The 71,721-nt window shown below is 36.2% G+C and overlaps 5 protein-coding genes across 14 annotated transcripts; 1 reads left to right on the top strand and 4 right to left on the bottom strand.

Moving 5' to 3' along the window:
- Window positions 1-24,984: 24,984 nt before the first annotated feature.
- On the bottom strand, window positions 24,985-29,857 carry LOC149401202 (ARM repeat superfamily protein). Its single transcript, XM_089612352.1, has 15 exons — window positions 29,353-29,857; window positions 28,699-28,875; window positions 28,494-28,618; window positions 28,274-28,412; window positions 27,968-28,117; window positions 27,819-27,872; window positions 27,545-27,640; window positions 27,406-27,465; window positions 27,194-27,268; window positions 27,056-27,109; window positions 26,797-26,898; window positions 26,135-26,692; window positions 25,895-26,032; window positions 25,697-25,804; window positions 24,985-25,338 (listed from the first exon to the last, which is right to left on the bottom strand). Exons 1-15 carry the CDS (start codon window positions 29,752-29,754, stop codon window positions 25,189-25,191), a joined length of 2,388 nt encoding a protein of 795 aa, XP_089468478.1. The 5' UTR covers window positions 29,755-29,857; the 3' UTR covers window positions 24,985-25,188.
- Window positions 29,858-35,113: 5,256 nt separating this feature from the next.
- TLP7 (tubby like protein 7) lies at window positions 35,114-38,117 on the top strand. The gene is made up of 4 exons (XM_089612765.1): window positions 35,114-35,582; window positions 36,106-36,193; window positions 36,818-36,947; window positions 37,056-38,117. Exons 1-4 carry the CDS (start codon window positions 35,241-35,243, stop codon window positions 37,642-37,644), a joined length of 1,149 nt encoding a protein of 382 aa, XP_089468891.1. The 5' UTR covers window positions 35,114-35,240; the 3' UTR covers window positions 37,645-38,117.
- A 1,602-nt stretch (window positions 38,118-39,719) lies between these two features.
- On the bottom strand, window positions 39,720-42,667 carry LOC149401200 (uncharacterized). Of its 7 annotated transcripts, none has more exons than XM_089612977.1 (4): window positions 42,174-42,667; window positions 40,481-41,722; window positions 40,093-40,191; window positions 39,720-39,938 (listed from the first exon to the last, which is right to left on the bottom strand). In XM_089612977.1, exons 1-3 carry the CDS (start codon window positions 42,596-42,598, stop codon window positions 40,131-40,133), a joined length of 1,728 nt encoding a protein of 575 aa, XP_089469103.1. In that variant the 5' UTR covers window positions 42,599-42,667; the 3' UTR covers window positions 39,720-39,938; window positions 40,093-40,130. The 7 variants fall into 7 exon arrangements, with proteins under 7 accessions (XP_089469103.1, XP_089469102.1, XP_089469101.1 ...); XM_089612976.1 differs by having other exon boundaries at window positions 40,093-40,187; XM_089612975.1 differs by having other exon boundaries at window positions 39,721-39,942; window positions 40,436-41,722.
- Window positions 42,668-47,325: 4,658 nt separating this feature from the next.
- LOC149401199 (uncharacterized) lies at window positions 47,326-50,755 on the bottom strand. Of its 3 annotated transcripts, XM_089613012.1 has the most exons (7): window positions 49,936-50,755; window positions 49,762-49,854; window positions 49,585-49,674; window positions 49,364-49,471; window positions 48,806-49,246; window positions 47,706-48,337; window positions 47,327-47,624 (listed from the first exon to the last, which is right to left on the bottom strand). In XM_089613012.1, exons 1-7 carry the CDS (start codon window positions 50,506-50,508, stop codon window positions 47,606-47,608), a joined length of 1,956 nt encoding a protein of 651 aa, XP_089469138.1. In that variant the 5' UTR covers window positions 50,509-50,755; the 3' UTR covers window positions 47,327-47,605. The 3 variants fall into 3 exon arrangements, with proteins under 3 accessions (XP_089469140.1, XP_089469138.1, XP_089469139.1); XM_089613013.1 differs by lacking the exon at window positions 49,585-49,674; XM_089613014.1 differs by lacking the exons at window positions 49,364-49,471; window positions 49,585-49,674 and having other exon boundaries at window positions 47,326-47,624; window positions 48,806-49,291.
- Window positions 50,756-51,141: 386 nt separating this feature from the next.
- Window positions 51,142-54,809, bottom strand: LOC149401198 (phosphoesterase). 2 transcript variants are annotated; one of them, XM_089613755.1, is made up of 11 exons: window positions 54,430-54,809; window positions 54,092-54,151; window positions 53,888-53,950; window positions 53,306-53,377; window positions 53,176-53,232; window positions 52,909-52,985; window positions 52,422-52,503; window positions 52,140-52,256; window positions 51,835-51,959; window positions 51,659-51,728; window positions 51,142-51,539 (listed from the first exon to the last, which is right to left on the bottom strand). In XM_089613755.1, exons 1-11 carry the CDS (start codon window positions 54,736-54,738, stop codon window positions 51,486-51,488), a joined length of 1,086 nt encoding a protein of 361 aa, XP_089469881.1. In that variant the 5' UTR covers window positions 54,739-54,809; the 3' UTR covers window positions 51,142-51,485. The 2 variants fall into 2 exon arrangements, with proteins under 2 accessions (XP_089469881.1, XP_089469882.1); XM_089613756.1 differs by having other exon boundaries at window positions 53,306-53,374.
- Between the last annotated feature and the right edge of the window lie 16,912 nt (window positions 54,810-71,721).

Below are 71,721 nucleotides of genomic sequence, written 5' to 3'. Positions count from 1 at the left end.
TCTTGTCATGGTAAGATATTGCAGGGACCCTATAGTACTCCGATACAGGGAGGGATGTGCAAAGAGCTCACTGTCTTTCTTCTTGAGCTTTGTGCTTGGACACATAGGAGTGAAGCATGGTTTGGAGTCAGCCATGTTGGTTTTGGTGAGTAGATCTCGTAGGTATTTCTTTTGAGTGAGATGCAGGCCAGTTTCATCTCTGTAGGCTTCAAAACCCAGGAAAAAGCTCATAGACCCTAGACTTTTGAGCTTGAATGATTTGTCTAGGTCTCTGATGGCTTTGGAGATGAGTTGTGGGTTATTCCCTGTGACAAGTATATCATTGACGTAGACGAGAAGATAGATACACATGCCATCTTGCTTGAAGATGAATAGGGAACTGTCTGAGGCTCAGTTTGTGAAGCCCCCATTGAGCAGAGTTGCATTGAGTTTATCGTACCAAGCTCTTGGGGCTTGTTTTAAGCCATACAGTGCTTTATGTACTCTGCAGATGTGGTTTGGTTTGGACACGTCTTCAAATCCTTCAGGTTGGTAAGTGTAGACTTCTTCACTGTGCACGCCATTTAAGAAAGCGTTGTTGATGTCTACTTGCTGTATGTCCCAGTTAAACGTGACAACAAGCGTGAACATCACTTTGATCGATGGCTTGACAACAGGGCTGAAGGTCTCGAAGAAATTCACTCCAGGAGTTTGTTCAAAGCCGCGTGCCACTAGTCGAGCCTTCAACTTGTTGAGAAATCCATCAGAATTTGCTTGACTTTGGAGATCCACTTGTTGGAGACAATGTTCTTGGTTGTATCAGCTGGTACTAAAGACCACATCTTGTTATCCTGCTATGCATTAAACTCCACTTCCATGGAAGCTTTCCACATGGGGTTAGATAAAGCATCACAGACTGAGGCAAGTTCTTCAAATATATCATATATTGGTGACTTAACATGAAAAGCATTTGGTTTGGTGATTCTTGCTTTAGAACGTGTGATCATAGTGTGTGTGTGTTGTTGTTGGTGGAAGTGGGATTGTGTGAGTTATTTTGTTCTTATGGGCAGATAGACGTGTAGGGGCGATGGAGATTATGAACTAAAGGTTGTGATGGGAGGTTTGTGGGACTGACATGTGCATTTTGAGAGTTGGATGTGCCTGATGTGGTCTCAGATAAGTTATGTGATATGACATTGTCTGGTGTGTTTGGGTTGTGCTGATCACGGTGAATATGTTGGGACAGCTGTGTGAAGGATTGTGTGGTTGATGTTGTGGGATCACATATGACATTCCTTGGTGGTAAGTAGACAGGTAGGACATTGTTTGGACTGACAGGCAGAGAGGTATACCTTTGAATGAACATATCTGTATATGGGAAGTGAGACTCATTGAATAACACATATCTTGCAATGTAAAGGCGTCCTTTTGTATTTAAACACATGTAGCCTTTATGAGAGAGACCGTACCCAATGAACACACACAAGGTTGATTTGAACAGGAATTTGTTGGAATTGTAAGGTCTGAGATAGGGATAACAAGCAGATCCAAAAACTTTGAGAAAGTTGTAATCAGGTTTGTGGTGGAATAAAAGTTCAAAGGGTGACTTGAGAGACAAAGTGTGAGATTTGTTATCTTTTTATTGTGTATACAGCACTGGTACAAGCATCCCACCAAAAATTGTATGGCATTTTTGCTGTGGAGAGAAAGGTGAGAGTCATTTCTGTGATGTGTTGGTGTTTTCTTTCAGCTTTGCCATGTTGTTGGTGTGTGTGAGGACAAGGATGTCTAAAGATGATTCCTAGTTTGTTGAGTATAGGAAGAAGTGGTCTATATTCCCCACCTCAATCTGTTTGTAAGGCCTTGATTTTCTTGTTGAATTGTCTTTCAACATAACAGTTGAATTTGAGAAAAATGGAGAGGGTTTCTGATTTTGTTCTGAGAGGATATATCCATGTCTATCTGGTAAGGTCATCTATGAAATGGATATAATATTTGAAACCATCTATGGATTGACAGGGTGAGGGACCCCATAGGTCAGAGTGTATTAGGTCGAAAGGGGCTCTTGTGTGTGTTAGTACGGGTTTAAAGCTGAATTGATGAAGTTTTCCAATAGCACAGTCAGAACAAAAGAAATTTTTATTCATAGCATCAGAACATTGTACATGTTTTAGAATACTGCTCATAATATCCTTTGGTACATGTCCTAGTCGTCTGTGCCAAGTTTTGACATCAGACTTGCTAGAATTAGAGGTTGTAGTACGCACTAAGGACTGTAAATGACTGTTACAATTGGAGGACTTTGACAAGAAACCAGGTTTGTTTTAAGCTATTGGAACAGGACAAGTAAAATCACATTCAGAAATAGATACATCACACATATCAAGGACATCAGTGACATTGTGAACTACAGACAAATCAGAGTCATTGGTTGAATTACAGGAATCAGAACTTATGCTAAGCAAACTGCCGTCAAGGTTTGACACAAGAGCATGTAATTTTGGCTTGAGAGGTGCTGTTAGCTTGGAAAGATCGAGTTGGTACAATACATCTCTAAGATCCGCTACCAGTAGCACCCTCATCGAAGCCAAATCCTTGACAAGACATTTATCCGCATAAAATTCAATCAGAACTTTGGTTTTTTTTTTATGAATTGTGATATACTAAGAAGATTTTTTGTGATATTTGGAACATGTAAAATGTTTCTTAGCAGTAGATTACCATGATTATCTTTCAGTTTAGAGTCACCAATATGTAATATAGGAAGGGAAGAACCATTACCGACTGTGAGTTTTTTCTTTCCCTTGTAGTCATTCTGATTGGTGATGTTGGAGAGATCTGAGGTCACGTGATTTGTGGCGCCACTATCCAGGAACCACTCTTGAGAGCCTTGGTCATCATTGGTCACAGCTGGGTAGGCTTAAGTAGAGGCGTTGTTGCTTGCGTGGGAGGAGTCGAATTGAGCTGGAGATGTGGCTTGTGATTGTGGTGTTACGCCTGATAAGTGAACATCAAACCGATGAAAGCACTTTTGGACGAGATGACCAACCCTGCCACAGAGTTGGCACACTGGACAATTGTTGTTGTTGTTGTTGTTCCGGCCTCCTCTTCCACGATTGCGACCGCCTAATCTTCCGCCGTTGTTGCCTCTTCCGCCTCGTTGTGCGAGATTCGCCGATGGTGCTAAGAAAGATTCATTTGCAAATATCGAATTGAGCGATTCGATTCGCATTTCTTGAGATTGCAGGACGAATCGTACTTCTGGAAGAGTTGGAGTTTCCGATCGACTGGTTAGGTTGACGATTACCGACTCATATTCAGATTCGAGGCCTCCAAGGATGTAGAGAATTAGGTCGTCGTCTTTGACCACCGTGCCGGCACAACTTAGGTCATCGGCGATCGTTTTCATCTTGAGGATTAACTCGTTGATTGTTAGGTTTCTTTTCTTCGTTGATTGCAGAGCGAATCAAAGTTGAAGGACCTTTGCTTTCGACGTCGTCTGGAAGATCTGGTTCAGTGTAGACCAAACTGTCGCTGTCGTGAGACAACGATTAAACAGAATCTAGAGATGGTTGATAGAGAGAGAGAGAGAGAGAGAGAGAGAGAGAGCGAGAGAGAGAATGAGAGATGATTAATTCAACAGAATTATGTTGTAATGACTGACTGAATAACCAAAACGAGTCAAAGTGTTACATAAATACATTTGTGAGATTTGATCTCTATCGTTCATGACTAACAAACACTAATCTAACGATGTATACTTTAATAAATAGAACTATAGATATAGAGTATATTGACACTTCACACACGTAAAAAGAAGCTAATTTTTTTATTTATTAAAATAAGCCAATAAGAAAATTAGAAAGTGGCCCACGGCGATACTATTCATGTTGAACTCTCTTTTAGTATAGTACGAGCTTGATTGTATTCCAACGTTGCTGCGGATTAATAAAAGAGAGAATAATCGTATATAAATTTATTGGAAAAGCTTATAAATTATAATACTAATTAGTTATATGTTAAATAACATATGTAATGAAAAGCCAATATAATTATTTTATTTCAGTTAATAAATGTATAATTATGAGCATATATTAAAAAAAATTAATTGTGTATACATACATGTTCTTTCTCTATCATATAGCATATTCAATTATTAAAAATATTATATTTCAATTGATAACGAATAATTTGTATTTTTATAGTTACAGTTTTTTTTTTAAGTTAGACCTAGAAAACAATAATAGATAACACGTGAAAAAAAAAATATAGTAGACAATAGGGCTTGTAAAATACAATAGAATAAAATAAAAATGATAACAGACATCTTCAAGCACTATGGAATAAAAATAATAATAAATAATTATAATAATTGATAAATTCAGTCCTATTAGTTTATATTTTCATTTTAACTTTTTAATAATAATAAATTTATTTATTATTTTATTATTTCTATTCACCTTAAACGAACTAAAATCATAAATGGAAAATTTTATATACTTTATATATATATATATATATATATATATATATATATATATATTCGACGCTCATCTTTTTGTGTAAAAGTTATGACGATATTCACTTCATTTGATTTATGGTTATAATTCTTAGGATTCATATTTATCTAGTAAAATTAGAAGTTAATTTTTCATAATATCATATTATACCTTTAAATTTTTTGTTTTTTTTTTAACGTGATAGTCTAATAATATTCAAAATAGATAAATAAAATGTTAAGCGAAAAGAATTCCAAACCCTAGAATTAATTACTAAAGAAGACAAATATTATTGGAGTTTTTGAAAAACATGTGTCTTTTTTTTTTTTTACTTCATCTGTATATTTTGTTAATTAATTTGTGATCATATAATAAATTACTATTTTTATTCATAAAATTAAGGATTGTTTACAGCAATGCCCCTTGAACTCCTGTACGTGTAACACTATGTCCCCTCAATTTGAAAACCATACACAGTTAACCCTAAAATCTTGCATCGTAACAAATATAGTCCTTCCGTCACATATTGTTGACGGACGTTGGGTGTGTGGTCACGTTTTTAGCACGTGACAAAGGAAATTATCAAAATGCCCCTATTGTTAAAGAGAAGTTAAAATGCCCCTATCAAAATGCCCCTCTTTGCCTTGTCGCCAAACCCCGACACTGTCACAGGGCCGATAGTCGTCGCCGACCTCGGTAATAAGTTCGCCGGAAACGGGGTTTTTCAATCTTCTGCGGAGCCTGGATTCGGTGGTGTCGATCAGCGGCGATGTCCGTGAGGCCAAGTCGCGTTGCCACCTCCAGGGCTCAACCCCTCCGGCCACTTGATCGGAGAGCCTCTGCTGGGGCTCCGGTGACGGAGACGCCTGAGAACCGAGCGGCGGTGGTCGGGATAAAAGCGCAGGTGGAGAGCGCGATTCGCTGCGGAAAGAAACTAGTCCCGTCGCGTCCCTCATAGAACAGGTATAAACCCTAGAAAGTCAACATTCTCTTTCTGATTCCGTTTTTTGGGGTTTCTGTTCGCCGGAATCCTATGGCCGATCGTCAGCCCCGTCCCTCTCAAATGCTCATGCTAGTGCGGGTCGGGTATTGATTACCCGTCCGTAGAGCCTATGTTTGGGATCGGTGACGGTGAAGCCAAGAGAACCACGACGGCGTAGCGGTGATTGGGCGAGATCGCGTCTGGAGAAAAAGAAGAAGAAAAGGAAAAAATACGTTTTTACCCTTGTTTGTTTAACACCGTCAGATAAATTTTGACGGAAGGACTATGTTTGTTACGATGCAAGATTTTAGGGTTGCTTGTGTACGGTTTTCAAATTGAGGGGGCATAGTGTTACACGTGCAGGAGTTCAAGGGGCATTGCTGTAAATAATCCTAAAATTAAACTTTATAACAAATTGCTTGTCTTGACACAATGTGCATTTTTAAGTATTATTTGGTTAGAAATTCAATGCAGTTTTTACAAAAACATTGCTTGCGTTTAAGCCTACATTCTTTTTTAATATTATTTGTTTACGATTTCAATACACTTCAGTATACATGAGAAAAGGAGAAATGATGGCAAAAATACTCAACGTTTAGGTAAAACACTACTTGTATATATCCATTTTTTTTTCTTTGGCAAAAATATCACATTTTACTATTTAGTAGCGCCGTAACTATTTGTACCATTAAGTTCAAACAGAAATTTTAACGGCGGAAGTATTTACGCGTAACTAAATTTGTAACATGAAGTACTTTTGCCCAAGAAAAAATACAATGAGTATATAAATATATGTGACGACCCGGCTTTCCGGAACGTCTTACTTATCTTACTTTTAAACTTTCTTTAGAAAAATTGAGATAATTTTTTAAAACAACATAACTTGAGATGCAAATTTGAAACTCACAACTTAAAAATAAAACGTTTAATTCATAACTCGATAACATAAATAACTGAAACATAGCAATTGCATAAACAAGAATTAAAACTCAAAATACTATTGCAGATAACCCCATAAATAAAACCGTAACCTTTTTCGAAATTGAAAGGATCTTAAAATGCGTAACTTAAAACAATATAACCCCATAGATAAAAATCGTAACATTTTTCGAAATTGAAAGGATCTTAAAATGCGTAACTTAAAACAATATAAAACCTTTGGTTTGATTATTTAAAACTGAAAGCTAGGCGGAAATCTATTATTTTCGTGAATGGCAACCATAACTCAACCTTCTCGCTATCGTTGCCGCTAGTCCACCTTCTCATTTGTTCAAATATTGTTTACCTACAACACGAACGGATATACATAGAATGAGTTAACGCTTAGCGAGAATAACCATCACTCACAAAACATAAGCAGATATACATAGAATGAGCTCATTTAAGCGAACATACCTATAACTCACAAAACACAACTAATAAAATGCATGAACCGGTTTTTTAGTGTTTTAAGCTAAAACGTAACATAAGATATCCTATTATAAGTCTATCATATTTTAATTATGGGGTCCCCTAAATTAGTCGTACCAATTTTCAGTGCGCACTTTGGATACGAAGATATGGGGTTGCAAGGTTCCATACTTCGCACCATCATATAAACTTATAACATATGAGAAATTTCCCCATTTGGACCCGAAGAAAGCTCGAGAAATTCTTTGTAAGACTTCCATAACTCGAGGTGGTACGACTCTCTTACTTATCTTTTCACTTGATTATTTTCGTTACATACATGAATGACATATAAAATAAACATACATAATAAACATATATGATAACATAACTACAAATAAGAACATGTTATAAATATTCTAATTTACAACGTATCATCACATAACACAACATAGCATATGATATCATCAACTCGACATATCATAACATTTCACATACTAAACTCTCATATCATACCATATCATATCACATAACAAGACTAACAGACATGTCCAAACAAATACACATATCTAAACAAACATGTCGCGCCCCGGGAAAAGATGAGGCGTGTTATTGTATGAAATGAAACACTAATAAACTTTACAAAACTAACCCACGGTGCATACTCAAATTCATAACTTTAAGCAATAAACATTACCAACCGAGTCTAATCAATATCCAAAACCAGTTAATTTCCCGAAATCACTCAAGAAACTCAAAAATCCCAAATTCACTTTCAAACCCTAGATTCCAAAATTCATTCGGGTTTGATTTCTTTTACCTTGTTTTCGGGAGATTCAATCTTCCTCGGTGTGTGTCCTTCTTTCCCGGCGTTCGTTTCCCGGTCGGCGGCCACGGCGGCTCGCGGCGGTGATTCTTCTCGGCCAAGGCGCGCGGATCCACGGAGAGCGCGAGTCATCAACTTCTCGCCGGTCTCTTCTTCTTCGTCCATCTCCGCCGCCCACCTCGCCGGAGACTCTTTCTCTCTTCCGCGATTTTGTTCTCTCTCGCGCGAACTCTACGCGTCTTTTTTTTTTCTTTCCTGCATTTCTTGCTGCTCTGCGTTTGTTTTATCTTTGCTTCATTCTTATCTCTTGAAAATGACAATGCCGACTCAACAAAGAGATAAGGCTGAATAAAGTTTTTTCCAAAATTGCTACTAAACCCTTCCTTTGTTTGTAACTTTTAATTTCCTCCACAAAAGAATATTTCCTTCTTTAAATGTTGCAAATGAATTCCTTAATCTCAAAACTTAATACTTAGATCCCGAATCGATGGAAACAAACTTTAGAAAATTAATTACATAATTTTCTATCCATAAACTCTTTCGATATTTTATTTCCATTAACCACTGATTTGCGTCCATTCAAAATTCTAATTTGCAACATTTTATCTTTTAAATTTCGAGATGTTACAGCTCCCCCCTCCTTAGAGGAATTTCGTCCCGAAATTTAAGATCTAACTGGGTAAATGGAATAAGTACGGATATTTTTCCATCATATCACTCTCCAACTCCCAAGTCACTTCTTCGCTTCCGTGATGTGTCCACAACACATTCACCAACGGAATCTCACGGTTACGAAGACTCTTCATTTTTCTATCGACAACCTGGGTTGGAACTTCATAGTAAGTGACATCCTCTAGGATTGGTACATCTTGAGTTTAACGATAGCTGTAAGATCAGGTTCGCTCTTCCGAAGCATTGATACGTGAAAAACATCGTGCACAAACGATAATTCTGGCGGTAGAGCAAGTCGATAAGCTACAAGACCTACTCGTGCAGTAATCTGAAAAGGTCCTACATATCGAGGAGATAATTTCCCTTTCTTTCCAAAGCGGGAAATACCTTTACGTGGAGGTACTTTCAAAAGTACATAGTCCCCTACCTCAAATTCGAGTGGCCTTCGTCTCTTATCAGCATAGCTCTTTTGTCGACTTTGAGCGGTCTTCAATCGCTGTTGAATGATCGCGATCTTCTCATTAGTCTCTTCAATGATCGTAGCTCCTATATGAACACGATCTTCTGGTTCAATCCAGCACACGGGAGATCTACATGGTATTCCATACAAAGCTTCAAATGGGGCCATGCCTATGCTGGACTGAGAACTGTTATTGTATGCAAACTCAGCAAACGAAAGATTGTCTTTCCATTTGTAACCAAAATCCAAGGCACACGCTCTCAACATGTCTTCCAAGATTTGAATAACTCTTTTAGATTGCCCATCTGTCTGAGGATGAAAAGCAGTACTGAAATTCAGTATGGTTCCCATGGCTTCTTGGAAACTTCTCCAATAATGAGCAGTAAACCGTGTATCTCGATCTGAAGTAATGCTCAAAGGAACACCGTGATATTTCACTACGTTTTCAAGATACACTTCTGCTAGTTTCCTCTTGAAGTACGTTACCATGATAGGAATGAAATGTGCAGACTTTGTAAGTCGATCCACGATTACCCAAATCGTATCAAAACCTTCCTGTGACTTCGGTAGGTTTGTGAGAAAATCCATGGTTATCTCTTCCCATTTCCATTTTGGTATGGGCAACGGTTGTAACATTCCTCTTGGCTTCTGTCGCTCAGCTTTTACTTTGAGACAATTCTGACAACTCCTGACATAGTCGAGGACGTTTCCTTTCATATCGCACCACCAAAACTGTTTCTTCAGATTCTGATACATCTTGTTAGCTCCAGGATGAATGGCGTAACGAGACTTATGAGTTTCTTCCATAATCACTTTCTTGATCTCGTTTACTTGTGGAACAGCTAAGCGATTCTTGAAATACAAGCTTCCATCCCCTCGAGCATTCCAATGCTCTAGCGTTTCACCATTCTGTAGTCTTGTCAGAATGCCCAAAAGGTGTTTATCTTGCTGCTGATTCTCTTGAACTTGCTGGACCAGGTACGGTGGATTTACCAGATTATAAATCACCGCCGAATCATGATTCTCGAAGAACTTGAGATCCTAATCCCCAATTACCATTTCTCTTTTCCAATCCAGCAATGCTAGCGATGCTAAAACACCTGCACCTTTCTTACTCAGTGCATCAGCTACAACGTTAGCCTTACCCGGATGATACTCGAGAGTGAAATCATAATCCTCCATATACTCGATCCATCGTCGTTGCCTCAAGTTCAGATCTCGCTGAGTGAAAAGATATTTCAAACTTTTATGATCAGAAAAGATTTGAAATCTTACCCCGTAAAGATCGCATCTCCATATCTTCAACGTAAAGATTATGGCTACTAACTCCAGATCATGAGTTAGGTAGTTCTTCTCGTGAGCCTTCAATTGACGAGAACCATAAGCGACTACGTGTCCATTTTGCATCAAAACGCATCCCAAACCTTATGTAAACCAAAACCACATTCCTTCTTAGTATATAACTGATGCTCCCGAAGAGTCTGTAAAACGATCCTGAGATGTTGATCATGCTCTTGCGCATCCTTCGAGTAAATAAAAAATATCATCAATGAAGACAATGACGAACTGATCCAAGAATGATCGAAAAACTCGATTCATCATGTCCATAAAACTCGATCCAAAGGCATTACAGGAACTCAAAATAATCATAACGAGTTCTGAAAGCCGTCTTGGGATTATCCTCTTCACAAACCTTCAGCTGGTGATACCCAGATCTCATATCTATCTTGGAAAAGAATCGAGCTCCTCCCAGTTGATCTAACAACTCATCAATCTTGGGCAACGAGTACTTATTCTTGATTGTCACTGCATTTAGCTTGCTGTAGTCGATACACGACCTTAAACTCCCATCGTGTTTCTCAACGAACAACACAGACGCTCCCCATGGGGACGTGCTATATGGAATGTATCCCTTGCTTGTCAACTCATCAAGCTATTTGCGTAACTCTTTGTCAATGGAAATCTAGCTGAACTCTATACTTTGACAGCCAGTATGTCAGAACATTACCTTTCACGTACATCGTATTTTCCGATTCAACCAACATTTCTAGGCCATATCCTAGAAGACTTTCGATGTCCAGCTCATCCTTGTTCATACGATTGGCTATCTTTAAACAAAAACCTCAAAGCCAACCTCAAACCTTATGCACTTCATGTGCTTGGTTTCGATAGTGAGAGTGCAAAACGCACTCTATCACAACCTTGTCTCTTATTGAGACGCTATCATCTTCTTTTATTGAGTCCATCAACTTTCATCCAGAAAGCATTGTTCGTAGAACAATCCTTCTATTTGTTCCTACGTCATGACCATTGTACATTTTCGTGAGCAGTCCTTACGTTAAACTAGCACGAGCTTCGTGCTTAGTTACCATGAACTCTACGCAATATTCTAGCAGAGTTCCGACTATATTCAACTGCATTACGATATTTCTGAACCCGAAAACCTGCAACTCGCAGAACCATATATCCTTAAATACGTGAATATAGAAGTCCTAGAACTTTCAAAGATATCGACTTCTAGACGTACTAACACGTGCTTTATTCCGAACACGTGTTGTCACTTCCTGAAAAACGATTCATTACTTGGCCATACCCAAGAGGCTCAAGTGGACAATAAGAATCCTTATAACAAAGGAACATTCGAAGGACTCGCATCAGGTGACCTTCTAAAACTACTATCGATGGACTATAAGTGTAAAGTAAACCGAGTATGCATTCCCTAGAGACTCTTAACCTAGGGCTCTGATACCACCCTGTCGCGCCCCGGGAAAAGATGAGGCGTGTTATTGTATGAAATGAAACACTAATAAACTTTACAAAACTAACCCACGGTGCATACTCAAATTCATAACTTTAAGCAATAAACATTACCAACCGAGTCTAATCAATATCCAAAACCAGTTAATTTCCCGAAATCACTCAAGAAACTCAAAAATCCCAAATTCACTTTCAAACCCTAGATTCCAAAATTCATTCGGGTTTGATTTCTTTTACCTTGTTTTCGGGAGATTCAATCTTCCTCGGTGTGTGTCCTTCTTTCCCGGCGTTCGTTTCCCGGTCGGCGGCCACGGCGGCTCGCGGCGGTGATTCTTCTCGGCCAAGGCGCGCGGATCCACGGAGAGCGCGAGTCATCAACTTCTCGCCGGTCTCTTCTTCTTCGTCCATCTCCGCCGCCCACCTCGCCGGAGACTCTTTCTCTCTTCCGCGATTTTGTTCTCTCTCGCGCGAACTCTACGCGTCTTTTTTTTTTCTTTCCTGCATTTCTTGCTGCTCTGCGTTTGTTTTATCTTTGCTTCATTCTTATCTCTTGAAAATGACAATGTCGACTCAACAAAGAGATAAGGCTGAATAAAGTTTTTTCCAAAATTGCTACTAAACCCTTCCTTTGTTTGTAACTTTTAATTTCCTCCACAACAAAAGAATATTTCCTTTCTTTAAATGTTGCAAATGAATTCCTTAATCTCAAAACTTAATACTTAGATCCCGAATCGATGGAAACAAACTTTAGAAAATTAATTACATAATTTTCTATCCATAAACTCTTTCGATATTTTATTTCCATTAACCACTGATTTGCGTCCATTCAAAATTCTAATTTGCAACATTTTATCTTTTAAATTTCGAGATGTTACAAAACATATCCAAACAAATCACACAAATAAAAACACACGCTCTACCTTATTCAAATCATATAGTCAATGTATTTATTTTCGAATGAATCAGTGTTGAGGTGAGATTATTCTCAAATTTGCTTTGGAAAATACGATCGTTGACCGCGGACGACTCGGGATCTAACCAGAAAGAGAAAGAATTTGTTTCAAAAGCCTGAAAAATATTTTTTTCTCAAAAGATGGTCGCTGAAAAAAATTCAGAAACGTGTCTAGTGTAAAAATTACTATAATATCCCTAACCCTCGGGTAAAAGGCAGAAAATAATTGCTGCGTAAAAATCTATAAAACTTCCAGTAAATAGAAAAATATATTTTGAGCACAAAGTTCTGAATCGACAAATTCAGAATCCGTTTGAAATTTGAGAAACAAAGCAAAGTAACAAATCATAAAAATTTAGGGTTTATTAAACAATCAAATCTGCACCCAAATTTTGAAACGGCTGTTTAAAAATAATTCTTCATTCTAAAATCATAAAAAATAAATGATTTGAACAGGAGATATACTAAACAAAACGTTACAAAAAGAATCGGGTTAAATAAATTAACGGACAATCCATACTAAGCGTTTTAAAACTGTTTTGAAAATTGACGAAAAACTGTTTTACAGATCTGCGTACTGTTTTTATTATAATCGGAAAATATTATGTATTTCAGAAAAAAATAAAAAAAATAAAAAAAAATAAAAAAAAAAAATTATCCGATTAAGGATTTAGATAGAAGACATGTAAACCTAGTTTTTTTTTAAAGAATTGATGCAAAATAACGATTTTTTAAAACACGGTAAGCGTTTTAATAAACGATTTTTTATTGAATCCGAACCAGATAGAAAAATTACACACTTATTTAGAGCTACAAATTTTCAAAAAATAAAAGGAATGGGGAAGGAGAACAGAGAGGAAGCGTGGAAAGAAAAAAATTGAATATTTATATATAGGGCTTGATTAAACGTTAAAAGTTCATACCTAATCCTACTCTTAATATATTAATTATTATTTTTATTATATATATATATATTTATATATAAATATATATATATATATATATATATATATATATATATATATATTTCCTAACCCTTATGTGATTACTATGTATTACGCTGATTACTACGTATAATATAATATAATATTATATTATATTATATAATATATTACATAATCATATATACGTACATAATCACTTATACATATAATAACTTAACAAATTAATCTTAAGTATATATATATATAATATACATAATCATATAATATATATATAACATATATATACATAACTTAGTTATAATATATAATTTATATACAATATATATCCATAATTTGTAATCTAAAGAGTATATTAAAATTCAAAAACACTCTAAAGTACACATAAAAAAATAAAACTTAAAAAACTACCACATAAATAAATCATTCACTACTACTTTACCAAAATAAAAATATTAACGTCACCCGGATTCAAGTATTTTAGCTTTAAAATTAAGCTTAAAATTTGAGATTTCACAATTTCCCCTACTTTTTAAAAATTATGTCCCGAAAATTATCAAGAAAGATGAGAAAAATGTATGACTCTTACTTTGACATATTAACATTCTCTGAAAAGATTGGGATATTGCGATCTTATGTATTCTTTCAGCTCCCAAATAGCTTCTTCTTTCTTGTGATTCCGCCATTGCACTTTGACCAATGGAATCACTTTCTTCCTCAAAATTTTCTCTTCACGGTGGAGAATCTGGATCGGCTTTTCTTCATACGTCAAATCTTTATGAACTTCAATGGACTCTTGGATTAAGTTGGCATTGAGTCAGGTAGATACTTAAAATTTGGGATTTCACGTCTCGATGATCAAAACGTATCTACTTGACTCTAGACTTAATCCAAGAGTCCATTGAAGTTCATAAAGATTTGACGTATGAAGAAAAGCCGATCCATATTCTCGATCGTGGAGAGAAAATTTTGAGGAAAAAGTGATTCCATTGATAACAGTGCTATGGCGGAATCACAAGATAGAAGAAGCTACTTAGGAGCTAAAAGAATACATAAGATCGCAATATCCCAATCTTTTCAGAGAATGTTAATATGTCAAAGAAAGAGTCATACATTTTTCTCGTCTTTCTTTGATAATTTTGGGGACAAAAATTTTAATAAGTGGTGGAGATTGTGAAATCCCAAATTTTAAGCTTAATAAAAAGCTAAAATGTTTACCGAGGTACAGATCGAAGATGCTCGTACTGAGGAATACGGATCGATCATATGAATCATGTCTAGTTCTTGTTGTTATCGTTATGAGTGGCCGTATAGTATCCGTAGGGGATGTTGTTGTTCTTCATTTCATCTTATCTTCATGTTGGTCCGTCTGATCATTGAACCAAATTGACCCGTATATTCATTTGATCACTACGTCTGTCTGGTATAGATATCAATGCAAGGTAATGATTCATGAATAATACGGAATAAGATATGATAGTTCTTTAATAACAGCTATTTCTTCATATCAAAAGATTGATTTTATTTTTTGATTAGTGACGTTAGTATTTTTCTTCTAATAAAGTAGTAGTTAATGATTTATTTATGTGGTAGTTTTTGAAGTTTTGTTTTTTTATGTGTGCGTTAGAGTGCTTTTGAATTTTAACATATTGTTTAGATTACAAATTATGGATATATAGTATATAATTTATATATTATAACTAAGTTAATGTACATATATATATATATATATATATATATATTATATATACATTATACGATTATATATTATATAGACTTACGCTTTATTTGTTAAATTTATATATATGATTATGTATAATATATAATATAATATAATATAATACTAAAATAGGTTAACGTCATAAAGTATATATTATAAACATACATTATACATATACGTATATATATAAATATACAATATACATATACGTATATATACAAATATAATAAAAGTAATAATTAATATTTTAAGGGTAGAAGTAGGATTATGTTTGGGCTTTTAGGGTTTAATCAAGCCATATATATAACATCTAATCCTTTTTTTAATGCTTTCTCCCAGTCCTTTCTCTTCCGTTTCTCTTTTTTTTTTAAATTCGTAGCCCTAGATAAACAACTCAATCATTCAAAAAAAAAGTATGTATTTCTTCTATCTGGTTCGGGTTCAATAAAAAAATTGTTTCTTAAAACGCTTGCCGTGGTTTCAACGTTCATTATTTATCATCGATTCTTTTAGGGTAAGTTAGGTTTAAATGTCTTCTATCTAAATCCTTAATCGAAAAATATTTTGATGAAATACATAATATTTTCCAATTATTTTTAAATCAGTGCGCAGACCTGATTCGCTGGTCTAACCTATTCCGATGTTCAGAGTTTAAAACGTTTACTGTGGATTCAAAAATTATTATTTTTCGTTGATTCTTTTTGGAAACGCTATTTTTTACATGTCTTCTTTTTAAACAAGTAATCGAAAAATATTTTCATGATATATATAATATTTTCTTATTATTTTACGATCGATCCACACACCAGTTTTTCACAAGTTTTTAAAGTAAGATGTTATACTTGTTTTATTTTTTAAAAATAGTTAAAGAATGTTTTTTCCCGTGATGCCTTTACAAAAAGTGCTCAAATTTATGTTTTATAGTTACCCTTTCTTTTAAGAAGTTTTTACAAAGTTTTATTTTTCCCCCGGAACCCTAGTAGCCAAGGGTATTTTAGTAATTTCACGTTGAACGTCGTCTCTGAAAATTTTCAGAATCTAAAGTATGTCTTAAAATCCGTTTCTAAGTTGATTTCCAAAAATATTTTCCGTCGATTAGGTTCCGAGCCGCTTAGCTTTTCCGAGCCGTTTAGTTTTCCCGAGCCGTCCACGACCAACGGTCGTACTTTTCGAAATGAAGATGAGAATAATCTCACTATAACACGGATTCGTTAGAAAATAAATACATTGACTATATGATCATAATTAGATAGAGTGTGTTTTTATTTGTGTGGTTTGTTTGGATATGTTTGTTTAGATATGTCTATTTGTTTATACATGTCTGTTAGTCTTGTTAGGTGTTATGTTATGATATGATATGATATACGAGTTTAGTATGTGAAATGTTATGATATGTCAAGTTGATAATATGACAGTTGTGTTATGTGATGATACGTTGTAGATTAGAATATTTATAACATGTTCTTATTTCTAGTTATCATATATGTTTATTATGTATGTTTATTTATATGTCATCCATGTATGTAATGAAAATAATCAAGTGAAAAGATAATTAAGAGAGTCGCACCGCCTCGAGCTATGGAGGTCTTACAGAGAATTTCTCGAGCCGACTTACGAGCCAAAATGGGGAAATTTCTCATATGTTATAAGTTTATATGATGGAGAGAAGAATGGGACCCTGCAACCCCATATCTTCGTATCCAGAGTGTGCACTTAAAATTGGTACGACTACTCTAGGGGACTCCCGAATTAAAATATGATACTTATATTAGGGTATCTTATGTCGCGGTTTACCTAAGATAGTAAAAAAAAAACCGGTTCATGCATTTTATAATTTATGTTTTGTGAGTATTAGTTATTCTCGTTGAGCGTTAGCTCATTCTATGTATATACATCCGTGTTGTAAGTAAACAATATTTGAACAAATGAGATGGGTGGACCAACGACGACGATAGCGAGAGGGTTGGATTATGGTTGTCATTCACAAAAATAAAAGACTTCTGCTTAACTTTCAATTTTAAATAATCAAACCCAAGGTTTTATTTATATGGTTTAAGTTACGCATTTTAAGATCCTTTCAATTTCGTAAAAGGTAACGATTTTATTTATGGGGTATTAACAATCGTATTTTGAGTTTAATTTCTTGTTTATGCAATTGTTACGTTTGAGTTATTTATTTTATCAAGTTATGAATTAAAAGTTTTATTCTTAAGTTGTGAGTTTTCAAATTTGCGTCTCAAGTTATGTTTAAAAAAAATTTACCTCAAATTTTCTAAAGTTTTAAAAAGTAAGATAGGTAAGACGGTCCGAAAAGTCGGGTCGTCACAGTTGGTATCAGCAACGAACCTATGACCCCATTCGCTATTCGATCACGTGGCTGCCCCATTCTCAAGTAAGTTAGTTCTACTTTTCTTTTTGTACCTTTAATTTTTTTTTATTTTTTTCTCTCTTTTCGTTAGAACAAGCTAGTAAGTTAGACGATAGTGTAAATAAAACTAGTAAAGTTTTCAGGACGACTCTATCACCCGGCGATGTTTTATTATCAGAGTATTGTTTAAAATATGTACTGATAGTAATTAGTGATAATGAGTTAAGGATCGATTTCATCATCTTAGAGATAAAAGATTTCGATGCCATTTTGGGAATGGATTTTCTTGAAGGTTATGATTTCATCATCTTAGAGATTAAAGGTTACAATTTTATGTATGGGGTTATTTACAATCGTATTTTGAGTTTAATTTCTTGTTTATGCAATTGCTACGTTTGAGTTGTTTATTTTATCAAGTTATGAATTAAACGTTTTATTTTTAAGTTGTGAGTTTTCAAATTTACATCTCAAGTTATGTTTAAAAAAAATTTACCTCAAATTTTCTAAAGTTTTAAAAAGTAAGATAAGTAAGATGGTCCGAAAAGTCGGGTCGTCACATGAAACTCCAGTGGTCTCCTTCTCACATCCACATAGCTCTTCTGTCGGCTTTGGGCAGTTCTTATCCTGTCTCGGATCTTCTTAATAGCCTCTGTTGTGTCTCGAACAAAATATATCTTCTCGAGACTATTCTCTCCGGTTACAAACCAATGATTTGGAGATCGGTATTTTCTCCCATAAAAAGCTTCATAAGGAGCAACACCGATTAAAGCTTGGTAGCTATTGTTCTAGGAGAACTCAATGATTGGAAGTCTCTTGTTCCAACTCCAGCCAAAATCCATGACACAAGCCCGTAGCATGTCCTCTAAGGTCTGTATAGTCCTTTCAGATTGCCCATCTGTCTAGGGATGAAAAGCGGTACTAGACTTTAGTTGCGAACCCATCGCCTTTTGTACGCATCTCTAAAAGTTTGAAGTGAAACGACCATCATGATCTGAGAAAATTGACGAAGGCACGCCATGCAGTTTCACCACAATATGTTAACATATAATTCAGCCAACTTTTCCACGGAATAAGTGACTTTCATAGGAATGAATCTGGCTGACTTGGTCAAACTATCAGCTACGACCCATATGGAATCATATCATTCAACCTTCTTTGGTAGGCCAACCACAAAATCCATTGTGATTTGTTTCCACTTCCATTCAGCAATCTCGATTGGTTGTAAATCCCTAGCTGGTCGTTGATGTTCGGCCTTCACTTTTTGGCATGTAAGACATCTACTCACAAAGTTTGTCACATCTCTCTTCATTCTGTTCCACTAGAAGTGTTCTCGGATGTCTCGATACATCTTGGTGGAACCTAGATGAACTGAGTATGGTGTCTTAGGTGCTCGATCAAAATATGTCTGCATAATTTATCATTGTTTTTCTTCAATCGAAATAGAGTACGTCATTCTCTGAAACAAAATAAATTTGACTCTTGGTTTTCTAGCGCACCATCTTTCAGTTTCGACATCTCAGAATCACGCCCTTATGCTTCTTTGATCCCGTCAAACAGACTCGATTGCAATGTCATTTTAGCTAACCTGTCGGTGATAAACTCAAACCCCGATCTTTTGATTGCATCTTGAAGTTCAAGAGACAACGACGAAATCATCGATAATCTTGAATCTTCCTTTCTACTCAAAGCGTCATCTACCACATTTGATGGTAGTGAATTCTGCAGTCTTCGTTGCCTCATATTTAACTCCTTCTGAGTGAAAATGTACTTTAGGCTTTTGTGGTTGGTGAATATTTTGCACCTAACTCCGTATAGGTAGTGTCGTCAAATTTTTAGAGCAAAAATCACGGCAACGAGCTCTAAATCATGAATAGGATAATTCCTCTCGTGATTCTTAAGTTGGTGCGACGCATATGCTACTACTCTGGCGTCTTGCATTAACACATCACCAAGACCTGCCTTGAAGCATCGCTGTAGATGGACAAAGGCTCTCAACTTTTAGGAACTATTAGGATCGGCTCGGTGATGAGTCTTCTCTTCAGCTCGTGAAAACTCTCTTCGCATTTCTTAGTCCACTCATACTTCTTGTCTTTCTTCGTGAGGACAATGAATGGATCAGTTAATGTAGAAAATCATTCAACAAATCTTCTATACTAACCTGCTAAACCGAGAAAGCTTCTAATCTCTGTCACTTCGAGGCGGTTTCCAATCACTCACATCTTCTATCTTGGAATGATCAACGAAAATCTCATCCTTAGAACCCACGTGATCAAGGAAATGCACTCTATCCGGCCAGAATTCACACTTCGCTAACTTGGCATACAACTGATATTTTCTCAATGTCTGTAGTGCAACTCGAGGGTGCTCTTTGTGATCTTTAACAATCTCATAATAAATTAGAATGTCATCAATGAAGATAATTATTATCCAAGAAGTCGCTCAAAATTATTTTCATCATGTCCATGAATGACGCGGGTGCATTGGTGAGTCCAAACAGCATGACTAAGAACTCATAATGGCCATAACGGGTGCGGAACACCATCTTTGGAATGTCATCCCCCTTGACTCGCAATTGAAGGTCACTTTCTTTCTTTGACAATCAAATAGCGCACTATTCTCTTCAAGAAAATCCATTCCCAAATTGGCATCGAAATCTTTTATGTATATTTAAGACGATGAAATCGATCCTTAACTCATTACCACTAATTACTATCAGTACATATTTTAAACAATACGCTGCTAATAAAACATCGTCGGGCGATAGAGTCGTCCTGAAAACTTTACTAGTTTTATCTACACTATCATCTAACTTACTAGCATGTTCTAACGAAAAGAGAGAAAAAATAAAATAAAATAAAATTAAAGGTACAAAAAACAGTAGAACTAACTTCTTGAGAAGGGGCAGCCGTGCGATCGAATAGCGAAGGGGGTCATAGGTTCGTTGCTCTGATACCAATTGTGATGACTCGCTTTCCGGACCGTCTTACTTATCTTACTTTTAAACTTTCTTTAGAAAAATTGAGATAATTTTTTTAAAAAACATAACTTGAGATGCAAATTTGAAAACTCACAACTTAAAAATAAAACGTTTAATTCATAACTACATAAAATAAATAACTCAAACGTAGCAATTGCATAAATAAGAATTTAAACACAAAATACTATTGCAGATAACCCCATAAATAAAATCGTAACCTTTTTCGAAATTGAAAGGATCCTAAAATGCTTAACTAAAAACAATATACATAAAACATTTGGTTTGATTATTTAAAACTGAAAGCTAAGCGGAAGTCTTTTATTTTCGTGAATGGAAACCATAACCCAACCCTCTCGCTATTGTCGCCGCTGGTCCACCCTTCTCATTTGTTCAAATATTGTTTACCTACAACATGAACGGATATACATAGAATGAGTTAACGCTCAGCGAGAATAACTATAACTCACCAAACATAAGCAGATATACATAGAATGAGCTGATTTCAGCGAGCATAACTATAACTCACAAAACACAAATAATAATATGCATTAACCGGTTTTTTTTTTATTGTTTTAACCTAAACCGTGACATAAGATCCCCTATTACACGTGTATCATATTTTAATTCGGGGGTCCCCTAGAGTAGTCGTACCAATTTTCAGTGCGCACTTTGAACACAAAGATATGGGGTTGTAACGTTCCATATTTCGCTCCATCATACAAACTTATAAAATATGATAAATTTCCCTATTTGGGCCCGTAAGTCAGCTCGAGAAATTCTTTGTAAGACTCTCTTACTTATCTTTTTACTTGATTATTTTCGTTACATACATGAATGACATATAAAATAAACATACATAATAAACATATATGATAACATAACTATAAATAAGAACATGTTATAAATATTCTAATTTACGACGTATCATCACATAACACAACATAGCACATCATATCATCAACTCGACATATCATAACATTTCACATACTAAACTCTCATATCGTATCATATCATAACATATCACATAACAAGACTAACAGACATTTCCAAACAAATAGACATATCTAAACAAACATATCTAAACAAATCACACAAATAAAAACACACACTATCTTATTCAGATCATATAGTCAATGTATTTATTTTCGAACGAATCTGTGTTGAAGTGAGATTATTCTCACCTTTGCTTTGGAAAATACGATCGTTGACCGTGGACGGCTCATTTAAACTAGACGACTCGGGATCTAACCAGAAAGAGAAAGAATTAGGTTCAAAACCCACTGAAAAAAAAATATTTTTTCTCAAAAGAGGACCGCTGGAAAAAATTCAAAAAAGTGTCTAGCGTAAAAATTAATATAATACCCCTAACCCTTGGGTAAAAGGCAGAAAATAAATTGCTGCGTAAATATCTACAAAATTCCAGTAAATAGGAAAATATATTTTGAACACAAAGTTCTGAATCGACAAAGTCAGAATCCGTTTGAAAATTTGAGAAACAAAGCAAAGTAACAAATCATAAAAATTTAGGGTTTACTAAACAATCAGATCTGCACCCAAATTTTGAAACGACTATTTAAAAATAATTATTCATTCTAAAATCATAAAAATAAATTATTTGAACAGGAGACATACTAAACAAAACGTTACAAAAAGAATCAGGTTAGATAAATTAGCGGACAATCCATACTAAGCGTTTTAAAACTGTTTTGAAAATTGACGAGAAAATGTTTTACAGATCTGCGTAAGTTTTTATAATAATCAAAAAATATTATGTATTTCATAAAAAAAAAATTATCCGATTAAGGATTTAGATATAAGACATGTAAATCTTGTTTTTTTTTTTTAAGGAATCGATGCAAAATAACGATTTTTGAAAGCACGATAAGCGTTTTAATAAACGATTTTTTATTGAATCCGAACCAGATAGAAAAAATACATACTTATTTAGAGTTATAAATTTCCAAAGAATAAAAGGAATGTGGAGGGAGTGCAGAGAGGAAGTGTGAAAAGAAAAAGATTGGAAGTTTATATATAGGGCTTGATTAAACCGGTCCAAACCTAATCCTACTCTTAATATATTAATTATTATTTTTATTATATATATGTGTGTGTATATATATATGTATATATCCTAACCCTTATGTGATTACTATGTATTACGTTGACTACTATGTATAGTATAATATTATATTATATTATATTATATAATACGTAATCATATATACGTATACATATTATAACTTAATAAATTAATCTTAAGTATATATATAATAAATATATATATATATATAATCATATAATATATATAACATATATATACATAACTTAGTTATAATATATAACTTATATACAATATATATCCATAATTTGTAATCTAAAGGGTATATTAAAATTAAAAAACATTCTATAGCACACATAAAAAAAAACTTAAAAAACTACCACATAAATAAATTATTCACTACTACTTTACTAAAAAAAAAATACTAACGTCACCCGAACACAAGTGTTTTAGCTTTAAAATTAAGCTTAAAATTTGGGATTTCACAATATCAGTTAGAGCAAACTTTAAGTAGTCTTGTCACTGTTTCCCCAAAAGAAAAATATAATCAAGGAAAAAAAAACAGGCTAGTGGGACCCACAACTCTAGTTGTGTTGTGTTCTGTATAGAATATATAGACATTTCAAACGTATAAGGAAGCTAAAAAAATAATTTACTCGCTCGTTCATGCTATAGTGATTTGAGGCAGCATCGCCGTCATCAACGGAGATCCGCCTGTTTTTCAATCCCAGAGAATTATAGGCGTTTCTGAAAAATTATTAAATATAATATTAATAATATTGACCTACGTTAATAACATAAACATTTAAGGTTAATATTAATCAATTGATTAATTGGAAAAAAAAAACTTAAAATTGACTTTGATGTGATATCTGACAGTTAATATTATCAACCAGGAGTGGAACCTACAGTCAAAAGGGGATCGACTCTGTAAAAGATGAAAAAATTTGCATTTAATCCTTGTAAGATCACCATTGTTCATCCATTAACGTAAAAATTATCTACAACAAGCATTAAAGTTATTTATATTAATTTTATTTTTTAAGGGTATTATTGAAATATTAGAATGTTATTTTAACAATTTGACTATTTTCCTAAATGTTGATAGTTAAGCTATAATGTAAAAGAAGGTGAATTATTTCGGCTAAAAATTAAGCCCACCCTATATTTTGTTTTAAAAAAACTAATATTATATTATTTAAGTTAAAAAAATTAGAAATTTTCAATGACTTCTCTTTATTAGAATTATAATTTAATTATATGAATATTAAAGACAAATTTATAAGTAACTAAGCCACCAAAATTTTGAAGATTTGCTAAATAACCAACCTTTTGTAAATTTTAAGTAAATAATCATTATAGTGATGTGGCATTATTTGGACATTTTAAGTATTTCATTTATGCATTTGGAGTCTGATGGTTTTACAATTATTAACGACTATTTACAACTATTAACATATTTTTTGCTTTGTTAATAAAATCTCGTAGTTATTTATTTAAAATTTATCAAAAATTGACCAAACTTAAATTTTCATACGGCGAGTCCTATTAAAAATATAGTTTCAAAATGAATTTTCTAGTAAATTAACTTAATTATGTATGGATGAAATACCCATCATCTCTCTCTCTCTCTCTCTCTCTCTCTCTCTCTCTCTCTCTCTCTCGATAGAGTAGTACTGATTAGTAGTTGTGATTGTGAGATATAGGGGTTTGTGGTTTTACTTGAAGCTTTTGTTTTGGTATTTTACACTTAGTTAAGTGTGGATCACACTCCACTTCTGAAGTTTGTTTTCTTTTCCTATTTGTAATGTTTGTCCGCTCTAGAATATTACTACCACCTTGCGTGTTATTCGTATGTGATATGCAACGTTTAATTATTCCATCTATGAGTAAATAATATCAAGTTTAGAGGAGATAAAATGTTTAAATATGAGACATTTCCATAATATTGCATGTTTTATTTCAGATTTGTTTGTGCAAATTTGATGATTACACTGTTTTTGTATTGGTGGTTGTGGCTATGAAGAAGAGACATTTGCATTAGCAGCTAGATTAAGGCGTGGCATATGCTTTCGACGTGTCGACAAAATAATTATAAAGGCCATGCAACGCGACGACACGCGTATGTTTTGCATGGAATATGTGGTGGTACGTAGAGCTCAAAATCAGTACTCAATTTGACGTGTGACATGAGCACAATCAAGATTCCTTCAAGACTAATAGTACTTTTCTCGTCTTATTTGGTGATTACAAACTGGGTCAAAATCACTATATCACGCATAGTCTAGAGCCTAAGGTAGACTAGGTACGATACTAAAACCTGTATAAAATGAAATGTATATCACGCATAGTAAATGTATAAAAGGAAATTATAACTATTTCTTGTGCCAAAACCTGTCTCACTTGCTTCAATCTAAAGATCGCATAAAATTATAACTCTGTATTTTCTTAAGAGTAACAAGAGTGTTGGATGAGATGAAAAAAAATCAAAACTATAAATTAATAATTGAAAAACATACGATTTAAAGCAAAGGATGAAACAAAGAAGCTGGAAGATAAAAATGAACCTTTTTCGAGTCAAAATTTGGGTCTTCTATTTAATCTCTATTATTTCCATGCTTTCTTTCCTCGGAACTGTTTGCCAGAAACAGCATTTCTCTTCTTCTTATCTATTCTTGATTTAGCAATCTTTGATCTCTTGGCCGCCAGAGGAAGAGCCTTTTTGTGTTCCTTCTGCCTATTGCTCAAACCACCCGTCTGTTCAAAACACCAAATAATATCAGACATTAGATATTAGCACGTAGGGGATGTGCATTGTCCGGTACGGTCCGGCTGATCAGATCGGAGCTTTTTATAAATGATTTAAAACATTTGAGACCGGACCGGACCGTTTAAAATAATGAACCAGACCAGACTACAGCATTTTAGACCGGTCTGGTGACGTTTAAACCATTTCGAAAAATTGCAAATCGAACAAGAAAATGGAACCACTCCGGTCTAAAACTGCATTTTTGAAACCAGACTGAATTGGAGAAAATTTGTTTTTAACCTGACCAGCGGTTTAAAAATCCCATGTGATCAATCATAGTTTAGTTTGTCAGAGACGAGACGTTACCTTGTTCTGTTTCACGGCGGCTTTAGCCTGATACTTCCCTCTATCCTCTCTTCCGGCCCTAACTAACAACAACCTCTTTTCTTTGTTCAACTTTTCCCTTATATGAGCCTAAACCAGAGCAACATAATCAAATATGAATACCTATATATTGGTTCAAGATATAAACTTTCTTCTTCGATTTCTTAAATAATGACTTACTTTAAGTTTGTCAGGGTTGATCCGCTTTTGGGTTAGTTGATCGGAACTGGGAACATGGAACGCCGTTGACTTATTAGCATCTGACTCTTTCCTTAACAACCCGTGCTGGTTCAACACGACATTTGCTGCCTGCTTTGACTGAACCCGAAAGACCATTTATACATTTAACAATATATTTCAAAGAATAGAAGGAACAAAGTAAAAACAACAGAGAGAAAGGAAACAGTCTTGTAGGATTACCTGTAATTCCTTGATCCGTGTGAAGTCCTCGTTAGATAAAAACCCATCTGAGGATGCAGGTTTACTCTCCGGCTCTGACGACCCCGCCAATCTTTTTAAAGCCCGAAGACTTGTATCGGCATTGACGAGTTGCTTCTCAAAATCAGACAATTTTCTCTTTTTTGAGCTAGCTTTCACTCCACTTCCGTCATCTTCGGCTTCAAGATCATCGGTTTTATCCATTTCATCTTCCTCCTCGGATTTCTCTATGTCCTCGTCCCCATCCTCGTCGTCTTCGGAACCATCCTCGTCGATGCTGACATCCCCATCGGAATCATCATCTTCTTCCTCTGAAGCAACTGTCTCGTCCTCGTCTCCATCAGAAGCAATTGTCTCGTCCTCGTGATCGTCATCATCCGAACCACTAACATCACCGTCCTCGCTCTCGTTCTCGTCTTCTTCTAACAACTCAGCACCAGAGACATTGCTCGGCACATTGACTTCTCCGTAAGCTTTCGGCCTTGCCGTCGGGTTGGTAGGTCTTCCGCGGTCTTTTTTAATCAGCAAGGAAGGACAAATCTGTACATAAAAAAAAAAGTTCAGTAAATCGAATGAAAGATAAGAGGTTCAAACAAAAATGAGAGACAAATGTCTACACATAAGAGAACAAAGCAACAAAACACCTCTCTGAATAATCCGATAAGTGACCGAGCAGCTATTGAAACTGCCTTCTCATGTGATTTTTTGTACAAGGCTAGATCTTGCAGCAAATCTTCTGACATCAACTGCATGAGAGAGAAACAATTTTTTTATTAAAGATTAAAAAATAATAAAAATCAGAAGTTTCCTACAGCCAAGAGTGTTCTTATCAGCAATAGGGCCCTTCGAGTGACCAAATATACAATATTCTAGAGCTAAATGACATAAGATAAATCTCCTTACCAGAGGTATGCGCAGGCATATTTCCCTTACAACATTGAGTCCGACAGCAATGGACTGGTCAAAATCACATAAAATAATAAGAACTAACACACAACTGTACAAGAAATGAACTAATACATAGAAGCTTAAGATTTGAACCTCTGTACGCGAACGATCGTGTACAAATTGATTAACTATTTGTTTGAACAACGGCTCAACTGCATCTGGGGGAACCTGCAGGAATATGGTTTCTTAGGATTGCAATTAAATTAATTATAGTAAAGTTATTTGAAGTTTTGCATAGAGAACAAAATAGTGAAACGCTGATCAATCAAAAATGAGTTTGCCGATAAGAAAGGAGAAACACGCACCATGTCGTGGCAAGCCTGAACTGCAGCGGCAAGTAAAGTCGTAACATCCCGCTGATGAGGCTGTTTAAAACCCAGTTTTGGTCAGAAGTTAATACTCTAGAGAATCATCATTTAGTGCTTTAGATAATTAAAATAATACCTGAGCATATTTTTGTAAATATGGATAAAAGTTCAACAGCAATAGGCGGTGAAGCCCAATAGTGCGAGCAATCACTTTTAAGATCATCATCTTGACCTGTAACTCAGACAATAACAACCAAAGGAAATTTAAAAAAAAATGAGCAATTTTCAGTAGTTCTTGGTCTGCAACAGTAAAGATCATTAGGCCTAAAGAAAGTCACAGTTTTTGCAATTTTACGATTCCAAGAAATTCTGGCATTAGAATAGCTATATGATAAAATCACAATATCCACCTCAAAACGTTCATTGCAGGTCTGAAGACGGGAAAACAACTTCTCCACAAAACCCTGTATAAATGATGATAAAAAAAAATCTTTAAATCCAATTTGATTCAAAGATCTCTACAAAGGAATAAAGTGCTATGACATTAGAGCGAGAAAACCTGCGGATCTTTCAGATGGTTAAGAGGCGAATACGTATTCGAATCAGTCTTTTCTGATGAGACGCGTTGTTTCTTTTTCATGCTACGAATAGCACGCTCTAATTTGGCTTTCTTTTTCTTCTTGCTAGAAGAAGTACCTTGGCTCTTTGCCTAATAACCAACAAAAAAAAATTCCTCATTAGCTGGAAAAGATGAAAAATAATAATAAAAAAAAAATCACTCACAAACATGTCAAGAATTAAGCTGTAAAATGATATTCAAATATTAAAAAAAAACTGCCACACGACTATCAATCACAAAACAGACCTTATAAATACTTTGTCTACTGAGAATAAGTTGAGCTTGTGGAGTCGTTGCTTCATCTTCACTGCTGTCGGCATCGCTGTCATCTTCATCACCAAGCTTCTCATAATCGAGTAGGAAAGACAAGGAAGCTATCATGATCCTATAACACAAAAAACATCTCACAAGTCACAACCAGAAAATCTGGTAAAAAAAAATAGATTATTACAAGAAAATGTCCTACCTTGATGTAGAATGGAAACATGCCATACATATTGCATTTGCTGTTCGTTCATCAAACCAAACCTTCCTCCTATGAAGCTCGCATAATGTCACAAGAGCCCTCTTTGCTCTGCTTTCATCCTCTTGCTATGAGAATGTTCAACATTACAGAATTAAGCCACCACAAGCATAGCCAGCCAACCAAAAAAATGAATCAAGCTACAAACCTGTAGCATTGAAAACATGATATTCTGAAGTGGACGATTTTTAGCTTCGTTCTTGTGCTTTTGGTTCAATCTCTTGATGCTGTGAACAACGTGGGTGAAAGCCAATTTTCGCAGTTCCTTATCTCCTAGAGTTTGTAGCTCCATGAATAGATCGAGAGTCTCTTGAATATCAACTACCTAAATAACAGCACCAATATGAAAAAAAAAAAAAAAAATTAAAATTAAAATTAAAATAAAATAAAACCAACACTTCGTTTAGAAGAGAATCTGGTATTTGGAAATGACATGATTTTTTAGACTAACAAATCATAAACCATGAATCCAAAATTTCCACATCTCCAATTATCATCAAATTCAAATGGGCCTATCACTATGCTTGTGTTTCGATTCAGCCCTGCCCTAAAAAGCTAATTCCTTCGCAATTTGCTTCCTAAATGCAGGTTCATAAAAATGGCAAAAACAATATGCAGAATCTCCTAAACTCATGGGGCAAGCAATTTACCCTAGCTTTCGCATATGTCACTTCCAAAGCAAGCAAAATCAGCTTCTACCTCCTAAAATTACACAACGATACCGAGCAACAACCTCAATCTAAAACCCTAATTTTTAAATTTCGGTCACATTTCCAGAACTCAACGAGAGAGCAACGCCAACCTTTCTATTGATGAGAAGAATGAGCGCTTGAGCGAGGTGACTCCTAAGCCCGCACGGCAGCGACTTCGCGGACGATCGAAGAAGGTCGGAAATCTCCGCCGGAAAAGTCACGAGCTTTTTAGGGTAAAACGGAGTCATGTGGGACAAGAAAGCGGCTCTGTCGGCGAGGTCCTTGGCCACCTTGGGATCGGCGCCGATTCCGCTGACTGAGGTGAAGCTCATCGCCGCCTGCTGCCGGAAAAGATCGACGGAGGACTTGAATTGGCCGTAAATCAAGGATAGCTCCGATTCGTAGCCTTCGGGGTCGACCTTCATCTTCGACTGGAGAGTAAGAAGACTTTGGCTCAGCCTCTCGGCGTGTCGGCCCGAAGCCGCCATGCATTCCGCCGAGAGAGAAGCCATGGGCGTGGAGATTCAGAGAGAAACGGCGGTGCTACTTTGGGATATAGATGACGAATATATTGGTTTGTGTTTTTGGGGAAAATTGGTTTTGTTAACGAGAATATTATTAGGGTTTAGGGTATTAGAGTATTGTTCCTTTCGGCTAAAATTAACCTTTCAAAAATAAAAATATACTGGGAAAAATTTTAAAAATTTACCAAACTATAATTATATTTAAAAAAGGAAAAAAAAATAGTCAATAAATATAGCTTGCTCCCTTATTGCCCGTCTCTAACCAATTTTTAAAAATCAACCTCATTTGTATTTCAGAAGACAGTTTCTTCTACTGCGTTGGTTATACCGCCGTTGGTTGGGGCCGCGAACGTCAAGCTCTGGCGATTTGAGGCAACATCATCTTCGTCGACGGAGATCCGGCTGTTTTCAATACTAAAGAATTTGTATTCATTTTTTAAAAATTAATAAATATGTATGTTAATAATATTTACTCTAACAGTTAATTTATATGAATTTTTTTTTTTTGTTTATTCTATCTTATATGATAATTAATTTGTATAAGTGATAGAGAATAACTACACTTAAAAAAAGCCATTAAACTAGAAAAATTAATAATGACATTTATGGATAGAGAGAGAGAGAGAGAGAGAGATTTAATAAATATTTTTGTACGATGATATTATGTAGATTTTGCAACAATTAAATACATGCTTGTTTATTTTATAAAAAAAATATATAATAATACCCCAATATTATTTGATACAATATATAAAGATAAAACTATAGTGTCGTAAATATGAAGTTGCTATAATTATTAAAATAACAAAGAAAGGAGGAATTTGTTTTTTTTTTTTTTTTAGTTGTTGTTAACAATAGATTATTAGGTTGGAGATCAAACTTTGTTTGATATGTGATAAAAATTGTATTTTCTAGTACAATAAACTGCATTTTGGTCGAAGATACTCTAATTCTTTTTTAATATTCTTACCTTTTTAATTTTCATTACCATTGCATTCAGTGGCGGATCCAGACTTTGAGAAGAGGGGGACCAAAAAATGAATTTAGGTTGGAAAAAAAAAAAAAAAAATTAACCCCGAAAATTGGGGCTTAGGGGGCCCAGGCCACCTGAAGCTTGAACCTGGGTCCGCCCCTGATTGCACTCACCTCTTTATTTCTAAACAAACACAATAGTATAATTATCATATAATAAAAAATAAATTACATAAAATCCTCTGAAACTCAAGCATCAAGCATCGATTACAACTTGCACTGTTTTTTACCTAAAAGATAATGTGGACTATTGGTAGGACATAATGATCAGGGTGCATGACCTTGGAGCCATGACATGGAACGCATTCAAAGTGTTATTCGAGGTAAAGTATGTCACTATAGCAGCCTGAGCAGCCAAAAAGAAAGAGTTCACCAACCTCGAACGAGGAGATATGTATGTGGACGAGTATGGTACAAAGCTTGAGGAATTATCCCGCTATGCTCCATATCTTGTCAGCACTGAAGAGCTTAAGGTTAAACAATTTGTGGATGGACTAAGAGCTTCATAGGCGGACATTTCATTGAAGACGATAGAGAAGAAATAAGAGAAAAAGAAGAGCGATGAAAGGCTTCGGAGGAGAGGCAAGCGAGAAAAAAGGGAAATCGATCACCATTTAGACCCAATCACTCCGAAAATGAAGGTGGCCAACCTTGGAATATCGACTATAAGAAAAGAAATCAGATATTGCAAGCTCATGGGCACGATAATGGCAGAGGTGAAATAAAGCACTTTAGAGGCAATATTTAAGACTAGTCATCCTCCCCTACAACACAGAAACTCAAATATCAAGAATGTGGAAAACTACACTTTGGAGTTTGCATGGAAGGACCTGGAACATGCTTCAAATGTGAGAAAATGTGATATTTTGCTCGAATACTAAAGAAGATCGGAATGTAACAATTCTCAAACAAATGCAAATGAAAATCCTTCTACAATATTAGGTAATATGCCCATCTATAGAATCTTGTTTATACAATGTTAGATTGTGGAGCTACAGAGTTATTAATATCAGAAGAATGTACAAGAGGGTTAGACAAACCTTTATATAAACGTTTTGTGCATTATAATGTTTCAATCTCATCAACAGAGTTAGTCAATTCAGATGAAGTTCTTTGGAACTACTATGTGTTATAAATGAGAGGGAATTGCTTGAAACTTTCTTATGCTTGATATTCATAAGATTTTATACTAGGAACACATTAATTGTCTAAATAGTATGGAGACCATTAAAAAAAAATTAGACATCCCGAAATGAATCTTATTGGGAATGAGAGACGGATCAAATATCTAACTATTATATTTGGTGCGTGAAATTTCGAGGATAAAATTTTATAAGGAGGGAATGATGTGATGAATTTTATTCGAAATACTTGATTGAATCTTCATGTATTAGTCCAAAATACTTTGTGGCATTCATGGCCACTAGATATTTCATCCCTTCAATTTGAGATTAAATATAGATACTAAATGATGCAAATAATTTTACTAACATACTATATTAGAATGTATTTAGTTGAAGTTAGTCTTGATGTTTGAGTTATTTAGTTGTAAAGCGATTAGTTTTACCTTTTGGAATATTTGGTCTGATTCTTTATAGTATAAGCTTCACGAGGAAGTCTTTAACTTAGTATCAACAAAGAGTCTTATCCTCACCTATTTCTCCTTGAGAGGAGCAAAAAAACCCATTTCCCAAGATGGTTGGAAAACAAAGAGTAAATTGAGAAATTCTATCTTTCCGGATCATGGTGGCTATTGGAAGGAAAATGAAATTCCACTTTCGTTAGGGTATCTTTCGTTGCTTAACGGAAATAGTGTTTCCGTTAGGCAATTTCTTGCATTCCATTACTTAATGAAAGTGGAATTTTCGCTAGGCTTAATGGAATTAACATTAATGTTAATTTCCAATATGTAATAAAAAAAATTAAAAATTCAAATTTAAATGGTAAATGAAATGGACTCAAATGTTAAAATTTTAAAAGAAGGTACTAATATGTAAAATGAATTGCATCTTTATTAATAACTTAAAAAAAAGGTAAAATCATTATATCAAGATTATGAGTAAAACATTACAATAAGACTACATTTCATTAATAGTCATGTTTTGAAAGTTTATATCAAAATTATCAACAAGATCAATGTTCACAAATGTTTATTGAGAACATTGTTCGTGTTGACACCAATCTTCGTAAATGGTGAGTGCGTCAACCATTTCAGATTTCAAACTCTATCTTCGATCGTCAATGATGCGACCCGAGCTATTAAATGAGGACTCAGACGACACCGTTGAAACCGGGATCGAATGTACATCTCGGGCCATCTTATACAATATCGAAAACATGTTTTCGTGTTGTCGCCACCATGCCAGCAAGTTGAGGTCGTCTTAGTTTATGGAGGCAAATTGTTGAGAGGTGTATAGCGTGATCTCTTCGTGTTCAGACGTCTCTTGAGTGGTTGGGGGATGTGATGATGATCTTGGAGATGATGTTCCGCCTCGGGCAAAACGAGCTATATCTCGGAACATTCCTTTACTTGTTGATGAGTGTCGGGGTGGACTCAGCTTGGGACACGTTGGAATTTGTCGTTAGTAAAACTTGAAAAATGAGTAAACCTCTTCCACGACCCCTAATATGATCATGCGCGCCACGTAATCTTGTCCATTATGATGTTTTAACTGTAAAAAATGTAAGATAACCCCCAATTTCAGTCGAGAGTCTAGAATGCATGCAAAACCATATAAATAAGGAATCTTTGAAGTCCAATATTTAAAATTTTTTGCTCTCATAGATGTGACACATAGTTAAAATATTTCAAAATGGTTTAACCAGTTTTGTGGAAATTATTGTGGTGGAGAGAGTTGTTAAACTTCTTCGTGTTGCTCATCTTATTGTTTTGATCGTGACGGCGTGAAGTGCGACTAGAACATCGACACGATTCACGGAAACCTCGACGAGAACTTGGTGATATGATGACTCGCTAGACATTTTCAAAAACAAAATCAAAATTATATAATATAAATTTTATTAAAAATTTAAGTATATGATATCAATCAAAACTATATATTATAAATTTTTTCATAGATAATAACTATAAAAATTTAATTTTAAAAATGGGCGGTGTAGATTTGTAACAACAACTAAACAATAAAATTATGTTTAGGAAAATAGCGAATGACAATTATATTTTACTTAAATATCCTTATATTAAACATGTTATAATTAACACAAAAATGTAAATGACAATTTGGCCATTATTTTAAATTAATAGATCATTATCATTTAAATTAATAGATTAAATAATTTTAATGTTTTTTAAGAAACAAATCAGAAAACATTCAAGTAATTTAAATGGGTATTTAAATGACAATTTGACCATTATTTTAATTCCACTAGGTAGGTGAATTAAATTCATTAAGAATTAAGAATGTCCACCATTTAAGATATATTAGTTATTATGTACTAAATTTTCTCAAATACATTATTTGATTATGTATTTAATAATATTAACAAAAAATAAATATACTAAAATTATGTGAGCTTCAAATTAAGTTATATTGTTATATTTATTTCATTGAAAAAAATATTATAAATTGTCGTATAATAAGAAATAAATTTTGCGCTTTTTAATTTAACATTCAACCTAATTTATTTAAGTTAATTTATACAATTTTGTTTAGTTTTATTTATTGATTTTAATTTGCACTTAAAACGTGTGTGGATGACTAAATCATAATGAGTACAATTCAAGGCAATCTGGAAACACATGCTGGCGATTTCGTCCTTCATTGCTTCTTCTTGTGTCACGTCGCCTCTTTGTTTGATTCAGCTCGGTGGAAATTGTCACCGAGTCCCGTGACGAGATCGTATCTCCTGCGTTGACTTCGATTTCGTCATGATCTTTGACAAAGGTGCTATAAATTCGTAAATAGATTGGACTGAGCCCAAATAACTCGTAGAAATATCTACGACATCAATTAATAAATGACTATAATTACTCGTCGTTTAGTAATGGGGAATTATTTTGTACAAATGAGTTTGGCAATTATTGAACTTGGGACCTTATGCCAAAACTCTATCTCACAATGACCCAATAGTTCGCGTGCAAAACAGAGTCATTGTGTAAGGGCATATCAGTCCTTCCAGTCGTAAGTTTAGTCTACATAGACTCCATATTACCGCAGTCTAGTATTACGGTAATAATAGTCGAGTCTAACCTGACCAGTCAAATTTCGACAAAGAAACTCTCGCTTAGCAACAACACTAATCTCACGGCACCGTCATTTACAAAGACCCAGATTTAAATACCAATCACGGTCACCCATACCTCACAGGCACGTGAATTTATCACCGTCATACTTGATTTCTCTCTCTTCTCTACTAAACTCCTGAAACCCTCCTCTCTCTTGCTCTGCAATGGCAGTGAAACCCTAGAAAGCGAACGAATCATGTCTCTCAGAAGAGCATTTCGGTCTCGGAAGTTTTCGAAGTCGTTCAGGGAAGTGAAAGCTTCGTCGGAGGATGCAGATCTCCGCCGAGTGAACTTGGCCGAGTCGGAATCGTACTCGGCCTCTGCTTCTTCGTCGTCGTTGTGGTCGGCGATGTTGCCGGAGCTTCTCGGCGAGATCATGCGGCGAGTGGAGGCCGGCGAGGACCGGTGGCCGGAGCGACGAAACGTCGTTGCTTGCGCTTGCGTTTGCAAGCGGTGGAGAGACGTGGCGAAAGAGATCGATCGGTCTCCGTCGCGCTCCGTCGCCGGGAAAATCACTTTCCCTTCGTGCCTCAAACAGGTATAGCCTAGGAAAATCTCAATTCAGTTTTTTGTTCTGATGATTGTAGATCAGCCGTGTTTGTTTGTTTGTTCGCACTGTGATCAGATCGCGTGTTGTTGTGTTGGCACTTGGTATAATTTTCTAGTTTGAAGTAGATGAAAGTTAGTTAAGGAACATAGTTTGGAATTCAGACATATTTGAATTGTGCTAGGGTTTTAGAATATATTGGACAGTTTTAAGCTAGTTTTATGTGGTTGTAAAATTGCTTTGATTTTGAAAAATGAAATCTTGGAATAAATTGTTGGTTTGAAAGCTTTCTATTGAGTTTGTAAGTGGGTCTTAACTAATTAAGAGCACGATTTCAGTCCATATTCCATAAAGGAACTCGTAATGCTTTGGAGATTATTTGCAGTCATATGTAGATTGGTTTCTGCAATGTGTTTTCGAATCAAAGACTTCTTTTTTAAGTAAATTTTATGAACATAGCCAGAGACTTAGTTTTTTAACTGTTTAATTGATTCGGTGATTTTGCATTGTGCAGCCAGGACCGCGTGAATCTCCCCATCAGTGCCTTATAAAACGCAACAAGAAGACCTCGACATTTTACCTTTATCTTGCACTTAGCCCAGGTGGGTATATATGGTGATACTCATCTTTATTTTGTTTTAACTACCTGGTGATAGATTAAATTTTTTTGAATAAGGAAACTAGTTTGTCTTCTATACTGAAAATGTGAAATACATGATTCGGTCTCTCACTTTCTATTGTAATTAATATTGTCTGAAATCTGTAAGCTTGGTCTGGACTGATTCAGAATTGTTATCTATACATAAACATTAAAAAATTGTTTTTCTTCTGGTTTCTTGGATATAGCTTGACCCATAGATATTACAGTATTTTGGTATCTTTAAACTGTTGAGGGCATAACATTTATTGGGTTCTGAGCAGTCATGAAGTTGGTGGACCCAATTATACTTGCATCTACATATGGTTGAAGGCAGGTTGTACAACAATTTATTCATCACATGTTTATATCATTATCTAGTGGTAAAAAAATGTTCATGTTCTTGATAGAATAGTTGATTGATATTTTGAAAAAGTGGTTTTACTTGTCGATAAGCTCCATTTAGGAAGTTGCTGGTTCTGGGGTTGCTGACTTGGTAACTATTACAATATATTTTTATTGTTATTTCCCGCATCATCTTCTCTTATTTGCGTAGTAACGTCCCTCTTATTTTCCCTCCTCTGTACAGCATTCACAGATAAAGGGAAGTTTCTTTTAGCGGCTCGGAGGTATAGGCACGGTGCCCATACTGAATATATAATATCGCTCGACTCCGAAGAAATATCGCAAGGCAGTAATGCTTATGTTGGAAAGCTGAGGTACGCCATTTATTGTTTTTACTTTCAATCTAAGATGAGGTGAGATATTGATATTGAAAAGAGGTGATACATCAAAACTCAACCATAACTGATTCGATATCTGTACAGCTCGGATTTTCTTGGCACGAACTTTACAATCTATGACAGCAAGCCACCGCAAAACGGTGGGAAACCGTCGAGCTGTAAAGCTAGCCGTCGATTCACAAGCAAACAAATAAGCCCACAAGTTCCGGCAGGAAATTTTGAGGTCGGTCACGTCTCGTACAAGTTCAACCTCTTGAAATCGAGAGGCCCAAGAAGGATGGTCTGCTCGATGAACTGCCCTTGGTCCGGCGAGCCGTCCTCTGAAAAATATCCCGACGAGGACTCTAGGACCAAGTCACCCGAATCTCCTGCTTCTTCTTATTCTTCCGGAACAGTCTTGAAGAACAAGGCACCGAGATGGCATGAGAATCTGCAATGCTGGTGCTTGAATTTCCACGGCCGCGTCACAGTGGCATCGGTGAAAAACTTTCAACTGGTTGCTACGGTTGATCAAAGCCAGCCTGGAGGAAAAGGAGACGAAGAGTTGGTTCTACTCCAGTTCGGGAAAGTTGCGGACGATACTTTTACGATGGATTATAGACAGCCCTTGTCGGCTTTTCAAGCATTTGCCATCTGCCTTACCAGCTTTGGCACCAAATTGGCGTGTGAGTGAATCAATAATTAATATACTCTCTCGTGGGAATTCCTGGTACGCTCTACGTTCCCACATTACTCAAGTTCAATTAATTATATTATATCTACGCTATGGGATTTGAATATTGTATCATGTACATTTTGTTGTATGTTTAAGGTATGTCTATGTCACTATGTGGGTATAATATTGAAATTACTTGTAGCCAACAGTGTTCTTAGTTCAGGCAAGCACGATGGTGTCGGTTTTTTTTTTTTTTTTTTTTTTCTTTGGTGTATCTGTAAATGTAAACATAATTGTGAAGGAATACATTGATGTACGGATTAATAATTTTTAATTTTCTGTATTTTTGTGAGTTGGGTATATTCTCCATCGGAATTGTATTGGACATGAGCACGTTTTGATTAGATTAGATTGGTCCCTCCTATAAATCAAAAAGCGCGTTGAAGATGTAAAGTTGCTTTCAGATCATCAATCAAATCAGATTCGCCAAACTGTTTTAAGGAGTCAATTATTGCCTGTTATAACTTATAACAAGTCAAGAAAGTAAAAGCTAAATATAAAGAACAGAGTTGTTTTAGTCTGTTTACTTTTTGCCTATGCGCTGCGTTTCGGGTGACAGACTCAACTGACAAGGATGGCTAAACTTTAATTAATGTAAAGCGTTTCGTATTCTTCTTTGTTATTAGACTTTTTCGATCCAGTCTCGTCTGTCTGTTCACAATTCATGCCGGTTTTAGATACACCATGACACATTCCGATCCTGAAAAGTCAATGCGAAAATTGATGATAGTTTACATGCGAGCCATAACTATGGGTATAAGTGTGGAAGAAATAGACCGTTGCTGGAGTTATTTGTTTTATATTTTTTTAAAAAAAATTTGAAAGAAGAAGACGTCTATGCAAGTCATTTTCTTGGGACCTTGGAAAAAGACTGACAGAGTCATCGGATAGCTTTTTCTACTCAATAGTCTCAACTCAGACATTAAAAAAAATACGACTCTCTAAAATACTTGTAAAGATCATTGAGAAAACTATTCTCCTTCAACCTGTTTATTCTTTTTTCGTCTGATTACAGTCGTATTTTTCTTAGTATATTTTGGTCTGAAATATCATATTTTTCTAAATTTGGACTGATTTGGGCAAAAATCAACTTACAATTTACACACTTTCAAATCTCTTGGATTTTTTTTTTTTTTTTTTGGTAGTGTTTTAAACTTTGTAAGTAAAAAAAAAAAGTAATTCAGTCGTGAGAAAAGTCGTGAGAAAAGAGATGATACACGGCATCACTTTTTTTGTTTTTTTTGTTTTTTGACAGCGCTTATCATCTTCCTATATAGATTGTACTTACAATCTTATAATAATAATAATTTGAGAATACCTTTGTATATTGAATCATAGTGGCTACAAAATCCCAAAATATCAAATACACATTTATACTGAACCATCCGAAAAATATTATGAACTATATAATACTAATGATAAATCATCCAAAAAAAATCACATACTAGTTTAACGCTAATGACAGTCAAGTATGTCATGTCAAATTTAATAACATAGCTGAATTTTGCGTAAGCTGATCTACTTCTTGCATCAATCCAAAATAAATTCTTAATACGAACATCATCATCCACATCCATCATATATAAAAAATGTAGACTTTTTAGCTTGCATCTTCATAAAATAATAATGAATTGCTTTAGCATCTCGAACACCTAAACGTAATCGTCTACTTTTGTCGACATAATTTCTACAATCTCTCTCTAAAAATGAGATATTTCCTAGCCGACAGCTTCCACAACCAATGATTGAAAATTTCTTGCGATATTTATTTCCGCTTGATCATTTAGTTCTAGCTATCTTTGAGCACCATTGCTAATCTCTCTATTGCACGAATAAAACCTTGATTTTGTTAGGCTTAATCCATGATTGTGCTCAAAGATGATTGAATTAATCCTACACTTTCTATTTTTTCCCATGGTAGCATTAACCCTTGCTTTGCAACCTGTTTTTGTTTGTAGGTTTGGATTAAGGTAATTTTGCTTTGTGGTCTCTAATGTTCCTGCTCGTGAACATGAAAAAGTAAGATGTTTTTGTTTTCCACATGTTGAACTATGAGAAGATGTTTTCTTTACTTCAAACCTTTCTTGCTTTCCATATTTCTTGTAGTGGAGAAAGAAAGTATCAAGTGAATCAAAATACATCCCAACTTCTAACGCTATTTTATCATCTTTGCACTCTTTTGTTTCTCCCATCATTCTAACGAGTCTGTCTCACGAGTCACAACCACATCAAATTCTACGCAGCCCAATATTCTACCTGAACAACAAAATCAAATCACACACACAAAAAAAAAAAAAAAATCAAACTCAACAATACTACGACTTTAGAAAGTTAAATAATAGTATTTGTATACATTAAAATTGAGAAAACAACATACCAGAGATTAAAAAAAAAAAAAAAAAACACCTGCCTTCGAAAAGCTTGTCTATGTTTTGTTTGCTTTTTTACTCCGTCTGCATATGTTTTTGTTGGCGCGAAGGAATATGGAAAGCGGTACGTTGCTGTCTTCATAATGCAAAAAAAAAAGGGTTGCCTTCAATTTATTATTATTTTTCAATGTATTAAATCTTCCCAAGGAAGATGATGAATACCGATGGAAAAAAGGGCTGCTAGATTCCATTTCTTGTAAGAATATGTATTTTTTTTTTTTTTGCATCCGTGTAATTTTTGCTTATATATGGATAGCAAAGCGCACAAAGAAAAGCATCCCTGGCGATTAATATTGCAAGGATCAAAGACTAGTTCTCACAAGATTTTGTCATCGACACTAATATCATCATCAATAATGGCGTGCCTGGTCAAGACAATCTCTTTAACGAGATTGCGGTAAGTGAATAGGCGAACGGCCCCTCTGAGGAAGAGCTCCGGCGGAAGCTTGCTCTTCTTGATCCTCCTCCGCCACGGGCCGACCCCGGCTATCTTCCACTCCTCGTCGCTCACTCCCGCAGACTTCCCTCTCATCTCCGCCTCTCTCTCCATTTCTGCCTCTTTCTCCATCTCCGCCTCTTTCTCCATCTCCGCCAATCTCTCCATCTCCGCCATCTGTCTGTCGTAACGCTCCGTGCTCACCACCATGCTTTTCTGCACCAGCTTCTCCATCGCCTCCGAGTCGTAAAGCGCCTTCCGAAACTCCCCTTCCCAATACTTTTCGTCCTTCACTTCCTCATCTTCCTCTTCCTCTTCCTCTTCTTCTACCTCTTCATCGGCACCGTCCATCTCTAGCACCGTTTTTTCATCCTCATCATCTTCATCGTCTTCGATCCAATCGACGACCTCGCTCAGGCGGCGTTCGTCCTCGTCATCATCCGGGGCGTCGCAGCCGAGCTCCAACTCCTCGAGCTTGGCCTTCCACTCCTTGGTGTAGGGGTGCAAGAGGTGCACCGGGTGATTCCCCAGCAGAAACTTCAAGCACTCGGACTTCTTCTCGTCGCTGAGCTTCTCGTACGCATTGACCACGTCGTCCACGAAGGCCTTCTGGCTGACCTTGACGAGCCTGCACAGCCCGCCAAAGTAGGTGACCTCGTCGCCGTCGAGGTCGAGCATGAAGTCCTTCTCGGTCTTCGGGTCCAGGAAGGGCATGAGAAGCCTGAAGAAGTTGTCCTGGGGCTCGAATCGGCACTGGAAAACGGGTTTTTTCACGTAAATTATGTCTGGTCTCATCCAAGCCGCGCATTTCCCGATCATGGAGCGGGTCGCGCTCCCGAGCCGGCCCATGAGGCTCCACTTGTCGAGGCGCTGGGTCCCGGCCTCGACGACGACCTCCGAGACCAGAGTCCACTGCTCCCACGGCTTCTCCGAGAGCCTCCATCTCGGGTGCCTCACAAACACCCAGAAGTACCGGAACTTGCTCCGATCCATGGCTTTTAATCTCTTCCCGAACTTCTGGGCCATCTTGAACTGCTCGATCTTGTCCCACTCCTCCTCGTCTCGGACCGAGCTGATCATCGCGACTCGCTCGTCGGAGAATCGGCCACGGATCGGCTCTCCGACCACCAAGCCACGCCAGGTGTAGGGTCCGTATTCTCCGTACTTGTACCTGGAGAAAATAAATACCAAGAAATTCAAGCAAAGATTCGATTTTTTTTTTCCTGTTGCTTTGTAGCCCAAATAGTCCTTGAAGTATGGTGTTTGTGACATTTTGGTGCCTAACCTTTTCTTAAGAGCAAAATGATCTTAAGCCTGTTGATTTTGTAACATTTTGATCCTTTTCGAGAAAATTCTAATAATTTATAATGAAATTCAACGCAGCCTGAAACATATCTACAAACTTCGGTAGCACATATTATTTGTAATGAAATGAAAAACTAATAATATTTAGTAATCAAATTTAACACCTAAATGACCAAAATGCTTTAAAAATCAGAGGAACATGCTGCTAAAAAAACTAGGTTACAGAACAAAATGACATAAACACATTAATTCAGGCAGGGACATTTGTGCCAGAAATCTTTTTTATTTTTCTTCTTCAAAAATGTGATTTAACGTACCAGTCGTGAGGGTGACGAAGATTAGGATCGTCCTTCTCCATGAATCGAACGAAACGGTCATATCCGAGACCAATAGCTTGAAGCTCGTCCTCGGAGAAGTTATCGGCGTAGTTTCCCTTGCTGTGCGGGTTCTTGAGACGCTGGTAGAACAAATCCGCGTACTCCTTCTTCATCCGCCGCGATTTCCGCTGTATATCTCGCCGGAGCGCCATGAGCTCCGGGTCCCTCGCAATTCTCCCGGCGACAGCCTCGCGGTTCTTGTACTTGGTCTTGTCTTTCTTTCCGGTGTTGGCGGTGATTCGGAGGGGCTTCCGAGCGCTGGGATTCGGGGGTTCGAAGGAGAATTGTGGGGTTTTAGTGAGAGGGTTTGAGAATGGAGAGAGGGAGAGAGAAGAACAAGGGTTTAGGGTTTTACAAATCAGCATTGTGTTTTCGCTTTGTCTGTTTGGGAATCAGCAGTGCGAATTTTGATACTTGATAGTACTAATAGATATATGGATAGAATGTTGTTACACGCGCAAATATATTTTAAGTTAAATTGCGACAAAACTTTTCGTGTTTTTTTTTTTTTTTGAAAAATATCAATAACATCCCCTCGTGTTTAATCGAAATGCGAGATTTCTCCTTTCGATTTTTTGAAATATCAGACATATCTTTTCGGTTTAATATAAATGACATATATCACACTTTTCGTTTATTTTTTACAAATATCACTTGTAAAAGTTATATTACAAATATCACACTTTTCGTTTATTTTTTACAAAAAAACTCATTTGAACTCCCCAAAATACCCTTAATATAATAAATATTTATTTACTACTTTATTAAAAAAAATCAAAATCTCTCTTTATAAAAAAAATCATTAACTTTTTATAAAGAAATTTTTTAATTTAATTTTTTAGTATATAGAATAGAAAATAAAAAAATTATTTCATTAAGGGTATTTTGAGGAGTTCAATTTCTTTTATATAAAAATTAACAAAAAGGGCGACATTTGTAATATAACATATTTGTAAGGGAGATATATGTCAATTATATTCAACTGAACGAATATGTCTGATATTTCTGAAAACTGAAGATATAAATCGTACATTTCGATTAAACACAGGTGATACAGTTGATATTTTCCTTTTTTTTACCATCCATGATCTACTGATAATTTTATTTGAATTTTTGTATTTTTGAGAATATTATTAATCACATTCATATAATTTAACCAAAATAACTAAGAGAAATTGCCTCACGTACTTCAATTTCGTAACTTTTTTCTCATTTCCCACCAAAAGTATAATTTGGTCAAATATACTCGTAAATCTTGGAGAAAAACTATTTTGTAACTATTATTACCCTCAACCACAATTTTTCTTATTATCTCACATCAACTCCTTTAATGAGCATTTAATAGAGAAATGACGTGAGCTATTTAACTCTGAAACTCTCTCTCTCTCTCTCTCTCTCTCTCTCTCTCTATCTCTCTCTATATATATATATATATATATATATATATATGCTATAAGTCTCGTCTCCTTAACCCAAACTCTGAAATTCTCGTCCAAGCTAAGTGCACAAGGTCCGACGCCAGATCCTCGCCCAAACTAAAGAGCTCAAGGTTCGTTGGTTTTGCCTGTTAAAAATTTTCCGTGGTTTAAAAAGTTCTCTGTCATTTTTATAGGTTGTTTAAAGATTCGGTATTGTCTGGGTATGTTTAAAGGTTTTTGAACGAAGCTCATTATTTGTCGACTTTAGATGTCATCAATTGTTGACAACTATTGTCAACAAACAGAAAACTATTTACTCACAGATGTCAACAACTAACCAATATTATAGACAACTATGTCAACAATTGATATCAATTGTTGACATCTATATCTACAATTGATAATAATAATTTAGATGGTTGTCAACAAGTACCCTTACATGTTTCATGTTCGTCCAATTCTGCGACGCCGTCTAGTCCGTGAACACATCATGGAGTCCCTTCGCGTCCGCGAAGGGTTTGGACTCTCGATCTCGGCGATTCGATCGGAATTGCGAAGCTTCGCAATTCTCGCTCTAGAAAGGATTTCCTGAGGCCGAATTTAGTGGGAGAAAAGTTTCAACACAGATCTGAGGCTCTTCGGCGATGGTGGATTCGGTCGGCGATGGATCGACGTACGGAGATCTGGGAGAGAGAAGCGAAGGTGGAGATTGTCTTGATTGTGTTGGCGGAGGATTTTTTTTTTTTTTTTGGATTAGGGTTCGACGAAGGATCGACATTTGGGACACAATTGGTGGAGCTCCGAGGAGTAGCGGAGAAATTGGATGCCATTGGGAGGGATGAAGTGGATTTTGAAGGAGCTAAAGATTTGGGTGCGTGGTTTCACGGAGAAAGTGGGGTTGGAACGACTGAGAGAAGAAAATGAGAGAAAGAAGGAAACAAATAAAGAGAGGGAAAAATTTTATTTACACATTAAGCCTACTAGTATTTTTTTCCAAATTATGGTTTTGGTAGAAAATGAGAAGAATTTATGAAATGGTAGTACTTGAGACAATTTCTCTAAAAATAATTAGATCTACTTGAGTTCAAACTTCAAACAATTTATTTTATTTTATTTTTTGTCGCAAAAGTACAAATATTAGATCAACTATAATATTATTGAAAATTGAAGTTCTCAATGGTTAGAATGGTAGTTCTTTGAACATGATGGTATATATTAATGCCGTTAAATAAATTAACACTTTGAACCCATGCAGTTAGAATTTGAGTCGGATTATGTGATCGCACGTAGGCCGAATAAAAGGAAAATTCTATAATACTTTGTTCTAGTTTGCCTTAAAGAGGTTTTCAACAGTTCAAGTTGTGCATATTTTTTAGCAATACTCAGTTTAATTCCCAAATTAATATATTACGTAGTACAACAACTGTCAAAGCTCAAATAATACATATTTAAAAATTGACAAATCATTTTAAGAAAATCCGTTTTATTTTTACTGAAATTGATTTCGAGTGTTTGGATGTTATGTGTTTGTTTATGCCTCATGCACAAAATCGGTCGAAATTAGATCCTCATATTCATAAATGTCAACAATTGACATATATGTCAACAAATGACAACACTAAAAAGTTGATTGTTTTGTTGACATTAATGTCAACAATTGACACATATATATCAAAGCTCTTGTATTACGTAGTACCATCACATTTTTTGAAGTTTCAAACTCTTATATATGTATTAAAAGCTTCGAGTGTTTGAGTGTTATGTGTTTGTTTATGTCTCATGCACAAAATCGGTCGAAATTAGATCCTCATAGTCATAAATGTCAATAATTGATATATATATATATATATATATATATATATATGTGAACAAATGACAACACTAAAAAATTGGTTGTTTTGTTGACATTAATGTCAACGATTGACATAATTTGTTGACATAGATGTCAACAATGGCACGTATATGTGAACAATCGACATGATTTGTTGACATAATTGTCAACAATAGACACTTTTCTCTAGTCATCAACCGATCGTTAATGAGAAATATTTCTACTTTACCGAAGCTTGTCTCATTTACAGACGACCACCGAAACTTGTCTTATGTACAAAATTTTGATTTGAAAGTTGATTAGTGATGATATTATTACTTTATCTTAAATAAGTCACTGACTTTTTATACGATTGTTATTATAAATGATTGTAACAATGCTCTTCTCTTTTGTTGTTCTCTTTAGAGCTAAAATAATAGCAAATAAACTGAGTAAACTTCTCAACGAACATTATTTTACAAATGGTAATTAAGTATACTGCTTATGACATTAGATACGATTGTATCAAGAAAAGAAAAGCAGCAAGTACAATACTCACTGGACCGGAATAATAAGAAATTGTCAAAAAAAAAATGTCATTGGAATATTACAAATACAACGAACATAAACTGGAATATATGTTGTGGTTACCAATTCTCTAGCAGGTCCGGTTTCTTTCTCCTCTCTTGTTACTCAAATCCTAAAAAAAAAAAACACATTACCCAAATCAACATAAACGCACATCCCCGCCAGCTAAACATATATTCTAAAATTATAATTAGGATTAAGTACCCAAAAAAAAGAAAAAAAAAAACATCCCCACCAGAGCCCATATTAAGTACCCAATAAACAAAACACTAGACATGAGAATAGTAGTAGTGTTGTTGAGCTTGATACCTTAATTTCCCAACGAAAGTATTGCTTCATTTGGACACGTCATTAGAGTTCAGGGACATTATGTACTCTGTGCAAGTGGGGCGTCTGCATTTCCGGGCAGCCAGAAGGAATTATCTGTCGTCGGTTGAAGCTGAAAATTAGGTTTTTTTTTTAATGAAATTAAAATGCCATTACAATGTAGTTAGTTCAAGAAAGAAACATGAAAAAAATATAAAAAGTGAGTTTTTCAAAGAGCTACGGCGATCTGACGATTTCCCTGAGAATCTCGCGTCATTTCCGACAGACTCCGGTGCAAGAGACGACTTTTTGGCGAGGAGGTCAAGCGTCCTCTGACGCCTTGATCCTCATGAGAACGTCTCTCAGAAGCTCCGGCGGCATATTCGCCTAGCAGCTCTGCCTCATGGCGTCGTTGCAGTCTCTTTTAGGGCGTGACTTATGGCAGAGAGTGGTTATCGGAAACTCGGATATGAGAGTGGTTCTCGAGTTTTTTTTTGTTTTTTATTTTTGTTTTTTTATAGGGCTGTTGTTGTTGGTGGTGGTGTGTTAATGGTCTGAGAGAGAGAGAAAAGACAAAATTGAAGAAAAAAATAGAGTGCAAAAGAGTATTTACACATTGGACCCACTAGTATTTTTGTTCAAATTATAGTTTTGGTGGAAAATAAAATAAAATGTTATGAAATGGTAATAATTGAGGTAATTTTTCACGACTGTATACAGGGTATGTTTGTAAAAAAAACATAATAATTTTCTTCTCCGTGGATTCTTTCCTTTTGGAAGTTTGGAAGGATTGAAAATGGTGAGCCAATAGATTTACAGTCACTCGACCAACTAAAACCATAAATTAAATCAATAATATGACAGATTAAATTTACTATTCGTATAACTTTTCTTATTATTTTCCTCTTAAGCTATAATATGACAGATTTACTTGAGAAATAACATTGCACAGCTGAGCTCGCCTTTGACACGTCGATAATTATAGCCCGTTCAAATAATAATAATTATTTTTCACGAGAAGATGCTGATTTCTTTACACTGTTATAAAGATGTTTGACATTAGACAAGGTGTGCACTAAAATCAGAAGAAAATAAAAAAACATGAACGTAATCTTGGAAAACATTATCTACCAAATTTTAAAGTAAGCAAAACGATCAGAAACTACATACCACCATTAAGTTAATAAATATGTACATCAATAAAATCCAAGTTCCAAAATCCCTAGCTCCTAAGACACTTTCGTCGCTGCTCATATCGTCCCTTCAACGCTGCACCGTCCATACAAAATTTGCACATTTTAATATCAATGTTATTTTAAAGCAAATCGAAATCAATCGAAAGGGTTTTACCTGCGAACTGCGTTTAACTTCATCCACGGTTGATCTTGCCTGTGCGATTCGCTTCTCATCACAATCGACGGAAGCCGGTTCTTGTCCCACCCAAGAACCTCGCAAACAACTTCACCGTAGGCCTTGTGGGCCCGCTTCTTCCTCGTCTTCGATATCGCGGTTGAGTGTTGAATGAGCGCGACGCTCGTGAACCTCTTCCAGTCTTTCTTCCCGACTCCACTGCAGACCAAACAGCAAAAGTCTCGGGACCCACGGTCGTTGGCATAAAAATCCCTCAACTTGACATCTTCCGAGAACAGCTTTGAAAAGAAATTTAATTCTTTGGATTCGCCAGACGCACCCTCGTCCTCGTTTTCACTTTCACTGTCCTCAGATGGATCTTCTTGTTCTTTCTCTTCTTCATTGTTATCATCACGACTGTCCAAACTAGACCTTGTCCTGAGAAAGTCTTTGCAAAGTTTAACAGCCTTATGTTGCAACTTGTCCGAAGCAAGCATTGCTTGTTCTTCGGGCGAGAGCGAAATAGCCGATTTGGGAGTGAGGACAGGCCATCCCATATTAGCCGAGGGATTCTTCATCACAGCTTCTCCACATGGCCATTCTGAAGAAGATCCCAATGGCTGATTAAATCCCTGCATTTATATTAATAAAATTATAAAAAGGGTTATTTTGAGATATTTGGCCCGGTAATCCGAAATACATTCCGTTTTTACGTTGTGGCATTTTGTTGAACAACACAGAACATAGGTAGTTCAAGATCCCTATATAGTGTGAAGCGAAATCTTAAAAAAAATGTCACATAAAGCTCGGTAACCCAAAATATTATATTCTGTTTATATATAGTGCACGATGTGGCCTTTAGTTGAATAACACAAAACATATGTAGTTTACTAATAAAAAAAGGCTCTTCAGTAGTCTATTTTAAGCCAAATCCATGTTGTAAGTGACGTTTACGTCAGAAGTGGAGTCATCTTAAGAGATATATAGATCATCTCTGCTAGAATCAGAATCATCAATTCATTCGGGATTAAAAACTTGACAAAGTACTTCAAGGATATATATGTTTACAATAATTAAATGAAAATACAAAAGAAATTAACCTGTGTAATGCCCAATTGTGACATAGGTTGGTCAAGTGAGCAGCTTGTAGACACGGTTGAACGTTTGCTCTCATTTGCACCACTCTTATTCTCGTCTTTGTTGTCATTTTCATCACCTTCCTCATCCTCAGAAGGATCTTCTTCCTCCTCTTCCTCTTCACTGCCGTCCTCACATGGATCTTCTTCCTCTTCTTCATTCGGATCTTCTTCCTCAACTTCATTTGGATCTTCTTCCTCATCTTCGTCCGGATCTTCTTCCTCGTCCCCATTGCCATTCTCAGAAGGATCTTCTTCTTCCTCTTCTTCGCTAGGATCTTCTTCTTCTTCTTCTTCCTCTTCATTTCCATCCTCAGAAGGATCTTCTTCCTCGTTGTCACTGTCCTCTGAAGCCTTCTCTTCCTTGGCTTGATTCCCAGTTCCAGCTTTTCCCTCGGAAGAGCACTGCATTAAAGTTGGAAACTTGCTCATATCACTGGCCATCTGTGTCTGTCGTTAATCATAAAAACATATCCCAAAAAAAGCATGAGGTAAATCAATGAGTACAGAATTTTATCGTACCGGCTGAATCGTTGACTTATTTTCATTCTCTTCCACTTCAGAAGTTCCAATCACAACAAGCCCTTTTTCATAGTCTCTACTAAGACCACCCTTGGATCTAACACGACCCTATAAATCCACAACAAACAAAAATTAAAGCTCCTAGGAAATTCTAGACAATGTCCAAACCAAATGCACCATGGATAACAAAACGTCCTAACTGAATCCTCAAAGTTCATTACCTTATCATTACTCTCAAAGACCTGTTTTTCAACTGTATTATCATCACATACCACTTTCATGCTAAGTGTAACATCACCAACAATATCGCCCTGAATTACATGCCCAAATGAGCAATGTTCATATATTGAAAACCATATAGTTCAGACGAAACTCGAAGTTCATTAATCGATTATTACCTTCCCGGAAGAGCTTTCATTTCCAACCAAACCGCCTCCATTATTGCTCGGCGCATCCACATTGTCCTTCAAATCAACACTGACAATCCCCTCCTGCAAAACAAACCACACCACAAATTCAGAATATGAATGTATTAATGTAAAGTATTCCAAATCAGAATCTGAACACTCAACTTGTTTCTCCGCACATGCATTTGCGCCGAGTATCCGACCGAGAGGCTCGCCTTTGAGAACCACGCTCGGAATCTGATCGAAATCCCAACCGAGGACCTTGCAAACGACGAGGCCAAAAGCGCGGTGGGACTGGCTCCGCTCGACTTTGGACATGGCCGCCACGTGCTGAAGAAGCCCCTGACAGGATTTGAACGACCTTCCCGAACTCTTCTTCCCTATTCCGCCACAGACGAAGCAGAAAAACTCGCCGGCCTTGTAGTTCTCTTCGAAGTACCTCCTCAACTCGCTGTCCTCAACGAAAATCCTCCGGAAGAGCTGAAACCTCTCGGCGCCGGGGTCCGGCCAGTAATCCACGTCCTCTTCATCGGAATCGTCGCCGGAATCGTCGTCAGAGTTTAAGGACTCCTTGAAAGCCGTGGTTGCTTTTAGCTGGAGAGTCAGAGCATTGGTTTTCGCCGCTGCCGTGGGTCGGATATCGGCCCAGGCTGAGTTCGCCGGAACGGCAGACGGAGTCGCTGATGACCACGGGGCATCGGATGCTCCGTCGTGAGTGGTGGTGGCTTCAGGCTTCATCTTCTTGGAGTTAGGGTTAGGGTTAGGGTTTAGGGTTAGAGGGGCGCTCGGGGATTTGGTAGCTGAGAGAGAGGAGATTGTTAGTCACTTTGATGTTGTCTATCAGACTCGGCTCTCTGCCACCGTGTAGTTCTTCATGTTGTACGCTTATAATATATACTAATTAAGTACCACGTTTCTATTTCTTTATTTATTTTTTGAAAATTGAGAGCAATGGGGAGGAGAGAGTGTTGTTGACTCGCACTCGCACTCGTCTGAACGGAATAATAATTAGCCATTAATCGCTTAATTTCTTTATTTTCAGCGTGAAATTATTATTATTCATTTTTTTATTAGCAAATTGAATTTTGGAGGGTCGAAATTAAAATTACGAATTAGACTAGATCGCACCAAATCTTTTTTTTTTTTTTTTTTATAAACTCTTGAATTAAAGATGTTAGTTGATATAATATGCGTTTTAATAATTAAGATAATTCAATTTTTTAAGCTTAATTCTAGCTAAATTTGTAAATGAGTGTAAAGAAAATAAAATCTTTTTAAACACGAGTAAATCAGACCCGATTAAATAATATAGTGCAATTTGATTTATTTTTTTAAAACAGTCTTGGTATTATCTCAATTTTTTCCGTACCCTGAACACCAATGGATGATTAGATACTCAGAGAATTATTGTGGATCTCAATTATGAGGAGAATTTGTAAACTCGAAAGAAATTTGGGGCGGAATTCAATAGTAGTCTATTTGATTACAAGCTAACTGTCTAATGATAGACATTGGAGCTGGTCTTACATAGACCAGTAGCGAATACTTCAGGCCCGGTGGTTAATGGCGGGCCGGAAAAACTTTTAAAAAGATTACAAGCTAACTAAATCTCTGAGGCCATAAAAAAAAGTTCTTGCTTCCTATCCTTGACGCCACTTGAACAACATGGCTTTTAATACACGAAGATTAGATATACTATCGTCTCTCCAGGAAGTTTATTTCTTCGTGTCAAAGTAGTCTTCAGGGACATAAAATTTGAGACCAATCGTCTGCAATGCAAGGAAGAAAAGAGCAGCAAATTAACTCAAAACACAAAACAAACTCGGTTTTAATAATCAGTACCTGACAAAATATATGAAAGAACAAGCGAACGTTGACTAAACCAAACCTGTGCAAACTTTATATCAGCGTCACTGTGATCGTCGACTCTCCCTGCAGCATCGCCTACGTAGAAAGACCTATTGCCAGACAAAGAGAACGATAATGACGACATAAGTGTACAAACCAAATATGAGAGAGAGAGAGAGAGAGAGAGAGAGAGAGAGAGAGAGAGAGAGTAATAACTGATCCATATCAATGGTGATTCCAGAGTTGAAGTGTTTTTCCATAAGATGCCACATCCCTGGTTTTGGTTTGCGATACTGATCTTCTGGGCCATTAGATTTACCAGTCCCACAAGCAATGAAAACCTGCCATGTTTCTCAAACTTAATGAAAATGTGTCCCACACGAGTTTTATTTTAGATACATCTCAGCACATGCAGTGATAATAATAATAATAATAATAATAATAATAATAATAATAATAATAATAATAATAAAGTTGTATAGTATATAAAAGCATCAAGGTTTATCTTCAGATGTGACTACCTGAATCGGGACCTTCACCGTGTCAATAAAACTGTTGAGGCGACCGATTTTTGAGTCCACAGCAATTTGTCTCTTGTTTTTCCAGCGCTCGATGTTCGATTCATTGGTAAATATTACCTGATAATGTGTTCATCATGATGGTTCATTTGGATCAAAAGATCTTAGAGAAGTAAACAGATCTTTTTATTGTTATTTATTTAATAGCCAATTTCAAGCTAGGAATAATCGGAAATCTGACTAAAGCTGAGTCAAAGATAATATAGATTAATTAAAGAAACGAACCAGCTTATAGCCGTCATTGTATAGGCTCTGCAGCTTATCGGGTATGGAAGGGTACATGAGAGACCATGCACCTGCACCGACTCTGAAATTTCAGGGTAAAGTTTGTTAACTGAGAAAATTAATTAACTGAATTAACTGACTAGTGTGTCAATCCATGAAGGTAATAGTTTCAAAACTTTTTTTTTCCTTCTGGTGTACAGTAATATTACAATAGAAATTTCTATGGCAGTGAGCCAAATAGCAGCAGAAATTATTATTATTAACATTAAAAACTATATACATATTGCAATCTCAAACAAATTCTATAGGCATATTGAAATGTATTAAAACTAAACCGTCAATTTTCAACCACACACTGATCATTTGGAATACAACTCTTCACTCTAAAAGACTATACACGGAATGCTTTACATGGTAAGCAGTCTAAGTTTCCATACATCCACAACAGTTGTTGAAATACATTCCAGAGAAGAAGAGATGATCAAACCTTCTCACGTTAGTGTTAGCGAGACAGCCATCAAAATCAAAAGCCGCAATTTTACTGGAATCATTGAGGCCATCATCCTGGAAGAAGCGGATCGCAACAGCTGAGTTAATAAATGTAAAACTACTTATTTTCCTCACACTGAATAGAAGGTAACACGAACCCAATATGAATTACAAAGTTTAGTTCAAGTTCAATCATTTTAGTCTCTATAACACAATATATGCACCATATTGGAAACGGCTCTGTTAATCAGACAAAGTATCTCACCCGTTCAAGAAATATGGTTGTTTTGAATGCCTTCCATTTTGGTGAAAGTGTTGCTTCCTGAATAAGAAACCAATTATCCAACTGATTACGGCATCTATAATGCCAGAAAAAAAAATGTTTTGATTAAGACCTTGTACTTATTCTTGACGTCAGAAACTGAAAATGCTATATCCAAATTGCTCTCCTCAGATGTAGATAGCTGCTGTAAAAAGAAGAAAAAAAGGTATCACCATCCATAATACAATGCCAATGAAACGATTGAGTTTGTTAGGCATCAACACTACAACCACGTGGGACTTCAAGGTGAATCATTTTTAGTTTTTTCTTTTCTTAATATAAGGCGATGACTAACCAGAATCTTATTACTAGTTTATTTTGTTTTCTTATTCTACATCAGTACATAGTTGTTTCAGCCATGGTAAAAATGTACGCTACAAGGTAAAGCATTCTGAATGAAGCAAGGTTTAACCTGAAGAAACAGGCATATAAATTCGGATTCTAAATACAAGCACAACTTTTTTTACAACGTTGTTTGAGCGTGGTAAGACATGTAGGCTACAAGGTAACAATTAACCTCAAGAAACAGGTCCATACATTCGGATTCTCGCAGAAGTAGATAATAAGATAGATATTGTACTATTTTTAATGTGTGCCTGCATATCTAATCATCGCCGTTCCAAAAACAATCCCAAAAAAAAAACTTATTACATACCTTTGCTTTCTTTGTATTCCTTTCTTCCAATTCATTTTCTTCATCTCCGACTCGTTTCTCAACCTATTAATGGAACTCATGGATTACACTAATAATAATCCGACAATCGTCACACTCTGGTACCGTTTTCAATGGTAATCACTAAGCAAACCACAGTTCATGGTCCCACGACTTACACAAACTTAGCCAGAAATGAAAGTATACCTCGTCCTTAGCTGTACCGATCGAGTCCACCAACTCCTTTAAAGCTTCCTGATCGCTTCCCTAATATCTCAAACATTAACCCCATAAATCATTTCAATTGTTGAGCATACCACTAATAACCATTAAACAACACGAAGAGAATATTTCAAACCTTTGGCATTCCAAGTCTTTTTATGATTTCGATAACCAAATTAGGCTAAATCCAAAAACTAAATTTTCAAATTTTTCCAAAATTATTTCTTGCACATTCATGTTAACGAAGGCCCAAGCCATGATAAACCCTAATTTTGTTTCTCAATCGTATAAAACATAACTCTATTAACTAAAATCAGAGATACCTTTAGAGAATCGAATCCTTTAATATCCTGTGCAGAAGAAATCGAGTCGGAGCCTAAAGCGAAACAATCCAAGTGATGCCATTTGGTGTTGTCGAAGCCTCGAGGGTCTCTGGTGACCGAGCCCAGCCTCAGAGTCTTGGCGTCGATGGCCTTCGAGCACTTCTTGCACGACGACCGGTTCGATTTCGCGTACTCGGCAACAATTCGCGTTGACTGAGACATTGGACTCAAAGAACAGGAAAAACCTGTGCAGATGGAGAAAATTGGTGTGCGGTTTAGGGTTTTGGAGAAGAGAGAGACAGTTCGCATGAAGAAGAGAGAATAATTGTGTTGTGGTCTGGTCAACGAGGGCTTTTTGTTCCCGCCATAATTCTTATGACTATGCTTTATTGATTTTAGCCGTTCCCAAATAAATAAACAATCCAAGTGATGAACCCGAATTTACTGTTCACTCAGTGTACAAAGTTCAGCCTCAGGTAAAAATGTCAATTTTGTCCTTCGACATACATATAATTTACAAGTTTGCACCTCTTATACAAAAAAAATAAGAGAAAATATTAATAATCATTTAAAGTCTTCGAAATTATGAAACTAACACCGAAATTTCTAGATACTTAAGGTGATGTTTGGTAATCAATTCAAAAAGTGTTTTTGAGTTAAAAAAATAGGAAACAAAAAGTGAAAATTGTGTTTGGTAAAATTTTTGGAAATTTTTTTTAAAAAATTTTGAAGTTGTTTTGTAAAAGATTAAAGAAAACTGAAAACAAATAAAAGGTGTTTTTGGAAAAAAAAAAAAAAAAAAAAAAAAAATTCTTCTCTTCTCTCATCCTTCTCCTCATCTTCTCTTTACATTTTTTCAAAAACAAAAATGAAAATTGTACCAAACACTTTTTTCAGTTTTTTCAATTTCTCAAAAACAAAAATGAAAACTGTACCAAACAGCTTTTTGAAAACAACTGCAAAATCATTTTTCAGTACAACTACAAAAATTAAAAAATAGAAAACAAAAACTTTTTGAGTTAACTACCAAACAACTACTCTCTTCTCGGCTACAATTCTAGATTTTTGTGGATATAGACTCTTCGGCTGCCTCACTTTGCTTTTTTGTCTATATATACGTATATATATTGGCTTGACATCACCCGTGAAAGAAATCAATAAAAAACCCCATCTAGAGCATCAGATCAAAATACAAAACCAATTCAAGTGTTAAAAAAAATCATATAAAAGCAATAAAATAGATACCTTAACTCAGCAGACATCAGGTATATATCTAAGTGTTAACATAAGTAATACAACTAATATTCTTATAACCTAATCTGATTTTTATATGCTGTTTTCAGGTTGTATAATTTAAGGGCTAAGATTTTAGTACAAGATATTCTTCGGACTTACAGGTAACTATTATTTTCTAGCATGTATCCTGAAAAAAGAAAAATCACAAATATAGTTTCAGAAACTATATGGAGAAGGAGAGAGAGCTTACGGCGCCGATAAGAGCATCTTTAATGGTGTTTAGCTTAACAACTTTAAGGACTTGCTTGCAATTAAGAGAAGTGTTAAGCTATTTGCTTAACCATTATTTGTCAATTTGGCTATGTGATTTGCTAGAGAAATTGGCTCTATAGAGCTACTTGCTTAAGCAAAATACATGAGACCCACTTAATAAAAAAAATTATAGTTTTAACAAGTGAAAATTGAATAAAAAAATAAACAAAAATAGAAATTGATAAGTGGGATAAACTTAAGCAAGATGATAAATTAGCTTATCATTGTGGATGATTTAGCTTAAGTAAGTTGTATTTTGGTATGACTTATGTGGCATGGTAAGCTAATTTGACATTAGCTTACCATTGAAGATGCTCTAATGGATGAATTTAACAGGACATTGCACAGATGAGGAATCACTGTGACGAGTGATGTTGTTTGGACTCGGAGAGATCGAGCCTCGCCAAAAAAATTTAAGAGCACGAATCCTCCGCTGACAACACCGTCGACGAATCCCGAATATAGAATAAAAACACAAATCCTCCGCCGACAACACCGTCGACGAATCCCGAAGATAGAAGTAAACACAAATCCTCCGCCGACAACACCGTCAACGAATTCTGAATGTAGAAATAAAAAGATCTTAAAAGTTCCTAATTACATAAGTAAAGGGAGACCGCGGAAGGTTTGTCAACAAAAAAAAAATAATACAGAGAGAGAGTGGGGAAGGAGAACCGATTAGAAAAAAAAAAAAAAAAAAAAAACTAATTAGAGAATATATAGAGAGAGAATTCTTATTGCTATTCTTATTATTAGGACATTATATTACAGTGTACGCATTTTACACACCATGGATAAGTTGTATTTACCTTATCTATATTTTATAATTTTTTTTCCACACTGTTCTGGTCATTAGTCAATCATAATAGCTTTACGATTTGATTGTCGGTTAAGGCCAAAAATGTTTTTTTTTTTTTTTTTTTTTTTATTGATTCAGGGAAACGCATTTGAAATTGGCACAAAAGAGCTCACTCTCATCTACAGGTTCGGGAAGTCAAGTAAGTTATATATTTAATAAAATTAAAATTTTATAATACATTTTATACAATAGTTTTAAAATAACCACTACCAATAACTTTAAAGCTATTTATTTTGATAATTTTAATTGCTTAATTTCAACTTTTGATTTTTATCAATGATCCATTTTACAATTTTCATTGATTTTGAGTCCATACATTTTCATTAATCTATTTATAATGATTTTCGTTTATTTACATAGTCTAAAATTAAGTTCTAAAAAACATTAAGAAATACCAAGCATCTTTAAAATAAATCGTCTCTCCAACAACATGACAAAATGAAAACGAATTAATATGTATTGTAATATTAAGAAAAATGTATTGCAATATTTTTAATATATATATATATATATATATATATATATATATAAATTAATGTCATATTTATCATCACAAAAAATATAATGAATAATTCAAATAATCAATTTTTTGATCAAACAAATAACCAATTATCATTAGTATACATCAAGCATTCCCGCAGCAACGCGCGGGCATTCCGCTTGTTAAAGATTAAAGAAGAAGAAAAAGTATGGTAAGGTAACACACAATACACTCTTTTTACCCTTCAACTTCAAACCTCCTACTCCCAAACTTGTTTGGGCCAAGTTGTAACACAACTCTCCTCCCAAGGGGAGGACACGGGATCGAATCTCGATGGGCGCAATACCCACATTTAGTAATTTCTGGGGTGTGTTTGTGTGGTTTTAGAAATAGATACTTATTATATTTTATCCAACCCCCCATATTTATAAATATCTTATCTTGTATCATTGACTACTTATAAAACCCTCCCTAAAAAAAAAAAAAAATTCAAAGCTCCTGCTTACATTCATCAAACCAAAAACTTCTTGGAAATTACTTAAATACCTATCATTTAACCCTTTTTTTAAGAAAAAGAAAATAAAAAACCAAAACCCCAGAGTCTGGTCCCTTGTCGACGACGCGTCACGACTTGCCAGAGACGGACGCCGAAGGTGGCAGGCTAACATGGCGGCGAGGGCGGAGAGTACGCCGGAGAGGGTGGCGGGGGACATGGCAGCGAGGGCGGAGAGTACGCCGGAGAGGGTGGCGGGGGACATGGCAGCGAGGGCGGAGAGTATGCCGGAGAGAGTGGCGGGGGATGGCGGAGACGACGGTGAGCAGGGACTGAAGCATGGTGGTCATATCCATCTTCACTAGGACAATTTGAGTTATTGGCAACGACTAACTTTTGGATGCGACTAGTCGTATCCAATAGTCGCATCCAAAAGACAATTGGATGCGACTAGCCGCTTAGGGTTTGCGAGAGTCTTAAAATTCTCGCTTGCTTAAGTAGCAGTATTCAGTAACTATATGTAACTTTTGGATGCGACTTTGTAACATCCAAAAGTCGAAAATTTAATCGGGATATATTTCCCCTTTTTATTTTCGTTCAGTTGATGACGTGGATTTAGTTTAATTTAAATGACTTTTGGATGGACTTTGTCTCATCCAATGGACTTAAAATCGCATCCAAAAATTAGGTCATGCCCATTTGAACTTCTTCTTCCCCGCCGGTCATTTTCTCTCCAAAATTTATCTCCGACCCATCCTCTTCTCCAAGCCCGTCTGAACCTTCACCGCCACGCAGACCAAACCTATTGCAGTCGAGCCTCCCCAAACTCGGGCCTCTTTCGTCACTGCTCTTCTCCCTAAACACGGCCGGCGACCACCGCCAGACACCGCGCAACCTCCGCCAGACCCCCCGCTCTACCTCTGACCAGACCGCCACGAGCAGACCATACCACCGCCATCGCCAGTGCGGGCCGAGATCGCGACCACCAGACCGCCACGACCTCCACCACTCCGTCTCTCGCCTCTCTCTTTCTCCGCGCGCGACTCAGTCACACAGGTTAGTATTTTTTTATTTTTTTTTCTTCCTGTTTTTGAATTTTTTTAATTAGTAGTTAATAAAATTAGTTAGTTTAATTATTATGATTTCATTTGATAAATATATTTAGTTTAATTAGTATGATTTAATTAGTAATATTAATTAGTTAATATGTTAGATATGATAATTTAGTTAGTTTGTTAGGTTTAGTAATTGTTTGATTTTGATTATTAGTTTAGGTTAATTGTAATTGTAATTCTTAATTGAAATTGAAATTGTAATTCGTAATTGAAATTGATTTTGTTAATTGAAATTGTAATTGTTTTTTTTATTATATATATATATATGTGTGTTGGTTTAGTTAATAGAATTTGTAATTGTTAATATGGTAATTAAATTATTTTTAAATGCTTAGTTTAGTTTACGATTATTGTAATTACTTAAATTGAAATTGAAATTGAAATGTTTACTCGATTTAATTAGTTAAGTTAATTTACTTAATTTTTTTTTATAGATATATTGATTTAAATTGTTTGGTTAATTTTATTGAAATTTTAGTTTATATATTTATTTTTCTTTTGATTTTTTCGGTTTTTCATTAATACTGTTGTGACCGAGCCACATAAGCTTGGTTTGGACTTAGTTGATTAATAAGATAGTTCTGAATGGTATGCATACGTTTTTATACGAATTTACAGGTTTTGGGTTTATCAATATTATAGGAAAAATTCTGCCGAAATTTCGGTAGAATTTTAAACTAATTAGTCTTAAATTTCGTATCTTTGCCCACAATTTCTACATCCCAACTTCAAAAATACCATACCTTTCACAATCTCTCTCTGACACTACTAAATTCGCTATCGTGCATTTAGTAAAAAAACCAGTTTTGCAACGAGAGCAGATGGAAGAATCCCGGAAAAAAAAAAATACCGCAAAAGATATTGCGATATTTCCCCCTGAAAGATAGATTGAAGCAGTGGTATGCATGTTGTCACACGTCGCTTCAGATGCAGATACATGATAGAGAACGTGTTAAGGAAGAATGCGTTCTGCGACATCCTGGTGATGGAATGACGTGAAAGAATATAGACCAGAGAAACCCAGATTTTGCTACAGAGCCGTGAAACGTACGGCTTGGACTAGCTTCTGATGGGTTCAATCCGTTTGGAGAAATGAGTTTAGCATACAGCATATGGCCGGTGGTACTGACCGCGTATAACTTGTCGCCTTGGTTGTGCATGAAGAAAGAGTACTTGATGCTAACGCTTCTAATTCCCGGGCCGAGCTCCCCCGGAAAAGACATGGACATGTTCTTGCAGATGGAGCCAACAATGAAGTGTTTTGGTTGCGTGTCGCACTACTTTGGACCATAAACGATTTTTCTGCTCGTTTGTATTTATCGAGATGGAGTGGAAAATGGTATCTTGCTTGTCCCATGTGCAAATCTGAAACGCCATCTTTAAAAGTCAAAAATAGAATCGTCTACTACGATCATCGTCGATACTTGTCTCATTCTCACCGATTGAGAAAAAGTATCAATCACTACGCAGTTCGCAACGAGAGATGCCCTAAACGGAAGAAGTTGACTCCGGAAAACATACTCGATCAGTTGAGTAGTGTTTCTTGCAAGACAACTGGCAAACATGCCGGCTCTGTGGGAAGAAAACAAAGGCTAGAATCATGCAAACTGAATTGGACCAAGAAAAGCATCTTTTACAAATTGCTGTACTGGTATGTGTTGGAGTTGAAGCACAACATGTACGTCATGCACATAGAGAAGAATGTGTGCGAGAATCTTCTAGAGACTATGCCCAGCTTAGAAGGGGAGAACAAGGACACTGAGAAAGTGAGACATGATTTAATGGACTTAGAGATCAAGTTCACTTTACACTTGAAAAAACAAGGGGATGTGTGGTACAAACCGCCAGCTGCGTACACTTTAACCCTTGAGCAAAGGCAGCGGTTTACGGAGTTCCTCCAATCTGTCAAATTCCCAGATGGCCTTGCTGGGAATTTGAAGAAAAACGTAACTGCTTATGGGAAAATAGAGGTTGTTGGCTATTGGTATTCGCCCTTTTGTGCCAAATACTATACAAGAGACTATCACCGAGCTTTGCAACTTTTTTAAGCTAATAAGTTCTAGAACTTTGAGAGTGGAAGATCTCAAAAAAGTGCAAGATTCCATAATTGAGATCTTGTGTAAGCTTGAGATCATTTTCCCACCTGTTTTTTTTCACGATTATGGTTCATGTGACGACTCATCTACCAGAGGAAGCATTACGTGGTGGCCCGGTGCATATGAGGTGGATGTATCCATTTGAGAGATACCTTGGAATGTTAAAATATTTTAAACCAGAAGGCTCTATTGCGGAAGCTTACGTTGTAAAAGAAACTTTAACGTTCGTTGCAAGGTATCTCGAAAATAAAAAAAGGTGTTGCTGAAGATCAAGTACGCGAGCTCTCTATTTTTCGATCCGAGAATTGTGTGCCTTATGGAATGATGAAACCGATAGTATTAGACGATAAGCAGAAAGAGATGGCAGAGTGGTACATCTATACCAACTGTACTAAAGTGGATCCATATTTGCTGTAAGTTATCGATCTATGTGTTTCTCTAAGTTATATCATTGTTTTACTGCTGTTTGAGTAATGTTTTGAGCAACAATGAGCATTGGGAACTGATGCGAGAAACTTGAGTTGATGATATTGATGATGCACATATGAAGGAATTCAAAGTTTGGTTTGCAAAAAAGGTAAATAAAGCTAATTACATTTTTGGATAGCATATCTCACACGTATTTATCAATGCTTTGTTTTGTTACCAGATTTATGATCTGAAAGCTAGTGGCTCTGACGTCTCTGAAGAACTCTACGCATTATCCATCGGGTCCTTTCAAATCGTTCATTAGCTTTCGAGATGTGTGGTTAACGGCGTCAAGTTCATCACTCGTAGTCGTGATAATCAAGGAATCACTCAAAACAATTTCCTCGCACACGCAAAGTGCACGTGGTCGCAATAGTAATAAATCGCAAGTGCAAGTCGATCCCACGAGGATTAGTTAAATTTAGACTCAAGTTTCACTAGTACGAAGAGAACCCAAAGAAATTGAGGAAAGGGCATCACAAATTTCTCAACAAATAATTGCAATAAATAAATTAAATAAAGAAACGGATTTAATGGATAGAGAGAGGTAGGACTATGGCTTCATGAGTTCAATCTTCGGTTCGTATTTAAGGGAGTTCAGGCGCGACTATTATTATTCATACTTTACTACTCATCCTCACGCTCATTATATCACTAAATCTCTCTCGAGCATCTAGCAACCTAAACTTATGCCGGAATTTTATCTTTCGATCTCAATCCCTAAAAAGCACGGCAAGCATTAAACACAAGAGTATTCACACGAGTCGATAACTGCCTAGCCGTATCTAGCCTATGAATGTATTACCATAATTCAAATCAAGCACACTAACAACCTAGTCTTTCTCAAGCACCAGGTGAAATTAAATATCATGCATAAGTTAGCTATTCTTACACAAGCAATAAGCACGAATTTGAATTAAGTAAAGCAGTCGGACTAATAATAATTCAACAATATATCAAAGAAAATTCATCACCGATTCATGAACTCGTTACACCACAACCCTATGGAAGATTAGTGCATGGAGACGAGAAGAACAGACATAAGATGCGAGGGAAAAATAATCAAGAACAAATAAACGAACAACATGATTTTTATTAATAAAAACTGGAGTTCAAGAGATTAGAAGAAGAATAAAAGTGTGATTGTCGAGGACAGTGGCGGATCCAAACTCGGAAGGAGGGGGCCAAAACTGAATTTAGGCTAAAAAAAAAAAAAATAAGCCCGATTTTTTTTTTCTTTGGGTGGCAGGCCTCTTGAGGCCACCACCTAGGTCCGCCCCTGGTCGAGGATGCACGATATTGATGACGGCGGTTGTCTAATCTATTTTCTCTCCAAAAACTCTCAAGCAAAAAGTAGACAAAACAAAACTTAAAGTAAATATGTTATATTTAGGTTACAAAAAGTGCTTATATCTCTGAAAGGTGTATTTTCGGAGTCATCTGAGCCTTCCAATTAAATCCAAAGGTCAAGATCTTCTAAAAAAACGTCAATTTCTTATTCCAGGAATCCGGAGGCGCGCGGTGCTTGATGCGCGGCGCGCGAACTAGCTTTCGACTTATGCATGCTCTGCGCATAAGACTCAGGGACTGGTCAGCCTGCATGCGCGGTGCGCGGAGTTGTGAATTTTTTACGATTGCTTTTTGACTCCGTTTTGACCCGTTTTGTCTCCAAATTACGTCCTTTATCCATGGAATTGACTGTGAACACTCTATTGCTCCTTTGAATCTATAACTAATCGAAAACACACTAAAAAGCATCAAAATACCCGAGGGCTCGTCGATTTCGATCCGAGAGATATGAGTTTAACGCGTGATTAACGCACCTATCAGTACGTTTTCTACGGTCGAATGGAAGACGTCATCGTGTTGAATTATAGGCATAATTGTCGTGTTGTATTATTCAAATGCATTTCATATGGTGACAAGTATGATGCGAGGATAAAAGTGCACGATGATATGGTTTGTGGAACGACAAGTGCTTATACAGCGAAAGAGTGGTTTACGGATGAGCCGTACATGCTCGTGACTCAAGCGAAGCAAGTCTTTTACATAAAAGATCTTGTCAAAGGCGGCAAATGGGAAATTATTGAGGAATGCAATCATCGAGGGATTTGAGACAATATTCCTGAAGTTGACGCCACCATATCGGCCTTAGTTCCATTGACAATACAACTGTCAGGCATCGAGCTTCTGAATCATCGACACGAAACAGCTGAAACTTTGCTCGTTACCGATGTTGACGACGATGAAGAAGGCGACGATAAGGAAGATGAGTAGCGCGTCATTTTTTAGGAGAAGATGTCGATGTCGATGTAGAAGATGATACTAACATTATATCGAGTGATGATGATGAATGAGTAGGATGTCTTTTTTTAATTTTTTTATTTTGATGAAACAAATAACTTTTTACTTATATTGTTTTTATCTTATAGGATGTCGATGGCCACTGGAGCAGGTGGAGGCGAGGATCCCCCACAGACACCAGGATACGTCGGTTATAAGGCTACACGGGGACCGATGACTGGCGCAACATCCGAGAAAGCAGTCAGAGGGGTTGAAGGTGCGAAGGTTGTTGGCTACGATCCAGTACAGTAGACATTCTATCAGACTGTTAAGGAAAAGAATAAGAAGATCAGAGTATTCTTCATGCGTCTGGGAGTCTATATCTACGGCTCCATTCCGATGCGCATATCTAGCTGGCCAGACGTATCGCCTCAGTCTGTCGACGCTATTTTGATCGGACTCCATAGTGAGTTCACTTTTGTGTACAGAGATTCAGAGACTGGCGAGGTACGCTCAGCAGATTGCTATTGAGCCGAGATTGATGCTGCTATCATTCGCGATGCAATGCGAATTTTTCTTAACGCTAAGTCAAAATTATCGAGGAAGTTCATAATCAAATTTTGCGGCCAAAAAGATCTCGCCAAACAAGAAACACCAAAGGGCGCGAGTCAGGTAGATTGGGAGAAGGCGATAGATAGGTTTGATACAGAAGAGTTTAATGTAATATTTTTATAGAAACTGCAATGCTCTATGAGGTCGAATTAACTTGATTTACGTTTTGTAGAAAGCGTCTGAACGCAACAAAGAAAATAAGAAGAAGAAGAAGACAAAGAGTCGACATGGGTCGATATCTTTCTTGGCTCGTTGTCGGATGGAAGTAAGTTGTTGATTCGTAAAATTGTAATTGCAATATTTAATAGTTATATATTAACACATATTTTCACTAATACTTCCAGATGAGGGAAGATTGGACCTTGGGCTCCGCACTGGAGACGTGGCAACACTACCACCAAGACGACAAAAGCAACTGGACAACGGAAGCCGCGAGAGGCCTCTATGTAAGTTATAACGTCTTATTAATTTAATAATGTTAATTACTTATTAATTAATATTTGATAATATTTATTGGTTTTTTTTTATCACATTTGTAAATGAACAAATCCAAAGTCAAATGACAGATATTCAGCGGCAAGCGGAGGAAGAAGGCGCAGAGGTGGACATCGATGACGTAGAGCAAGCAGCGATACGTTTAGTTCTCCAGCAGCGTAGAGATTAGGAAACATGGATAGGTTCCACGATCTCTAAGGGAGCTTTGCTCGTCGCTGCAGCTCAGGACGCGAGCTCGTCATCGGGTTCGTCTTCTCGCACTCGGCACGATGTAGTTGTTAGCGACTTGTAGTCAACGGTGCAAACCCAACAAGCAATGATGAAGCAGATGCAGCGACTGATCTTTGAGCTCACACAGAGCATGAGACCGAGTCAACCGTCGCCCTCGACATTGCAGCCTCAGACTATGCCGCCACCAGCTACAAGAGCTGATGACCAGACGCCAGCTTCAGTCGAGTTTCAGCGATAGCGTCCTAGTGGCAGCACCGCAAAAAGAGGCAGCAGCGGATCCCGTGGGAGAGGCGAAAAAAGATCACCCACAATGAAAAAATGGTATCAAGCAAGAAAGAAATAGTTGTATATTTCTTATTACTGAATTTACTTTTAAGTTTTATAAGATATTTTCTAGCATCTTTTATAAGATATTTTCTATTACGTTTTATTGTTATCAAATATATATAATATTTTCTATTGCGTTTTATAAGAAATTTATTTTCTAATTCGAATTTTTATTTTGATTATTATTTATTTAGTAAATATTAATTAAAATAAAAAAAAACTATAGTTGAATGCGACAAGTCGCATTCAATACTCTGCTCGCCACAACGCGAGAAAGACTATTGGATGCGTCTTGTCGCATCCAAAACGTTCCCGCGTTATGGCGGGATTGGAAATCGATGTAATTAGTTGCATCCAATAGTCTAATATCCCGCCAAATAAAATATCCCGCTATAGTTTTTTATGCGATAATGGATGCGACTAGCCGCATCAAAAAACATGGATCTTTGGATGCGACTAGTTACATCCAAAGAGTCAAATCCAAAAACATGGACCTTTGGATGCGACTAGATGCGATAATGGATGCGACTAGCCGCATAAAAAAAGGACTTTTGGATGCGACTAGTCGCATCCAAAAAGTCACATCCAAAAACATTGACCTTTGGATGCGACTAGTCGCATACAGGATCATCAGATGCGGACCATCGGATGCGACTTTGTCACATCCAATGTCGCATCCATTTTTACTATTGGATGCGACTTTTGTCGCAATCAAAGGTCAAAATGTCACACGAATATATTGCCGGCATTTCTCTTTCCAGCACCACTCGTTTCTCTCCATATTTCTTTCTGTTTGTGAGTTATGTTGTGAGTCTGTGTGTGGATATATATAATATGTTCGGACTTCTGTAATGAATGAACCTCAAGAGGTTTACCTCTATCTCACACGAATATATTGCCAGCATTTCTCTATCCAACTCAGAATCATTAATGGTATTAATTAATTACTGTGCTACATTTGATCCTTATGATCAGGGATTGAAATGCCGGCTACCGATTTTGTGCCGATGACCTCAAAAAAGGAAATTGCGGTGACCGATGGGAATTGCGACTGAAAATATGTGGAAATTTGCAAAAAGAAAATGCCGACAGAAATTGCGGTGCCGATAGAAATTTCGATAAAACACGGAAATGCCGACGGAAATAATGTTGCATTATTCTGAATATGAGAAATAAAATTCATATTTTAGACATGTAAGAAAAGTAGTTCCAAACACACATATAATAAGTTTAAACTCCAAATTCAAGTCTGCAACGCACGTCATAAGTTCACACATGACAAAAAAACATAAACAAAATGTCCGACAAGCAAAGATAACATATTCAGTTCAATGAAGATAAAAAGACTCAATAGTAGGTTGAGTGGCGGTGGGGTTGGTAGAAACCCCCGGTTCATGCTTGGAGATCACAGTAGTCGGCTCATGTCATGTGATCCTCATAGTTTGATCGGTAGTTTACGAAATGAGCGTTGTAGTTAAATTGGTTATCTCCAACAACACTGCAGAGGACGGGATACTCAGGTAACGCTCCATGAAGCTTCTCGATCGTATATCCAATAATTTGAGGCGAACCATCATCTACGTTATCCATGGGGGTGGGAACGGGAACCGGTACATGCACATGCACTGGATAAGGACATGGGTAAGGATACGCATACGAACCTTCACCGTATGATTGAGACGACATTTGGTCAAACGAAATTGAGCCAAATTGAGTCACTATAGAGTCGACATCATAATCTGTAGAGGTCATGGACATGGTGGAACCCATTCCCGTCTGTCTACCACCACTGTATTGCTCAGTCTCAAAGTCATAGAATTGGTCGGACCTGATAGACATATTAATTTGCATGAAGATCAATCGAATACATAGAACATATTAATGAACATACATTCCAAATGGATCGCGCGCTCCGTGGTCTTCATATTGCGTAGCTTGGTATCCTGATTCCATAGTCCAGGGATCAGAAGGAAGACCACTACCACTGTCACCACCATGACCACCACCCCACTGCCACTAGCAACGCCAACACCACCACCACCACCACTACCACCACCAGTATCACCACCATCACCACCATCAACGTCATCGTCGGATGAAGTTACACCTATATCTTCACTCAATACTCGTTCGACATTGATACCTTCTGATCGAGCTTGTGCAACAACTTGTGGCTCGAGCCGTTGCGATTCATCATCGAGGTGGAATGGTCGAATCTATTCGAGAAGAATATCATCGTCCACATCATCTCCCATGGCTTGCATTGAACTTTCTATGATGTCTAATGGATCTCGCCTCTCATTGTTTCCGTGCCTGTCTTTCCGGTCTCGGAGTTGTAACTTCATGTTGCAGGTACAAAAGACGACTTGTTCCAACCTTTTATAAGCAAGACGGTTCCTTTGTTTGGTGTGGACTAGCGCAAAAGGGCTCTAATTTCGTTCGCATGCTGAGGACAATGATGTTGGCTAAAGGATTCGCATGGCCAACCTCCTTAACGTGAGTGTCTCAATCCCGAACATGTTCCACCATTCGGCTATAAAATGAGTATTATAATCAAACTTTGATAATGAATTTATATACCGTAAAACATAAACTTCATGATTTGGATAATCATACCAGCAGCCATCTTCTCTCGGTTAGCCACCGCACTTTTCTTCCCAAACAATCATTTCGCCTCGCGAAATTGGATAACCTAAAAAACAAGGTCTCAATAAAAACAACCTTCAACAAAACATGTACAATTTTAAACAGTACCACATTACCAAGGGAAGAGCAATCATCATGTGGGTGCAATGTTTCAAATACGGTAGTCACGGCGGTGATATGCTCTGGCTTCATCAAGATGTTCGAATTGCTGGTGATTATTGCACCTCAAACAACCATTAAACGCGGAAAATATTAATTATGCTATCATTAGCTAATTAAAATATGGTTATCAATTAAATAAGATCTAGATTTACGTTATTTAATGAGAGCAAACGCAATATGTCAAACAACCGATAAATTTAATGACAAGTTCAGAAGACTTACAAATTTGGGCTCACGAACCGAACCTTCAAGCTTTCACAATCCGTCTTCAATCTATAAAAGACTCCCCATGATCAGACCTTCGGGATGACTATGAAACTCTCAAATTCCTTCTTGTCGTGTTGATGACATTGTAGTCTTTCGAAACGTAATCGTCGAGGAAGATAAGACTAATGAGTGGGCAACGATTCTTGATCTCACTTAGATTTGAAACGAGGTGTTTCAGATCTTTCTCTCTTATTTCTAAGAATGGAAATGAAGCAATTCCGATGGGAAAAGGAAGGAAGAGGATCGGCCACACTAAGAGGGGAGGGTTGGCTGATTCTTTCTGTAGCAAAATTAAGTCAAAAACTCATCCTTTTGCTTCTCATGAACCCCCTATTTATAGCAGTTAAAAATAGATATTCTAGAATATATTATTTCATTTTATTGTATTCACACTAGTGGATTTAATCTCAACCCTTGGATCTCATCTCATGAATCCTACTTTTTCTCTCATTTATCATATCAGTATCTAGGATTTTATTTTATATGATATTATAAAATATTTTATTTGTTGAGAGAATATATGACAATAATTAATTTCCTATATTTTCTCTCCTTTATTTTAGGAACAAATAAAGAGAATAAACTGTTATAAAACCAGTATCCAAATATCGCCCACCTCCTAGTAGGGAGGTGGCGAATTTTTTCTTCATCACAAGGTCCGGTCCAAAAATCCAAAATTATTTATTTACTTGATCCAACAATAAATAAATAACTTATTAATTGATTATTTACTTGATCTAACAATAAATAAACAATTCTACTATAAATAGGTATTTAATTCCGCAAATACCCGTTTTTCAGAATTAATGTTGTCAATAACAATTACAGCAAGTAAGACTATAACAATGAAACCATTATTATATGAACGTTCTTATTCGCCTTTATAGAAGCCAAATCGGGGACTATGGACCTAGTATTTGAAGCTTAACAAACTCGATCAAAAGACGAAACCGTCCTTTCTCTTTTACGTATCGTTTTGTCTAATCTTGGTCAGTACTCCACAATGTAAGCCAAGACTGAACTCTCCCATAATACTATAATTATATTTACTCCTTGTGACAAGTGTCCACTGATTTAGTCAGTACATGATCTTGATCCTCCAGGTTCAACCCGTATCGAGATATGTCAATTTGTTCTGTTATACCTTTCTCGTTACATATATACCCTAAGCATAGTTGCTTCCCCAGCAAAATATTCTTCCGAACGTAAGCCAACTTCGGTGGTGCTAACAATCTATTGTTGGAATAGATCTAGGATTAAGAAAAGATTTATCGCTTCTAGCAAGCGGCGGAATATAAAAATTTCTTTAAACAAGTAAAAACGATTTTTACTAACCTAGACAAAGAGCAAGCACATGTTATTTTAAATTAAAACTATTTAAGATAAATTACTCGTTTACTAACCTTTACGAAGCTTGATCGTTGAGAAGCTTGTGGATGTTGAATCGCTCGTCTACCCACGTAGCTCGCCTTTCTTCGTTCTTCGGGAATTTGACTAACCACGAAAGTTTTTATCACATGAATCACTCGAGAGAAGAAGGATTTAGTGTGTGGATACTTTTAAACACGACGACTCAAGAACAAGTCTTAGAGTCGAAGAGCTAAAACAAACTAGGTCAAATGTGGACCTAGGTTCCAAAATAAAAACGAAAAGGGAATTCTAGAGAGAGAGAGGGGGCGGCCACAATGAAGAGAGAGAGTCTATCAATCTCAAAATTGTGTGTTGTGAATTGTGAATGAGGTGTGGTATTTATAGGAGGATAATTACCTTCAAAAGCTAGTTTCCTCTATTATATTGAATATCACATATTCATGAGCAAATCTTATTTTCTCTTTTCTACCATGTTGCACGTCCAACCTTGTCCATCAAGGGCTTGGATTTGTTTCCTCATTTGATTTCTTTTCTGTCTTGGCCGTGTGGAAGGTTTCAATCTAGAGGAAATTTGTTTCCTCTTTTTCTTTTGGTAAGTATCTTCATACATCAATGCACAAAATAATCTCTTATTCTCTCCTTAGGTTGGACGGTCAAGGGCTTCTAGAAGGAGCTTCTAGATGTTTCTTCATTTGTTCATGACAACATAAGAAGAGCTCATTAAGAATTTTCAAGTAAAATTCCATGAAATGAAATTAATCATCAAGGCCCAAGTGTTTCACTATGGCTGAGTGAATCAAATTCATTGTCATCATATGACAACGTCAAAAAACTTATTTATTGACATTCATACCATCCCATGTCCGAAAAGACAAAATTACCCTTTAGACAATTTTCGTAAAACTTGTCTAGTTCTTGTTTTGACTTAGCTTCTAGTTTAACTAATCCTACTCGAAATGACTTGTGACAATGACCTCATGGATCCAAATGAACAAAGCTTGAGCTAACATTCTTGGACTCAAAAGTTCACAAACCTTTTCCAAGTCTAGCTTAATGTCAATTGACTCCACTAAAGAGTTGACACAGAGAATCTCTCGGTCAAATGAATTTATTTTCTATTCAAGAATTCAACTTAATTGTGATGAGTGGATCCACTGTATATTATCTATGTTTACCCTTCATGAATATCATCAGCTAGATGGGATTTACAAAATTATCATTTTACCCTTCTAGCTGTTATTTCCTCAACTCATTTGTCGCTTGTGAATAAGTTAGAAATAATGTATTGACGAGGAGCTAACAAGTCACATTGATTCATTCAAAAGAGTCATGACGACTCAATTTGGACACTGGCAAGTTCATTTATTCACATTCTAAGGAACAAAGCATGATGTGATATACATTGCATTTCAGCAATCTTGTACATGAATTCCATATCTATGAGATCTTCACAAAGTTACTCATGACATCTTCATAACTTAGTACTTCGCCAATAGGTCCTGTCTATATCACATAGTGAATCTAGAACTCTGACTTTCTCAAATGAGAATACGTAAGCTATGAAATGACATGTCTCATTTCAGGATTGAGGTAAGCACGATGCAATTCATACGTAGTGACTTCGAGACATAAGAGATTAAATGGTTTGTTCTTATTCTGTCTCTAGAAGTGCACTGGTCAATTCAGTACCTTCAGAAGATATCTAGAAGAACTATAGAGTCTCCAACTCTCAATGTCCTATAACCAGACATCATATATTCTCCTAACCATCATACTGGGATCAATAGCCCTTTGACCCTTAGATTGCGAATATACTGTTTTAAGCAAACCATGAAGAG

The sequence above is a fragment of the Urtica dioica genome, chromosome 4 (genome assembly GCF_054948205.1).
Source record: "Urtica dioica subsp. dioica isolate 48M chromosome 4, U.dioica_male_clone48M_v1_H2, whole genome shotgun sequence".
NCBI classification, from domain to species: domain Eukaryota; kingdom Viridiplantae; phylum Streptophyta; class Magnoliopsida; order Rosales; family Urticaceae; genus Urtica; species Urtica dioica.
Note: the sequence above shows the minus strand (reverse complement) of the source record. Positions and strands in the feature narration are given on the sequence as shown.

Coding starts and splice junctions, on each gene's coding strand:
- LOC149401200 (XM_089612972.1), bottom strand. CDS start 42,598: ATGCTGATTTGTAAAACCCTAAACCCTTGTTCTTCTCTCTCCCTCTCT. Junction 41,723..42,173: donor CTTCGTCACCCTCACGACTG/GTACGTTAAATC, acceptor TATTTTCTCCAG/GTACAAGTACGGAGAATACG. Junction 40,188..40,435: donor AGTGTCGATGACAAAATCTT/GTGAGAACTAGT, acceptor TTATGAAGACAG/CAACGTACCGCTTTCCATAT.
- TLP7 (XM_089612765.1), top strand. CDS start 35,241: ATGTCTCTCAGAAGAGCATTTCGGTCTCGGAAGTTTTCGAAGTCGTTC. Junction 35,583..36,105: donor TCCCTTCGTGCCTCAAACAG/GTATAGCCTAGG, acceptor TGCATTGTGCAG/CCAGGACCGCGTGAATCTCC. Junction 36,194..36,817: donor TTATCTTGCACTTAGCCCAG/GTGGGTATATAT, acceptor TCCTCTGTACAG/CATTCACAGATAAAGGGAAG.
- LOC149401199 (XM_089613012.1), bottom strand. CDS start 50,508: ATGAAGCCTGAAGCCACCACCACTCACGACGGAGCATCCGATGCCCCG. Junction 49,472..49,584: donor TCTTTGAGAGTAATGATAAG/GTAATGAACTTT, acceptor GTGGATTTATAG/GGTCGTGTTAGATCCAAGGG. Junction 48,338..48,805: donor CACAATTGGGCATTACACAG/GTTAATTTCTTT, acceptor ATATAAATGCAG/GGATTTAATCAGCCATTGGG.
- LOC149401198 (XM_089613755.1), bottom strand. CDS start 54,738: ATGCGAACTGTCTCTCTCTTCTCCAAAACCCTAAACCGCACACCAATT. Junction 53,378..53,887: donor GGAATACAAAGAAAGCAAAG/GTATGTAATAAG, acceptor TTCTTTTTACAG/CAGCTATCTACATCTGAGGA. Junction 53,233..53,305: donor ACGTCAAGAATAAGTACAAG/GTCTTAATCAAA, acceptor TTTCTTATTCAG/GAAGCAACACTTTCACCAAA.
- LOC149401202 (XM_089612352.1), bottom strand. CDS start 29,754: ATGGCTTCTCTCTCGGCGGAATGCATGGCGGCTTCGGGCCGACACGCC. Junction 27,873..27,967: donor ACCATCTGAAAGATCCGCAG/GTTTTCTCGCTC, acceptor TCATTTATACAG/GGTTTTGTGGAGAAGTTGTT. Junction 25,805..25,894: donor TCAACCCTGACAAACTTAAA/GTAAGTCATTAT, acceptor GCTCTGGTTTAG/GCTCATATAAGGGAAAAGTT.